The sequence below is a fragment of the Mytilus edulis genome, chromosome 1 (genome assembly GCF_963676685.1).
Source record: "Mytilus edulis chromosome 1, xbMytEdul2.2, whole genome shotgun sequence".
Taxonomy (NCBI): domain Eukaryota; kingdom Metazoa; phylum Mollusca; class Bivalvia; order Mytilida; family Mytilidae; genus Mytilus; species Mytilus edulis.
In genome coordinates, this window is record NC_092344.1 from 33087949 (window position 1) to 33155310 (window position 67362).

Here is a 67362-nt window from a genome sequence, read left to right on the forward strand (position 1 = left end):
GTCTATAAACGTTAATACTGATGACGTATTACTAAATTATGACTATCATTACACACTCATACATTTGGTATACTTTAAAATCTATCTTCATAATTATAGTTCTCAGTAAAATTTGATTAAAGAAAAATAAATAGTGTTTGTGCTAATGAAAAATTCTATTTGTGTAACAATCTCTACGGTTAACCGTTGGAGATTTTTCTATGTTAATAGATAATGTGTAGGGCAGGATTGTGAGAAATAATAATAAAAAATCTAAATTTCTTATTTTCTCCGAGATGTTTTAGTGTATTTTATACAGTGATACCAAGGATTTGTATAGTAAGATCAAAGATCTTACTATACAAATCCTTGGTGATACATAGTCAGTATTCTGTACATTTTTTTTATTGGAACAAAACTCTGTAATATCCTAATTGAGCCTCAACGGAATAAAAAAGAATGATAATTTTGTATCAACACCGTCTTGTGTCTTGTGTTCGTGTGGCGAAATAATAGTAGCATTTAAATTTTTAACAAAGAAATAGAAATAAATTTCTTTTGTCTGCTTTTTCATTTTTTATTTAATAGTCTTGTATTATATGTCTCTGGTCTTAATCAATTAATTTTATCAAATTTTGAACTATATCGCGGATGTCTACATTTTTATACTGGTTACTTTTACAAATGGATATTCTCCCTCCGGACTCCCCAACCAGAAACCAGTTCAACATTAAAAGTAGTTCGCCGACAAGCACGCGTTCCTTTCTCACATATCAATCTAAAGACAGACTACAGAAATAAGACAATGGCTCAGCAACAACAACAACAACAGCAAGAAACTTCTCTTGGAGAAGCAAGCTCTAGTTTGGTGGAGGCGATGAAAAGTGAAATAAGTCAGTTGGATGCAAACTGCCAACCACATGGAATCAGACTCTTAAATGATGGTAAAAAATACTTTGTTCAGCTCACGCTAACTTTTCCATGATCAGAGCAAACATTTAAAATAGCCTTGCAAGACGTCATAATTATTTGGACTAGGCTGATCCATGTTAATTTCAACACCGCTTCTTAACTGAATATATATGAAATTACGTTTTAAATTGATAATAAGCGTGTTTTGTATGTGCAAAATTGCCTTGCAATGATTACGAGTTGGGGACAAATATAATTTCATATGCTACTAGTATTAATTGAGAAATAATTCATGGGTGCTTGAATATATCGTGATTTTACCATGGTTGGCCCTTTATGAGGGTCTGGATTTGGGGGGGGGGGGGGGGGGTATGTTATTCTGTAAACATTTAATGTTCACCCCTTTTTTCTCTAATCTTCAAAAAATTAACCCTTTTTTTCTCTAATCTTCATTTTTTAAGGGCCTTATTCTTTAATCATTTAACCCCACCAAACCCTCCTTTATGACACATATTTTACCCTGAGCGATAGCGAGGGTTAAAATATCAGCATAAAGGGACAACCCGTGGTAAAATCACGATATATTCTGTACTGTTGCTGTACTGTATCTCTGTAATCGGCAAACGCTATGGTTCAGTAGTTATTCTGTGTCTCAAGATGACAGTCAAAACAAAATCACAAGGGACACCGAAATCCAAAACCCAAAACGTCTGTTTCCCCAAAGTAGATGGAAATTGACCAAAGGCAAGTAAAACTAGTTTTTGTCGAGCCTGCAACTTTTGTTGCAGAAAGCTCGACATAGGGATAGTGATGCGGCGGCTACGGCGGCGGTGTTAGCTCACTTCTTAAAAGCTTTATATTTTAGAGGGTGGAAGACCTGGATGCTTCATACTTTGTATATAGATGCTTCATGTTACGAAGTTTCTGTCAGTCACATGTCCAATGTCCTTGACCTCATTTTCATGGTTCAGTGACCACTTGAAAAAAAAGTTCAAATTTTTTGTAATGTTGAATTCTCTCTTATTATAAGTAATAGGATAACTATATTTGATATGTGCGTACCTTGCAAGGTCCTCGTGTCTGTCAGACAGTTTTCACTTGACCTCGACCTCATTTCATGGATCAGTGAAAAAGGTTAAGTTTTGGTGGTCAAGTCCATATCTCAGATACTACAAGCAATAGGGCTAGTATATTCGGTGTATGGAAGGACTGTTAAGGTGTACATGTCCAACTGGCAGGTGTCATCTGACCTTGACCTCATTTTCATGGTTCAGTGGTTATAGTTAATTTTTTGTGTTTTGGTCTGTTTTTCTCATACCATATGCAATAGGTCTACTATATTTGTTGTATGGAATGATTGTTAAGTGTACATGTCTAGTGGGCAGATGTCATGTGACCTTGACCTCATTTTCATGGTTCAGTGGTCAAAGTTAAGTTTTTATACGACCGCAAAATTTGAAAATTTTTTCGTCGTATATTGCTATCACGTTGGCTGCGTCGTCGTCGTCGTCCGAATACTTTTAGTTTTCGCACTCTAACTTTAGTAAAAGTGAATGGAAATCTATGAAATTTTAACACAAGGTTTATGACCACAAAAGGTTGGTATTGATTTTGGGAGTTTTAGTCCCAACATTTTAGGAATTAGGGGCCAAAAAGGGCCCAAATAAGCATTTTCTTGGTTTTCGCACTATAACTTTAGTTTAAGTGAATAGAAATTTAAACACAAGGTTTATGACCATAACAGGAAGGTTGGGTTTGATTTTGGGAGTTTTGGTCCTAACAGTTTAGGAATAAGGGGCCCAAAGGGTCCAAAATTGAACTTTGTGTGATTTCATCAAAAATTGAATAATTGGGGTTCTTTGATATGCCGAATCTAACTATGTATGTAGATTCTTAATTTTTGGTCCCGTTTTCAAATTGGTCTACATTAAGGTCCAAAGGGTCCAAAATTAAACTTAGTTTGATTTTAACAAAAATTGAATCCTTGGGGTTCTTTGATATGCTGAATTTAAAAATGTACTTAGATTTTTAATTATTGGCCTAGTTTTCAAGTTGGTCCAAATGGGGGTCCAAAATTAAACTTTGTTTGATTTCATCAAAAATTGAATAAATGGGTTCATTGATATGCCAAATCTAACTGTGTATGTAGATTCTTAATTTTTGGTCCAGTTTTCAAATTGGTCTACATTAAGGTCCAAAGGGTCCAAAATTAAATTAAGTTTGATTTTAACAAAAATTAAATTCTTGGGCTTATTTGATATGCTTTATCTAAATATGTACTTTAATTTTTGATTATGGGCCCAGTTTTCAAGTTGGTCCAAATCAGGATTCCATATCAAGTATTGTGCAATAGCAAGAAATTTTCAATTGCACAGTATTGCACAATAGCAAGAAATATCTAATTGCACAATATTGTGCAATAGCAATTAATTTTCAATTGGAGTTATCTTTCTTTGTATAGAATAGTAGTTGATAATATATGTTGGAAATTTGCCAGACATGACTATGATGTCATTTTCTATTTTTATTTGCCAATAACTTTATGTAAATAACTTCATTGGAAATTTGCCAATAAAAAATGTTGCTGATGAAGCTTTTTTTCCTTATCTTATCTAAAATGTTTTAGATAATGTATGTTGGAAATTTGCCAGACATGACTATGATGTCATTTTCTATTTTTATTTGCCAATAACTTTATGTAAATAACTTCATTGGAAATTTGCCAATATAAAATGTTGCTGATGAAGTTTTTTTTATTGTTTTATACAATAAACAATGTATATTCACTTTCTTTATTTTACATTTTAATATTTTATGATGTATTTAAAAGAGTAGTTATTGTTGCAAACTCCATTAGAAATTTGAATTGATATCAGTTTTGGAAAAAGGGAAATGGGGATGTGAAAAAGGGGGAGGGGGGTTTAAATTTTTCTCATTTCAGATTTCATAAATAAAAAGAAAATTTCTTCAAACATTTTTTTGAGAGGATTAATACTCAACAGCATAGTGAATTGCTCAAAGGCAAAAAAAACTTTTAAGTTCATTAGACCACATTCATTCTGTGTCAGAAACCTATGCTGTGTCAACTATTTAATTTTAGATTTAAATAAGAAGAAATCTTTAATTGATTTGTAAAATCTTGACATTTGTTTTGTGTAAAAAAACCCATGTAATGTCAAAAATTTGATCACAATCCAAATTCAGAGCTGTATCACGCTTGAATGTTTTGTCCATACTTGCCCCAACTGTTCAGGGTTTGACCTCTGCGGTCGTATAAAGCTGCGCCCTGCGGAGCACCTGGTTGAGTTTTGGTCTTTTTATCTAATGCTATATGCCATAGGTCAACTATGTTTGGTGTATGGAATAATTTATGATCTTTATGTCAGTCGAGCAGGTTTTATTTAACCGTGACCTCATTTTCACGGTTCATTGCACAGTGTTAAGTTTTTGTGTTTTGGTCTATTTTTCTTAAACTATAAGTAATGTGTCAACTATATATGTTGTATAGAAGCATTGTTAGCTGTACCTGTCTGCCTAGCATGGTTCATCTGACCTGGACCTCTTTTTCAAGGTTCATTGGTCTTTGTTTAGTTATCTTGGTCAATGTTAAGTTTATGTGACAGTTGTAATAAAGCTTAGCTTTATACTTAGGACTATCAACATAATATCAATGATTAGTATAGAAGGCGAGACATTTCGGCGTGTGCACTCTTGTGTTCTCTTAATATGAGTTGCATGACGGGTGCCACATGTGGAGCAGGATCTGCTTACCCTTCCGCAGCACCAGAGATCACCCCTAGTTTTTGGTGGGGATCATGTAGTCCAAATAATTATGATGTCTTGAAAGGCTACTATATTTCTTTTCTTTGACGCCTTACATCGACATCATAACGCCTAACTCATATTTTTAGTTGGACTTTGAGAGGGAATTTACTGCTTTATCAAAACGTTTAGCTGATTTCTCCTCAGGATGCTTCATTTTAGGAGTATAAAATATATTTTTTGAACCAAACTCTGTAAAATTTGACGGACCAGAATTTCCAGATAATGTAAAACAAAATTTCCAGAAATTCAGGTCTGTCAAATTTTACCGAGTATGGTGCAAAAAATTATTTTATAATCTCAAAAAAGGAATCTGATAAACGTTTTAAAAAAAGAAATCGACATGTTCTTGCCTCGGATGGAATTGTAACTTATTTTATTATTACTGTAGGGATTAATTGGAAATATTTTGCACAAACAAACACATAAAAGGCATTGTTTGTCTTTAGCCATGGCGTTGTCAGTTTATTTTTGATTTATGAGTTTGACTGTCCCTCTGGTATCTTTCGTCCCTCTTCTTTCATATGACTTTGCTGGACCAAATGATCAGTTACATTTTTAATTTTGTCAAATTGTACATCATCTACATGTAAATGTCCTTTTAAAAAAGTCTGGTCCAGAAGGCATCCTATACCAACAATGGGTCGTTGGCACAGCTAGAAAATCCTGCATTTGGAGGTGGGTTTTACCTGGCAGGGGTGTGGAAATGCTATGCCGGACTCGTACATTTGAACAACCGGACAAGTAATTATTTTTGTCTTGGTTGCCCGTGGACAAGTAAAAAAAATATACAAGATAAAGTTCAAATCCAACAAAAACATAAAATTAATTTCAAAACGTATAAAGATGTTTAATTTATGTAAAAGAAACCAATGTTCAGCAAGTAAAAACATCAATGATCATGACAATAAATATTACATGATACTGGAAATAGATGGATTACCAAAATAAATAAAAATAAGTATGCGAACCAGAGTTACGTAACATTGCATTGGCTTTGTCCATTGACCCTGGATCGTCGATTAAGTTTTATCCATCATTACCGGTTGTGTCATTTCTTTAAATTTTGTATCGAGATTCAGATTGACAAATACTTAATAAAAAGTTGGGCAAGCAAGACAAAAGAATCATGAGTCGAGTAGAAACCTTAAATGCAAACGGAGGACACAGAGTAGTTAAAAAAAAAAGAAACGAAAGCGAGAATCACTTTCCTCAAATTTAGTATATTATGTACCTACTGGCTACAATTTTTATTCCAAAACTGCTGCAAAATTGTCCTTTACATGTCATTTCATTGGTTGGTTTGCTGTTAGGTTTCTGTCCCACTTATGTTTACCCATTTCCTACTTTCCTAATTTTTTACACATATAAACAAATGGATTTCATTCGTTTGTGATGCACAATAGTGCTAAGTAAGAATCATATTTTGGTGTCGACTTCCGTTTACCTCTACAATCCGAACACCTGTGAAAACCGAACGTGGGTGTTCGGTTTGGACAGGTTTCACTGTATTAGCTAACAAGAAATACTTCAATATTTATTGGGATCATCAGGGCAAGTAAATTTCTTTCTGGACAAGTACAATTTTGAGTTTTACTTGCCCAGGGACAAGTGCTCACAACAAATATTTCCACACCCCTGCCTGGCCCCTAAAACAAATGTGTGCTATAGCTACATGTAGTTCAGTAAGACAAATGGTTCACTAGACCAAAATGTCTATTTGATTTCCCAAAACCTTGGGTGCCACTGCAAAAGGCATTTCTAGGCACTCATGACTCCATCCAAATAGCACAGCCTTAATATATGTTATTTGGTCTTTCTTTCCAGAGGTGAAAAGAATTGAACAAGGAGGGCCAAAGAAACAAGTGCCACTTGTTGAAGCTCATCACAACCGCCCTCAGGCTGTAGCATTGAAAGTAAAAATTCCAGTTTCAGATTTTCCAAAAGTAAGTTAAGTAAATTGTGTTTAATGATATTGTTTTATTAGCTTAAATCGTCAGAGCTGAACAGACTAGGATGGGCTCCTCTTAAAACAACAAACAACAAAAACCAACAGCGATTTTTCAGAGCAAACAGTGTTTTCCATTCGGCGTTTAAGCCGGGTGTGCCGACCATGCACTGGCAGACCTATTTGGAAAATCACCGTGATTTTTGTAAAAAAATCGGTGTTTTTTGGACAATCTGCGCGGAACGGATAATTAATAGAGGTTCATCGTAAATTTTCCGTTTTACAGAATATTTTGCGGTTCTCCGGAGATTTTCCGTGTCTCAGGGAATTATCCGTTTGTCCGATAAAACGGGTGTGTATTGAGTCATTGATAGAACCAGTGATGCGTGAGCGACGGTTATTAAAAGGTCGGTTGTATAATCCGTTATGCGTGAGCGACGTTCAATCATTAATTGATCGTTGTTTAATCCGTTAAGTGTGAGGGACGGTTGTATTGAGGTACAGATTGTGATATATGTAGAAGTTTACAGAACTACTAGTATCATTAATCGATTGAGATATAAGGAATTTTCAAAAATTTATCACATAATGTTTCTGTAAATTTAGAGAGAAACAGATTATATATTTCTCGGGGTGAAAGGTTTACTTTTATGGTGGAAAAATACATGTGTATTTCTGAGGCCGCAGATCATTTAACCTTCATTGGCAAATAGGAATTTTTAAAACGGTCTTGATCACCTGCTGATCCATTAATCGTTCAGAATGAAATGCACATTTATACCTCTTGGGGTTGAAGGCATATATTAGCAAAATTAACAATATGCTACGATGAGATAATAACAAGTTGCGAATTTTAGTCCGAATGTGTATATATATGAGCATATGGACATACATTCATCTTTATAATTAATCAGTTCATCTGTCATTTGTTTTATTAAATTACTTTTCAATTGTGGTATAAACACAATTTTATCATTGTGTAAGACGATTTGAGAATAATGCTTTCATCGTAAATACTTCAGAAATTATAATTGATTCAAGAACCGTTTATTGGAACAAAAATAAAATGAACGGCTTGGAGGAAGTTTTAACCTTAGTTGATATCAGGGGTTAATTGGTATAGCAGTATGTTACGTAATACAGCGATCGTCGATGCATAATATGCATATGTATGTATATAGTATGCATGCAACTGGATTTCGACAACTCGTGGGTTGTCTTTTAGACAAAGAAGTTCCATTTTAAAGATATGAAAGTACGTCAATGCACGTCTTGTAAACTAATCTGTTACTTTTTTAAATATAAATAAGTTATATTTTAAAAGATTGGATGGTTATTTCACACGTATCAAATAGATAAAGGCAGATGTGGTGTGAGTGCCAATGAGACAACTCTCCATCCAAATAACAATTTAAAAAAGTAAACCATTATAGGTTAAAGTACGGCCTTCAACACGGAGCCTTGGCTCACACCGAACAACACCGAAAGTTCTTCTGTCATCATTACTGTTTTTCAATTATATTTTGAGAGTTCGATCTTAAAACTAAGTTCGTCCTGACATTTATGGAATATTTGCCACTGGAAGTTAAACAACCAACAATCAATCATCTTATTACAAAATTTAAAATATGCCTGAGCGATAATATTCTTTTAAATTTTAATGTGAAAGACAGTTTCTCCATTTATAAGAAGGCACTTCCAGGTCTAATGTTAAGTGTATCTACATCCCGGGATTATCATTGAGATTTATTTACTATACCAGCAAAAAAAAAGAAAAGAAAAGAAATGATGATACGTTTTTTTTTAATAATTAAATAATTAACGTTAAAAATATATGTAATTAACTTGATCTAAAACTTGACCTCGCTCATAATAGAGAATGTTAAAAATCAATTGTGTCGACTGCACGGGATTGTCCAACGGCGGGAAATACCCTGTAACTATAAACACAGGTGATGTTACTGACCGATTGTGGAATGTCAACTCAGGGTTAAAGTGATGTGTAATGATTGTGCGCTTGAAAGTTGAGGCTCTAGTAGGTTCATTTCAATTGATAATCGATAATCTAAAATCATTTTTTTTTCCAAATCAACGATGAAGTTTTGGATATTATGGAAGGGATTTTTTTTAAGGACAACGGAGGTACCTTAAAAGTCTATAGGAAAATATACAAATAAAATAATATAAAATAATTTCGAAGGTCACAACTTGTATCTTATAAATCAATGATAAAGCGACTTCATCAGTATTAAGATTGCAATCAGATGACTTTTAATTTTGTTTGTGTTTCAGGAGTGGGAGTGTATAAGATTACCTTATATTACAATGTTTGTTTATATTGCTTGACCCTTATGGGTGTAATTTTGCAATAAAGATTAAAAATATATACTTTGGATGTTCCATTCTCAGCATTGTTTCTGGTCTGTCTGTTCGTTTGTTCGTTCGTCCGTCTGTCCCGCTTCAGGTTGAAGTTTTTGGTCGAGGTAGTGTTTGATGAAGTTGATATCCAATCAATTTTAAACTTTGTACACATGTTCACAATGATATGATCTTTCTAAATTTAATGCCAAATTAGAATTACCTCATTTCCTCAGTCCACTCAGGGACTTTCTATACTAAGTAAAGAAAGTCCCTGGTAGTCCCTGGTCTGTTAAACAGAAAATGATAGTGCGGATTGGGCATCCGTGTATACTAGTGACACATTCTTTTTTTTAATTTATTAAACTTGTTCTCAGTGGCAGATCCAGATTTTTTTTATATATAAGGAGAGGGGAGACTAACTGACAATGTCATGAGAGGACCAGCTCCAGTCATTCTCAAGTGATTCCCTATATAATCAATATTTATTTTTCAACAAAAGGGGGCGGACACCGTGTCATTCCCCCTTTATAGCCGACTGAGAAACTCAAAGGACTGTTTAGGCAGTCAATGTCGTCAAAAACTTCTATGTGTTGTATAGCCAGTCATTGAGTCAGTGTCGTTAAAAACTTCCATGTATATCAATCAATCAAATCAAGACTATTAAAAACTCCCATCAACGCCATTCCCCACTAAATCCGGCTCTGGTTCTATTAATTTCATTACTTCTTCAACATACTAGTATCGGGAGCATGTGAGTATGGTAGCACTCCGTAGATAGGTCTGTAGTTTTGCATGTATGACACTAACAGTTGGCCTAACGTATTAGAAGGCCAGGGTTGGAAGGTTATTCAACATTCTGTGGCTCAATTGTAACTATATTTTCTGTGAAGTGCTACCTAAGCCGTGTCCTGGTGAACCCTACCCATTTTTTTCAAAGGATTTTCCAATAGCACATCGAAACACTTCCAGCATTCTATATTTTTTTCACCAAAAAAATTGTACCTCAGCATAATACAGGTCATGAGGTACATTTGTTTGAGGTACATACTGTTTAATTTCCTGTTACTACGAATTTTCGGGATTTTTTTTTCATCAGATTTGCCCTGTTGTCTTTTCTTTTAACTCCGTGTAAACCCTCACACGCGATGTTTACAGAATTATTTGTTTGAAAAATTAAATTTGTTGTATTACCTCTTTTATCAAAATAATATTTAGTTAGCTTTATAAGCGCCTTTTCAAAGTCCAAGCATTGAACATTGCAAACACATATAGATATTTTCAAATGAATTAGAAAATATCTTCCCAAATCGACAGAACGAACAGAGAGATATTTGCCACTGGTCTTTACCCAGTTAACGATTCACTCTTAAATGCATTTCTCAAAAAACGATGGGAAACAGAAAAAAACCAGACTATATCTTTTGGATAAACAGCCAAGGACATTTCCAGACATGAATATAACTGCATGGACCATCGCTTACAAGTTTTGTGTCAGAACAGGCTTACAACTTTACTATAGTACATGTACAGTGCTTAGAACTCGCATAATTTTACTCCAGTTTACATAGTGCATTATTTTATGTTTTATGATAACAGAACTGTGTTTTATCAAGGTATATCATGACTCGTATGGTTTTATGATAACTGATTTCTGAGGAATATGTTTAATAATGTAAACTTTATTTAAAGATACGTTTTTTCCAATTGGCGCTAAAGAAAAGCACCATATGAATATTCATGAACCTACAACGATTGCTCAAAATCGTTATTTAAAAATCCTGTTTGAGAGATGCAGATTCATTTCAATACCGAACTTTCGTCTATATATTAAGTTTCACAAGTGTATAACACGGAGAAGCTATCAGAAGGTACATTACTCCCATTTTGTTTGGGTGTGAACCATCGATGTTCACAGCAATATCAAAGAATAAGATGATGATGGTAGAAAGAACTATGGGCGTCATGTGGCAAATATTACATGCATATCGGACCATGAGTTGTCAATCTGTATGAAAAGATTTCCAATACAACCATATTATTGAGAAGGAATGTTCACATGCTCTCGTACTAGTATTACAGGGTTCTTGTGTCGTTCACCTTAGACACACATCTTTTTAACGATGTTTAAAAAAAAAGACAGAACCAATTTAATGTTATATATCCCTATTTTTTAATATAACTATAACAAGAATACCCCTATTTAGCGGACAAGCAGTTTATTCTTTTTTCTGTTATTGAATATTGAATACCAAGAAAGAAAATAAATCCCGAAATTAATTTGAAACTTTGATACTCAATAGTTTTCCAGCAAAATATTCACATCCCTTGGGGATAATTAGTGTTTGTCCAGTGGCATATATAACATGCATGTCGGAACAGGAAATTTTGCATAATGTACTTTCAGAACCATGTTCACATCATTATACATTATAGCCAACAATTGTGATGACAACTCCTTCCTTTGTTCGAGAACAATCTTGTTGAAATAGAAATCTGTGATTTTACTATGTCCATAACTTCGATGAACCCAAAGCAAGTTAAATATCGACCTGTATTTAATTCAAATAAGTTCTCTTCTTCTTCTTCGTCCATCGACATCCCATGATAACATACTGTTGTCATACGAGGACTAGTTTATTTACAAAACTTTTAACTCAAATAAACAAAATGTATGTTTCTTTCTTATGTTCAATGTAAAAATGTATATAATTTTGAATTGCAACTATCTATATTTCCGTAACTTTCTATCAAGGCGTATAAAAGAATGGTCGATAAGTGCGTATATTTTTGTTAAATCAATATTTCTTGTACGTTTCAAACTGTCCTTCACTTTTGAGAACGAGTACTTACATTTCCCCAAATTTACCCTTGGAAAAAATGTGAAAACAGATTTTTATTTTATCAAATCTTTTTTTTTTGGAATTATTTAGATTTTTATAAATAATATTCTTTACAACAGAAATGTAATTTATAAACAAGCTTATGCGTTTAATAATGAATAGTATATCGGACACGCAAGACAGAGATTTATACTACACACCTGATAGTTCAAAATGGAAAGTTTCAAGTTATCGGTCGTATACACTGATCAATACCCTTAGAAGTGAAGCGATGCATGAACTTGCAAGTCCGACAGGAAATCGCTTGAATACCTGAACGGGTCACCTCACAATACATTTGGGAGTAATACCTTTAGCCATGCTGGTGATCAGACAAGGGAAGGTACAAATTTATTTAAATAAGTTTATTACATAAAAGAATTATGAACAAATTAGATTTTCGAAAACAATTTTCACGGAACACTTATTTACGCTCATTTATGACTTTGAACTATGACTTTTTCACCAATTCCCATATAAACAGTTAAAAACTACATACCTTGGTTACCACGGTATAGCTGACTTATATTAACCCTTAAACCAAATTTCAGAAATCCTTGTATTGTAGTTCCTGAGAAAAATGTGACGAAAAATTTTCAACTTGGCTATTATGTGTAAAATCAAACAAGTGTTGGGTAAGGGAGCTACCATTTGATTTTTATGGGGGGTGGGGGGTGGGGGCTAGGAGGAAATTTGAAAAAAATAGGCAGGACAGGAGTTTTGAGTAAAAAAAAAAAGGCAGGATGAGACACTTGCAAAAAAAAAAGTCAGGACGACAATTTAGGTAAAAAAAAGTCAGGATCAACTAAAAAAAAAAGGCAGGACCGAACAGAGTGAAAAATAAAAAGATAAAAAGGCAGGACAGAGATCACAGCTAAAAAAAAAGGCAGGACAAAATTTTTCATCCTAGCTCCCCCCCCCCCCCCCATAGAAGTCAAATGGTAGCTCCCTAAACAGGAAGTTGTTGAGTGATGAATCTGAAAACGCATCAGCTGACTTATATTAACCCTTAAACCAAATTTCAGAAATCCTTGCATTGTAGTTCCTTAGAAAATTGTGACGAAAAATGTTCAACTTGGCTATCATGTGTAAAATCAAACAAGTGTTCAGTAAACAGGAAGTTGTTGAGTGATGAATCTGAAAACGCATCAGCTGACTTATATTAACCCTTAAACCAAATTTCAGAAATCCTTGCATTGTAGTTCCTTAGAAAATTGTGACGAAAAATGTTCAACTTGGCTATCATGTGTAAAATCAAACAAGTGTTCAGTAAACAGGAAGTTGTTGAGTGATGAATCTGAAAACGCATCAAGTTCCAAGTATAGCTGACTTATATCAAGCCTGAAACCAAATTTCAGAAATCCTGGTAGTGTAGTTCCTGACAAAAAATGTGACGAAAAATATTCATGGGACGGACGGACTGACTGACAGACTGACGGACGGATGGACTGACGGACTGACAGAAGGACAGACAGAGGTAAAACAGTATACCCCCCTTTTTTCAAAGCGGGGGTATAATTAAATATCTTGCAATGCAAAGCTAGTTGTTTGCGATGTGCGATGATGCATAGCTCCATGGTAGATTACCACGTGAATTAGATCATTTTGATTATCTTTGAATTCACCACAGTCGCTTGAATTTTAGTGATATATGTACGAATTTTTTTTTTTTAAATACTGTTATATGTATAATATATATAACAGTATTTTTTTAATTTTTTTTTCATACATATATCACTAAAATTCAAGCGACTGTGAATTCACTAACACGTGGCTGTTGACACATTACACACAATATACTTAAAATACCTGGGGCAATTTACACTTCTGGTTTATTGTCCCTTTAACCAGCCAGTGTATCTGTGTATGATGTATTTATCTACCGTGCAAGGGTTGTGTAGCCAGTCAAGGTCGTTAAATGTATCTAGCTTCATTGACAGACTCCCATAATATATTCGAATTTTGAAAAAAAAGAATGTGGAAGGACGTAAAGACAACATTACAAATTGGACTAGTGTACATGCAACATTCAATCTATTTCTTGTGTGACAGTTTACTGACTGTCAAACCCGTGTTCAATTTATTATTTTGATATGGTTCCATCATTCGAAAATAAGTTATCAAAATCTCAGTAGGCTAAAAAAAAACTACTGGATTTTACCCACAGAGTGCAACAAACACAGAGCACGGAAATGGTCTCTACTACTTCAAACTTTGGCAATCTAAAATGAAATCTAATCAGTCAATTTCACAGTATCACAATTCCATGTAACAGAAGAAGATGGTGCCTTGAAGATATATATATAGCTGAGTAAAATAAATATTTTTTTTAAACAAGATATATGTAGGGAGCTCTATTTTTAACCAACCCGCGCATGAACAGATTCATTTTTTCTTGTATTTACTTCCTGAATGACACGACTCTAGAAATGTTTGCCACTGGACATCAATTTAAAAATTAAATAGAATCAGACAGTCATGCTCGAGCAAATAACATTGAGAACGGAACTTTATAGCAAGATATATACTATAGTGTATACAGATTGTATTTGAACTCATACGAGGGTCTTGAATATTGTCTTATAGTTGTAAGTAATTTTTCTGTAGTCTTCATATTTTCCCCAATTATTCTATATTCTTTGTTTTCTTGGTGTCTATTTATTTACTTTTTTGGCCCTTTGTTGTGCACTTTTTGTCCATATATATTCTCTCTTCTTCTATATAAATCCTATTCAAACCCTTATAAACATACACAATCAAAATGTTCAACTCAAAACCCCAGTTGACTTGTCATCCATGGAGTTTTTCTCAACCGTTGAGAATATAACAAATGCTAAATGAGTCCGTTTAAAAAAAAGATGTGGTGTGATTGCCAATGAGAAAACTCTCGTTAAGAGACCATATGCCACAGAAATTAACAACTATACATGTAGGTCACCGTACGGCCTTCAACAATGAGCACAGCCCATACTGCATAGTCAGCTATAAAAGGAGAAAAAGTCTAGGAGTCCATTACTGATATTACATATATATATATATGATAAATGTATCACGTATACGTCTGATGCTTAATTGTTGGCTCTGCTGGAAGGCAAAATATTTAGCTCTTTACTGACTAGTATTTAACAACTGAAACTAGATAAGTTATGAAAATCAAGGAATCTATACATGCTATAACAGCAAATTTGAACGGAACCAAAACGCAAATTAGTAAAATAATAAGTATACAACTTTCATTCCAGCATTTTAATATTGGTAATTATTAATGATGTTATGAGTAAATAAGTTATCCTACACAGTGGAACAAATGGGAAGCCAAAGTACGTTAATGTCTGGATTAATCTTCTGCAAAAACAATGTCATTTTGTTTATTTTATCTGGTTAAATCTTCTGACATCAGACTCGGACTTCTTTAGAACTGAATTTTAAATGTGCGCATTGTTATGCGTTTACTTTTCTACATTGGCTAGAGGTATAGGGGGAGGGTTGAGATCTCATAAACATGTTTAACCCCGCCGCATTTTTCCGCCTGTCACAAGTCAGGAGCCTCTGGCCTTTGTTAGTCTTGTATTATTTTAATTTTAGTCTCTTGTGTACAATTTGGAAATTAGTATGGCGTTCATTATCACTGAACTAGTATATATTTGTTTAGGGGCCAGCTGAAGGACGCCTTCGGGTGCGGGAGTTTCTCGCTACATTGAAGACCTGTTGGTGACCTTCTGCTGCTGTTTTTCTATGGTCGGGTTGCTATCTCTTTTACACATTCCCCATTTCCATTTTCAATTTTATTTCAATAAACTGACTTAAATAAAATTTAAGCACGTTAAACTGTAAGCTTGCCGCCGTTGATACCCCCACCGAAATATTTCGGTTCACAGGAAGTTGTTGAGAAATGAATCTGAAAACGCACCACACGGTACAACTTACTTGCATAAACCCTGTAACCAAATTGATAGATACGAAAAAGATAGATACGAAAAAAAATTACTTAAATAAATGTTTAATTTACATGTAATGTATGACGTACTTAAAATCATCTTTGTGTAAAGAAACGTTTGAATTGGCTGATCTTTTTGTAAAGCATGCTATTTTGACGGTTACGGATTCAGACTCATTAAAGATGCATTTCTTTCTAACACAAACGATGCAAACGGCTAAGCTCGCACATGTTTTGATCATTTCTTTCAAACACATACGTTTGCAAAGTTTACATAAACTTTGACAAACTATGCAAACGCTAAAAATGCGTCTGCAGTTTGTCGTTTGTTAGTACAAACGCTGCATTTGTTTCTAACTTCAACCTGATTAAACGAAGTATTTGTATTTACGTTTGTAAAAAAGTCTGATTACCAACAACATGTGCATGAATTATTGAAAATTCAAACAGGGTCATTAAAGATTTATCAAACGATGTATGTTTCTACTCGTGTATCGTTTAGAAAACAGTAACACACGCGACACAACGTTTACAAAATTCTTGTTAAAAAGAAATGCGGCCTAAGAAAAATCTTATTAGAATCACAAGAAGTTCTGATAGGTCGTAAAATAAACTTCCCATCACTTTATTCTTTTCACATGTCAATTTTATAAAAAAAAAAATTCGCAACGATGTCATAATTGAAAGCACGAGGAAGGATGACCAAAATGTTCAACTTGCGGTTAGTGATTGACAGGTATGATTATATCTTGGGGCTCTTGTGGGGAGCATGGTGTCGGACGGAAAAAAGATTTCCAGTATTCATATATATATAAATGTCGATCTGATGTGGAAAATTGTGAGTTTTTTTTTAATAGCACAAAGAAAAAGACGTTAGAAGAGTAACAATGTAACGAATTACTCGTTTATAATCTACGAGACTGATCAGATCGAAGTTTGATAAGAAAAAAAAAAAAAAAAAAAAAAAAAAAGCATTCAATATCAAACCTTCTTGGTTGGAGAAAACATGTTCAATGTATACCTGCAAATATGTCTTAATAAATTATTTTGTGTATTTAAATTATCTCTATTGAATACAATACAATTTATTAAATGTATCTATGATATCCTCCATAAATAAATATCTGTACAGGTAAAGTTAAATTCGGACCAACAGATTGATTTACGACCTTCCGCTTGTCCATGTTGTATTGCAAAAATATCACAGCAGGTGTTACTCACACTAGACAAGTGTCAAATCAGTATGACATTATGTCGGATTACGGCATCTGCAGTAATTAAGACTCTGTTTTTACTGTTTTTACAGGAACTGATTTATCTTAACATGACAATAAAGAAGAATTTTGTACGGTGAACATATTTGTAGTATTGCAAAGTTACCACGTGCACTTTTCCTGTTCATTGGTCACATTTAAATAGATTATTCTTTATTGAACTAAATTCGATATAAAAATTGCAAGTAACTTTAATATCAAAACCACCGCTTTTTATTTCTCGACTGAAAAGGGTAATAAGACGGTTATTTTTATCTGACTGTAAACATTGTATATAATCACAACGATCTATTAATAATCGTTGCTCACAGATAACGGATTATACAACGATCTATTAATAACCGTCGCTCACGCATCACTGGTTCTATCACTGACTCAATACACACCAGTTTAATCGGACAAACGGATAATTCCCTGAGACACGGAAAATCTCCGGAGAACCGCAAAATATTCTGTAAAACAGAAAATTTACGATGAACCTCTATTAATTATCCGTTCCGCGGAGATTTGCCAAAAATCGCGGTCATTTGCCAAATAGGTCTACCAGTGGGCCACCTTCTTTTGAAAGCCGAGTACCTTTCGATTTTAGGAGGTGGTCAGCTTTTTTTTCAAAATGCGGATTTTTTTTCGGTTCCGTACCGCTAAAATTTGAATACTAATCCCGCCTTGTTTTCATTGACAAAGATGGCGTCCAATCGTCAAATTTCAATGTTTTTCATTAATCAATCGGGGGAAAAGAAAGGCAGATGACGATGATGATTAAGAAAATACTAGACCAAATAAGTTAAATAAAATTGATAGTAATGTTGAAGTTGTGGAAATTGAACAAAAATCAACCAAACAACGGAAAAGACACGCAAGTGAAGACAAATATGAGCAAGACTTCAGATGACTTATAGTCACAGAGGAAGGATACTACTGTTCTGTGTGCCAAAAATACGGCACAAAAGCAAGAAACAGAACAGAAACCTGGATCGAAAGGCCTTAAATCCATGCTGATGCATAAAATTGTAAATGAAAGAAAAGATAAAAGAGAAATTTTTGAAAAAATAAAATCAAAGAATATTTGACAATTAATATGACTACTTCTATTTATGTTTGTTCAACTCCATTAAATGTGAATATTATACTAATCTTTATTTCTGTGACCCCCACGTGCACCCACAGTAGATTAAAAAAGGTTGGACATTTAAAAAAAACACCCGGTTGCAAGTTATTTTTTTAAAACACCCACCTTACCTTAGTGAAAAAAGGTAAAACACTGGCAAAATAAATGCTCTGAAAATCCATAGATGTTGATTATAATGCATTCTACATTTAAATAACAGTTTGTAACACACTTTGCTTTAAAAAAAAAAAACCAAGGAGTCTAAGCCCTGTTAAAAAAATGATTGCCAATTTGAATGAAGCTCATCGAAAAAATAATAAGAGGGTAGTCGTAATCAATTTGGATAAGGCCAAATAAAAATATATGTGTGGTTCCATTAACCCGACCGACCCTAGTTAAACCCCCCCCCCCCACCCTAGAACTTTTTTTTCATTTCTTAAAAATAAATTTTCAAACAATCAAATTTTGAGGATTGTGAATTAAAATAATTAAATTCATAGATTTCTGTCATCTGAATTTCCATCACAAGTATCTGTTATGGCTAAAATGCAAGAATTCATAACAGAATGCAACAAAATTTAACTAAAAACGTATCATGGCTGTTTATTTTACAACCACACACATGTAAAAATGTCGGACTTCCGGTTGGGGCGTGTATAATAAGGGAAACAATTTCGGTAAACACACGATTCTTTTCCGGATTTTGACATTTGTCCTAATTACAAAATAAAGCTCTATGTGTCTGTATGCAGAACATTTTCTGATATATATTTCTGGATGCTAATGTTTTGTTAGCGGAATGTAATATTCATACATGACACAACAGAGCCAGATGAACACAAGACCATAGTGCTGATTGAGATTGTTAAATCATCTTTATCAGTCTCCAGTCTTTGTAACAGTAACTTTTTTTTGTCACAATATATTGTAGATATGTTTCACATGATGCTCCAATGGCAAAACACTGTGTCTGTATTTTGAGGTGTTGATTGAGCATCAATATTGCATCCTTGTAATACTTTCTTCCAACTCTTGCAGCAGCATCAGATTAAGTCTGATTTTCTAGGTGAAAGATGCATAATAAACAAACAAACAAACAACATAATATGTATATATCCTCTGTCCCACCTTTAAAGAATTTAAATTAAATGGCCATTTATACTTCAGTGTCAATTTGAGAATAATAAAAATGATCTCATAGTACATACCTGTACAATTGTACATTGAAAAACTTGTGGTAAATGTTTCTTTCAAAGAAAGTTATTTAAACTTTGCATGTACTTCATGTCATGTTAAATCGTAGTTTTAACATTGCATTAAACTTGATTGGATGGTTTCCATAGGACAGTTCTAACTAAATGGAAATACAAAGCAAAGAAATTTATGTTCATGATTCTGATTTTATTTACAGTTCAACTTTGTTGGAAAATTGCTTGGTCCAAAAGGAATGTCATTAAAAAGACTACAAGAGGAAACTGGAACAAAGATGTCAATCCTTGGTAAAGGATCAATGAGGGACAAAGGAAAGGTAATATAGAAATACATGTACTAAAAGGAACTTCAACTGGAAGTCATATTTATTTTGACTGACTTTCTGGTATATCTTAAGTTAAATTCCTCTAAAAACCACAGAAAATGGACACATTTAAAATAAGATTTTGACCAATATTTGTATCCAGTAATATAAGACCAAAATAAAAAGCTCTAAGTGTCTGTATGCAGAACTTTTTCTGATATATATTTCGGGATGCTAATGTTTTGTTAGCGGAATGTAATATTCATACATGACACAACAGAGCCAGATAAACACAAGACCATAGTGCTGATAGAGATTGTTTAATCATCTTTATCAGTCTCCAGTCTTTGTTACACTAACTTTTTTGTCCAAATATGGAGTTTTACATTATGCTCCTATGACCATATGCATATATAACTATATTTTGAACTTTTGAAAATTTGCAATGAAGTTGATATATACATGTATTGGTATACTGTGGATTCATTATTTGTTGGATACCAATTTTCATGGGTTTCGTTGGTACAGATGAATCACAAATTCAAATCTTCAAGGAATAACAAGTTTTCTATAGGCTTTGTTTGTGGAGATTGTCAAAACCACAAAATCAAATATCCACAAAAATGCAAATTTCCTTTAGTCCACAAAAAGTGATACCCACAAAAATAAATGAATCCACAGTATTATAATTAGACGCACAAAATAGGTGTCCACAATTGAAACCCCACAAAACATGATGTTTGTTTGATCTCGTTAAGCATTACCCAATATTCCTGTGATTAGTAAAAACTCTTCCTTTAGCATGTCCCAAAATCATCTCTGTTTGATAAGTCCTATTTTTAAATGGTTTATTTTACCTTTGAAAAGTGCCCAAATACAGACCAATATTTGGTATATCAAACTTGTAATAAGAACAAACAAAAAGCTCTATAAGTGTCTGTATGCAGAATATTTTCTGATATGTATTGCAGGATGCTAATGTTTTGTTAGCGGAATGTAATATTCATACATGACACAACAGAGCCAGATAAACACAAGACCATAGTGCTGATAGAGATTGTTAAATCATCTTTATCAGTCTCCAGTCTTTGTTACAGTAATTATTTGTCCAAATATGTTAATGAGTTTTACATTATGCTCCAATGATCATCTATTTTGAACTGTTAAAAAAAAATTTCAAAAATATAAAAAAGAAGATGTGGTGTGATAGCCAATGAGACAACTATCCACAAAAGACCAAAATTACACAGATATAGTTGTTATATGTTGGTATACTATAATTAGGCTAATAAAATAGGTGTACACATTGAACCCCCCCCCCCTTTCTAAACATAATGTTTTGTTGATCTGTATAATTTGCCTCTTTTAGATATCCCAACATTGCTGTGAATGGTATAAAAGCTCTTACTTTAGCATGTCCCATAATCATCTGTGTCTAATAAGCTGTGTTTTTAAACGGTTAATTTTACCTTTGATAAAGAGCAAAAATACAGACCAATATTTGTAACCTCAAACTTGTAATAAGAACAAATAAAAAGCTCTAAGTGTCTGTATGCAGAATATTTTCTGATATATATTTCGGGATGCTAATGTTTTGTTAGCGGAATGTAATATTCATACATGACACAACAGAGCCAGATAAACACAAGACCATAGTGCTGATAGAGATTGTTTAATCATCTTTATCAGTCTCCAGTCTTTGTTACAGTTATTCTTTTGTCACAATATATTAATGAGTCACATTATGCTGCAATAACATCACTCTGTTTGTACTGTTGACTATTAAAAAATGAAAAGTAATTTTGTGTCCAAGAACTAAGACAAGAATTAATATGTTCTGCTGGTTAAATCATAAAATAGTTTCTCATCATATCAGTTGTGGACCTTGTGGTAATATAGCTGTTTAGACACATGTCACATTTGCTATTAATTTTAGATTATTATCAAGTTAAGAAACAAACAGCATGGTCACATGATGGTCTTATATTTGTTTATAATGTCAGATTTACATGTATCTGTTCCCAAGAATACAACTGAAAGAGTCTACTCAGTTTAAAAAGTTATTTCTTGGGTAAAGATAATTAGCTTGACCTCACAGTTCTTGTTAGGTATGATTTGATATAAATATTTTATTTTATTTCAGGAAGATGAGATGAGGAAAGAAGGTGGAAAATATGCTCATTTAAATGAAGATCTTCACTTGTTAATAGAAGTGTACAGTGAGATATCCGATTGTTATGCTCGTCTGTCACATGCACTATCAGAAGTACAGAAATACCTTACACCAGTAAGTGGATAATACATTAACTTGTTGTAAAGTGTTAATGGTTGATCTTGTATAGTAATTGACTTTTCATCTAATTCAAGAATTGGCATTTGCAGTCCTTCAATGTGTCTTTGAATTTTAAGCCTGTTGAGCCTCTGATGTGATTTGTGTAATATGCTGAAGGATAATTTCTACTTGACAGATTATATATCATTTGGTCCATTGTGAAAAGTTTGTTTCATTAGCAAACATACTGCAAATTATTTTTTATAGAGGATATAAATCAGAAGAAAAAAATATTCTCATTATTGTCAACCAAACTGATTGGACATGCATGGTATAAACTGCATGATTGTTTACTATTTTCAGGAGTATAATGATGAAATAACACAACAACAGATGCAGGAGATGAACTACATGTCAAATGGTTCACAGCCCACTAGAGGTGGTGGAAGAGGAGGCCCAGGAGGGGCACCACCAGGCCGTGGAGCACCCAGAGGAGCACCTGCACCAAGAGCAAGGTACTCCTAGTTTTTAAAAATATTTGAAAAATATTTTCATTAGTAACATTTTTATTTTAGTATTATTTGAATATGATTAACTATAAAATAGAATGTAATGCAGTGTATATCTGCTTGTTTTCATCAACAAAGATTTAAACTGGAATTTCAAACTTGAGAAAAAACAATAAATCAAAACCAGTGCAAGTCAAAGCGTATGCAAATTTTTAAGTTTTATTAACTGATTTCTATTATTTCAGGGGAGCACCTAACCCAAGAGCAAGGTATTCATAGTTTTAAGAATAAATTTGAAATTTGTTTTCATTAGTTACATGTACTTAATTTTAACTTTTACAAGTATTATTTAGACATGAAAATTTAGTATTATTAAGATATGATTTCCTATAAAATACATTGTAATGAAGTGGACAACTGCTTGTTTTCATCTTGACATTTTTTTTAAACAGAATTTCAAAGCAAAGAAATACAAGTAAAAGAAGGCCAGTGCAAGTCTAAAGTTTACAGTAATTTTAGTGATGGTTTGTTATGTTCTTTAAAAATTTGAAGATGTAACTGATGCCTTTTATTTCAGGGGAGCACCAAGAGGTGCACCTGTTGGAGGACGTGGAGCACCAAGAGGAGTCTCTGGTCGTGGTGCACCAGTTGGACGAGGAAGGGCTGCCCCACCACCTGTAGCACCTGTTGCACAAAGTCTAGAGACCGCTGGATATGATGATTATGGTGTTGGTGTAAGTTTAATGAATTAGCATATGAATGTCTGTCAAATATTGATAATTTTGTATGTTGAATTGTGGGTTTGTATATTTTTTGGTAGCTAACAAAGCTAGCATGGTCAATAAAAACTGCAAATTATGCATTTAATTCAAACAATAAAATTTTGTGGATTTTCATTAATACCAGTTAATCAAGTTACTCATTAATGTCATCATATACATAAAAGTGTTATTATAAGACTACATAAATTTATATTGTAAACAATGTACTTCATAATCCATTGAAAGTAGTGGAGCTATGTTAAAATCAACTCTTCAGTCTGTTTTTTCATCAAATATTTACGTCACACTTTTCTGAGAAAGACTTGACAGACTGACTTAGTATTTGGTCAGCATCTTGGTATCATGTTTCATTTTGTACCTGATTTTTTTAAGAAACTGTATTCTTGTTCGCCATTACTTTGAACTTTGCAATATGTCGAATGAACTTCAAAATTTCATGCAATAGAGATAGTATAAGAGATGTTTAATTGTATCATAATAAGAATAAAAATTTCATTTTTCCAGGGTTATGAAGGTTATGCAGATCCTTATGCCAGAGATCCATATGCAGAAAGTGGATATGGTGCAGGGTAAGATTTTCAAAATAATCTGAAATCCATCAAAATAAAGGATAAACATCAATGACAAAGCAATCTTGAAGTTGACAAGAAATTAATATATTTAAAATAGGACAGTTAGGCCTCCCAACAGTAAAAAATGCACACATCAATACGTCAACTTACACTTTATCTTGACACATGTTTACTTGGATGACTCCACCATTTCATTATTATCAAACAAATAAAGTTTAATGTCGTGAAGGTAGTTACTGTTGATAAATTATATTCGAAATGTTTTATGAATTCTTTTACCCTTACTTGCAAGTAAAACTGAAACTTTTTATTGTCCGTTTTTTCTTGATTATAGTGTTCGATTCCCCGTTAGATATCTTATTCCTTGGTTTTGACATTTTACCGTTCAAGAAAATACCTGAACTATATAATTTTATGTTTTAACCTTATTTTTCTAGTGACACTCAGTATTTTGATTACGGGCATGGTGCATCAGCAACAGCTTCATATGATGAAACTTATGGTAAGCCAGGTAGTGTATTATTAAATCATTCTTCTGATTTATGAAATGCATTTATTTTAAGAAAGTATAAAGAAAGATCTGTAAAACAAAAAATTAAAAACTTGTAACCAACATGTCTTGTTGAAATCATAAACTTATTTAACGTTGATAATTGTCATGTTATTCATTGTCAGATAAATTGTGTAGAGCTTCTAGTATAGTTAATATATATATTTCAAATATACAGAACATTTAAATTGGAAGAAAGTAATACAGATAGTAGAACAAAAATTCACTTGTATATTTTATTTTTTCCCCTACAGCTGACAATTCTTGGGCTACAGGAGCAACAGCAGGAAAAGCTCCACCAACCGGACGAGGTGGAAGAGGACAATTTAGACCACACCCCTATGGAGCAGGCAGAGGGGGATATTGAAATAGTTAATGGTTGTCTGTACCTGTGTATTGTCAGTCAAATTGGTGTTCTGTAAAGAAACCTCAATAGAAATAATTGAGGTATATACTACATGCTGCAGTTTTCTTTTTGGTACACCAAAATGAATATGAACATTAAATGGATAAAAGTAAACTTTAAAATTTACCTTTAAAGATTTTAAAGCTGAAGATGGACTATTTTTGTTACTTTTGCCAAACTAAATATTGTTTTAATTTGTAGTTTTTAACAGGATTTTAAATGTTAAAACAACATGAAAAATTTAGTCACTGATCAAATGAAGATGTCATAATATCATAAGCCATTGTTGTAATAAACTTCACCTTTCATATAAGTTTGAGTCTTTATTTTATCCACAACATTACTGTAGAAATCCAATGTCTCAAATACCCTTCCTTACAAAGTAGGTTGTCCACAATAACATGAAATAATAAATAGTAAAAACCTTAATATATAATATTGTTTGTAAGGTTTGAAACATCAGTGTTTTAAAAATCCTGTAAATAGTTATGAGGCATTGGATTTTTTCTTAAATAAATGGTAAATGTATGATTGTATAAATTGACCAAATTTACTTTTTCTTTCCAGTGTCTGAGAATTGTAAATGTAACATATGCCATGTTGTGTCATTCATTATGAAATAAAAACATTATGTAATAAATATTGTATTATAAATCTTGCATACAAAAGATAATTCTTTTTCATGAGGAGTATAATTATAAAGGTCTTGAACAGAGTAGGACTTTTTCCACATTAAGAGATAAAAGTCGCACAGTTTAAAAAATATACAGCTTAACAGAAAGGCATGAATATAGGAAAGACCTAAAGCTCTCAACCGAATTATCCTTAACAAAAGCATAGAAGATGAATATAAAGCTAGAACTATATGAATTAAAGATGTGACTGCCATGGTCATTACTTGCCAAAAATTGTTACCAGCATAAACATTCACAGCCTAACAAACTAAAATTACCTTTCATAAGACTGTTCGATGTTGAAAGGACACCACATGAGCAAATCATTAACAATATACAAATATGAAAATGGGACCTATATCCGATATTTTCACTTATTTGCATTTAAGCAAAATGAATCACTAATCTATTCTTCAAGAAATAGAATAAATGGGTCTATATAGTGATAAAGTGAAAAATTTTAAGCAATTTTTAATTTGGTCCATTGATGAAAGTAAAAATATTGAGCCAGCAATAAAAGAGCTAAAGTTAGACAGAAACTGATAACAATCGTCCAGGGCACTCCATCTAGACCTTTGAAGAAATTAACTACATACCTTTTTGACTCTTATTAGAGAGTTAATACCTATAAAATGATCTATAATATGAAAGATGTAAAATGTAGCTGTAAAAATATGATGAAGAAGAATCCCTTAAATATTTAAAGAAAGGAGAAAGCAAACCCTTACAGAATTACCAGGTATAGTAGGAAAATGTATGTCTATAATATGTACAAATTAGTGGTCAGAATTATAAATTGCATTATAAAATTAAATAGTGGAAAAATATGTAAATAGCAGTTAAAATTTGATTGTTATACTTGATTAAATATAATGTAGTGTTGATATAACTTATTTCATTTTGATAAACATATCTCTAGTAGTATTAAAATGTAGTCTCTATAAAGCAGCTAGTCTAGATGTCAATTTCAAATTATATGTAATATTTAGTTCGATTAATATTATTAAATAAGATGTAGCTGCAATAAATTACATTCTAATTGAGCAATAGAACTTATTTAAACAAAAATAAAAAAATATGTAAAAAATTGTTTTAAATAGAATCATGATGCACACTATTTCTGTGGTTTAACATTGTCATTTATACTTAACAGGTACTTCTTGCTTCAAGCCAGAGGACAAAAAGAGGAAGGTAGTGTTCGTCCATAACAGGATAAACCAATGGAAAATTATATCTAGTGACAATTTTTATTGACATTCATAACATCTAGAGAGATTTAACCCCTCTCAAACAGAATAAAGGAAGAAAAAGTGGCCAAATAAAATATTCTGAGAAAATATTCTTGCCAAAATGTTGTTTATTTGTTAAAGTTGATTGAAAAGTTGATATTTAGGAACACCATACCCACCTATCTGCATATTATATTAAAGATACATTTTGATGTGAGATAAAATATATTTGTTAGAAGAATAATTTATGGAAAATAAGATTGCAGAAAGGCAATCTAGAAAAAGATGTCCATAATCAACTTTGTATTACAAGAACAAATCTAGTAGCATGTTGTGGCGACATCTAAAAAACATAAAGGAAACCCAAATTTAGCACGTTATTTGGGGACATGAAGAACCATGGACAAAAGCCACATTGTGCACTCTCACAAACTATTTTGCTAAAAGTGCATTCACAACAAAAAGTAGTTAACACACTTGGAGATGAAACAAGGAAAAAAATCACTTCATGTAGCAAATTGGTTCATGTATGAACTGAAACTGTTACCATAGCGATAAACTAGCCGTTGATATGTATTCATTATAGTAGTAATATATAATTTATTAGTTACATTCTCCCTCTCTAGGAATTGGCATTCTACTTCGATCACCTTGTTGGTCCAAATATTTTGTCAGCAGTTTTTGACTTTGACGAGTCGTAATATGTGAAGACTTTGGATCAGTTAGATACAAGCTGCTGATACATTGAATTTTCAAATATGTACAAACTTTTCTTCAAACAAATTCTCATATCACAGAAACATATGAGGTGCGATTTTGATATGTGTTGGATTTACTTTTTGTTTTCGATTCTTTCAATTACTATTTGTTATTTCTTCAAACTGCTAACCTTAAAAAAAAAAATTGTCAGTCTTTTATCTATACAATTAGATTATAACTGATTGCAGCAGTGTGGTATTGGTTCCTAATTATAGCCACCCAACAAGCAAAAAAATTGTGGATTCTTTGTCACCCTTTAAGAAATACTGATGCCTGTTTGCCATATGTTTATAGCATAGAGCTACAATGTATACCAAGTTGAAAAGGCTTTTAACCTTAGTATTGAGATATTGTGAGAACTTGTTACCTTATTCCGGAGAATTCATCTAGAGGTCTATATGTTCAATTTAACCAAACATTCCACCAGGTAAAAATAACTACATTGATTTTTAAAGAGTCTGATGTCGGTCATTGCAGCTTTTGTCCTGTATATTACTCTATGCAGATATAGGATTTTGTAAAAAGGGGTTCCCTGGTAGGCCAACGTATGGAGTGAAACTGGTAAAAAGTCTTTGCATTTATCATATAGAAAGTTCTGAATCTGCCTCTGATCTTTTAAATTATATAAAAATTGAACATTTTTTGGTCGTATATATTGGTATCACGTTGCATGGCGTTGTCGTCCGAAGACATTTGGTTTTTGCACTCTTTAGTAGAAGTAAATAGAAATCTATGAAATTTAAACACAAGGTTTATGACCATAAAAGGAAGGTTGGGATTGATTTTGGGTGTTTTGGTCCCAAAAGTTTAGGAATTGGGGGGGCCAAAAGGCCCAAATAAGCATTTTTCTTGGTTTTCACACAATAACTTAAGTATAAGTTAATAGAAATCTATGAATTTTTAACACAAGGTTTATGACCACAAAAGGACGGTTTGGATTGATTTTGGGAGTTTTGGTCCCAACGAATTGGGGGCCAAAAGGGTCCAAAATTAAACATTGTTTGATTTCATCAAAAATTGAATTATTGGGGTTCTTTGATATGCCAAATCTAACCGTGTATTCATATTCTTTATTTTTATGCCCCACCTACGATAGTAGAGGGGCATTATGTTTTCTGGTCTGTGGCTCTGTGCGTCCGTCCGTTCAGGTTAAAGTTTTTGGTCAAGGTAGTTTTTGATGAAGCTGAAGTCCAATCAAATTGAAACTTAGTAGACTTGTTGCTTATGACATGATCTTTCTAATTTTAGAGCCAAATTAGACTTTTGACCCCAATTTCACGGTCCACTGAACATAGAAAATGAAAGTGGGAGTTTCAGGTTAAAGTTCTTGGTCAAGGTAGTTTTTGGAGAAGCTGAAATCCAATCAACTTAAAACTTTGTAGACTTGTTGCTTATGACATGATCTTTCTAATTTTAGAGCCAAATTAGACTTTTGACCCCAATTTCACGGTCCACTGAACATAGAAAATGAAAGTGGGAGTTTCAGGTTAAAGTTTTTGGTCAAGGTAGTTTTTGGAGAAGCTAAAGTTCAATCAACTTGAAACTTAGTAAACTTGTTGCTTATGATATAATCTTTTTAATTTTGAAGCCAAATTAGACTTTTGACCCCAATTTCACGGTCCACTAAACATAGAAAATGAAAATGGGAGTTTCAGGTTAAAGTTTTTGGTCAAGGTAGTTTTTGATAAAATTGAAGTCCAATCAACTTGAAACTTAGTACATATATTCCCTATAGTATAATCTTTCTAATTTTAATACCAAATTAGATGATTACCCAATTTCACGGTCCATGGAACATGGAAAAGGATAGTGCGATTGGGGCATCCGTGTACTTTTGACACATTCTTGTTGGTCCTGTTTTCAAACTGGTCTACATTAAGGTCCAAAGGGTCCAAAATTAAACAGCTTGATTTCAACAAAAAATGAATTCTTGGGGTTCTTTGATATGCTGAATCTAAACATGAACTTAGATTTTTGATTATGGGCCCAGTTTTCAAGTTGGTCCAAATCGTGGTCCAAAATGATTATATTAAGTATTGTGCAATAGCAAGAAATTTTCAATTGCACAGTATTCCGCAATAGCCAGAAATCTTCAATTTCACAGTATTGTGCAATAGCAAGAAATTTTCAATTGCACAGTATTGCGCAATAGCAAGAAATCTTCAATTGCACAATATTGTGCATTAACACATGGCAAGAGTTAAATCTCTTTGTTCTTACTGTGTTATAATCTGGATAATGCACAGCAAAGGTGTGCATTAACTACCTCAGATATACTGCACAGTTCAAATCTATTTTTTATCTTAAGGGGCGTTATTCTATCAAATTAAAAAAAAATATCACCGAGTGTAGCGAGACTAAAGACAAAATTGACGATGTTAAGCTAAAACACGATACTTTGTCCAATCCAAGGGTTAAAGACCTGTTCGCCCCGAATCCGCTATCTGCCTTGAATTTACGACAAATTTCAACTTTGTACAAACATCGTAGTTTCAAAATAGGAAAACGAAAGATTTCTCATTCCCTTTTTTTTTATTTTTATCTAAGCTGGGACATAAACTATTTTATTATATTTTGTGTACAACGTAAATTTTTCTAAATCAGTGTTTTAAAGTTAAAAAGATAGTTAAAACAATTTTTGGTAATTTCTGCCAAAAAAAATGTATCTTAGAATATCCGAATAAAAGAAATCTGATTTGGATTAGTTTCAGACTCAATGGAATTATAACGACTTTTTGGATAGCTATTCCTATAAAAGGACTATTTTTGAATCGAATTTAATGTGGATCATATTTAAGTTAGCTTCAAAACGGGGATTAGCTGGTTAGCTGGAGATCAATCAGACTTTATTTAGATGGACGTGTCTTAAAAAGTAATACAGTAGATAAAAAGGAAATTGGTTTTGGGGGGGGGGGGGGGGGGGGGGGGGGAGGTTAATATTTTAAAAGAGAAATGTATTTTCTGTTTATTTAACATTTAAAATTTAGAATACACCATTAAATCGCAATTTAAGAATGAGTCTACATATAAAAAAAAATATTAATTTTAAACTTACCAAAGTCGTATTTCCCCTACAAGAAACTTTCCTAGGATCAGTGGATTGCGGAATAACGTCCACATTTCTAAAACGTTCACGTAAATTGATTGCGTCATGTGTTAAAACAGTTATTGGCCAATCAAATCGGTATATGTAATTTAATCTGCACAGCACGAGATGACCTACGTCGTTCGGGTTATTGGGTCATCTCGTGCTGTGCAGATTAAATGGCATATACCGACTTGCTTGGTCAATAACTATAACATAGCAAGAAATATCTAATTGCACAATATTGCGCAATAGCAAGAAATTTTCAATTGCACAGTTTTGTGCAATAACAAGATATATTCTAACCCGAATAATCCAGTCATTATATTTCGATCACTCTTGAGGACAATGGCCGTAATAGGGCGCTGTAATTATTCGAGTTAGAAATATTCATTTGCACAGTATTAACCCGTATTCAAATTGGTCTACATTAAGATCCAAAGGGTCAAAAATTAAACTTGTTTGATTTTAACAAAAATTGAATATATGGGGTTCTTCAATATGCTGAATCTAACCATGTATTTAGATTTTTAATATTTAGGCCCGGTTATCAAATTGGTCAACATTGAGGTCTAAAGGGTTTTTAATTGAACATAATTTGATTACATCAAAAATTGAATTTTTGGGGTTCTATGGTATGCTGAATCTAACCATGTATTTAGATTTTGGATATTGGACCATAATGGGTAAATGTCCAATTTAAAATTTTTAAAGTTTGTAAGTTTAAGTTCTTAGACCACATTCATTCTGTGTCGGAAATCTATGTAGTGTCAACTTTTTAATCACAATCCAAATTCAGAGCTGTATCAAGCTTAAATGTTGTGTCCATACTTGCCCTAACTGTTCAGGGTTCGACCTCTGCGGTCGTATAAAGCTGCGCATGCTTTGAGAAGTTGCCATGAAACTGGTGACTGGCTTCTATCTATTAAGATAACCTCGGCTCCCTTTAGTTTTTCCATGAATTTCTGATGTGAAATCGAGAAGTTATTGAACTTTATTCTTTGAACAAGCGCAGGGCCCATCATGCGCTCGTTACGCAGCTGTTTTATATTCCATTGATTTTCGATCAATGATCAAGTTCACAACATCTAATAAAAACAAAATTTGCTGAAAGTGATGTTTTTAAATATATATGGACTAGACTAATTTAAAGTAAATCAAAAAGTATGACATGTCTATTTAAGGAGGTAGACCTAGGTTAAGGGAAATAAATCTTAAAATCATCAGTACGTTTGTGTCAGCCATTTTCATAAATATGTTCTAAGCTTCTAGGATACATAGATTATTTCCAATCTGTTTCAGGTAAATGCTTAAAATTCATTGACGAAACTTGACTTTTACAAACGCATAACTGATTTAAAGAGTTATCTCCCTGAACCAAGGTCTACCCGGCTTAAGTGAGGAAGACTTTAATGGATTTTGAGTCGAAACATTTGGTTCTAGGTATTTATTAAACCATATATCAACCATGCACTAACAAAGGGATGGGATGTCAAGGTTGACGAGATAAAAAAAAAAAAAAATATTGCAAAGAACATCTTCAAATGGGACAGGCATGTGCATTTATGCGGAGAATGCCTGCAAACTTGGACCCACTGCCAATTATGTTTGTCTAGATGCTCATTTGGTTGATTTTTTTTAAATTTCATTTGATAGTAACACAAGTCAAATTTGGTTAGGTTGGGTATTGGAAACTTGCTTATGACTATCTGAAGATCCTCAGAAGGATTTTTGCATCTGTCCTTTTCCAGCTGCAAAAACACTATCTTTTGATAAAATTAGTCCTAGAATAAAACCAATTATCAGTTTGAAATTATCTCTAAAACAGATCAACGAGTATATATTATAGATCATTTTAAGTGCGCGCACAATTGTGTCTTTGTTAGCTCACCTGGCCCAAACGGTCAGGGTGAACTATTACTATCACTTTCCGTCTGTCGCCTGTCGTACTTTTACATTTTTAACAAAGATATTCTTTGAAAAGTATTTGGTAAACCACATTAAACTTAAATTCGGTGCATGAATGGAAACGATTTTTTAACGAACCAATTATGATTTTATATACCTAGTAAAATGTATGCACGTTGGCATTTCTCCCTTGTTTGACTAGTACACAATAAGACCCTTAATTACGACTCTAGTTCTAGAATACTTGCATAACAAAAGAAAATAGTAAAACGATTTATTATCAGACGATAAAAAATATAATGAAAATAAGGAGATGTGGTACAATTGATAAGAAGATAACAACTAACCGCCAGTGATCGAATGACCCAGATCAAAACAACTATAGGTATGACACTTAACTTGCTTGGTTTTGCTCCTTGTTGCGGTCCGTATTTTGTTTGATTTTTTTTGTGTGACCTCTGTGACAATTTTCTATCAGAGACCTATAATTCGACTAATTGAATGATGTATTTAAAAAAAAATATCCGTTATGATTTAGGACTTCACTGACCAATTTTCATAATGTGGCATTTTTTTTCTTGTAAATTTGCCACACACTATTCCTCTAGTTCCAAAGCTTGTCAAGTTCCTACAGTCAACAAAATTTGGGACACAAAAGATACAATAGCATCTGAACAACATGAGCGTTTCGATATTCAATCTATTTCGTGGTAGATGTAAAGATATTTCAGAACTACAGTTATTTAAAAAACTTGAAAAACAATTAGTAAAGTGCTATAGTACTATTGTCACACAATCTGGATAAACTCTCGTCGTACCTTATAACATTATATTTATATATTGAGACTAGATTACAAGTGTTGCTGTCCACCTGTTGCAGTTTATTCAAAATTCTGTTCAAAATTACAGAAGAACCATTCAAATAAACACTCGTGATATTGTCCCAGGATTGACAATTGTGTTGTGGAATATTGTTTTTTTTTTTTTTTGCAGTGACATATACAAGACATATGCAACTGATATTTGTATTCAAGGTTGTAAAAAATAAAGACATGTTTACCATGTAGATGTGAATAGAAGGATAAAAAAGAAACCGAAGAAGGCAAAAAACTGAAACGTCTAATGACATGTTATTTATATTCGTGACATTTTAATTTTATATCATTTTTCCACATCATTACATTTTATGACACGGGCATTTTTCAATTTTTTTCTACCGTTTTTAAAAATTCAAGGGATAATCCAGTGAAGTATCATAAATTAATCGAGGTCATGATATATAGTATTTCCATGGATTCACAAATTGAAAATTACCGATCGTAGCTATTCGACCATTCTCACTCTAAGCCTACAGTTATCGGTTATTGTAGGCGTTACGAGTGCTTATGATAGCAGAATTTACCTATGGAGTTGTCGTTCCTTATCTCGTCTTCACTGTCTTTCTAAAATTAATAAATTAGCAATAACAATAAATTATTTAAAATAGAAATTGCCATTAAATCTTAAAAATTATAATCAATGTATGTCAATTTTAATATTCTTTATTTTTACATTCCCTGAATTATAATTGCAGCTTTTAAATTTTCAGCTGTCACCTTTTGTATAGTAATAATATAATGATTGAAGAACTTTATGTTTAATAGAAGAAGCATACTTACCTGGTACAGGGAGCACCGTGATCAAAAAGGCGGTCTCCCCAGGTCGAGGCCTTTCCATTGCACTTCGGATAGGCTGAAGCTTGCGAATGCCCCAAATGTGGGCATCTCGGGTACGCAATTTTTTAGTGTGGGGGACTGCGTTCGCGCTAACCCCCGAATATAATAATAGAAATCAAATCCAAGACTGACCACATGACCCTTAATCCAATGTAAATAATGCGAAGGTAACACAATGCTCATTTCCCCATCTAAATTTTTATCGTCCCCAATATCCAACATCGCCAAAAGCGTGTCGTCCCTAAAATGTTTTTGAATGTGATGGTTCTTTTTTTTTTTTTTAATTTATTATGAAAGTGTTTAAAAGAGGGACGAAAGATACCAAAGGGACAGTCAAACTCATAAATCTAAAACAAACTGACAACGCCATGGCTAAAAATGAAAAAGACAAACAGAAAAACAATAGCACACACGACACAACATAGAAAACTAAAGAATAACTTTGCACATTAAAAACATATTTCGTTTTTATTTAAATTTTTGGTATCTATTGTGTTTATTAATTGTGTTTATTTATGATGTAAGGTTTAGCTGTATGACTGAATGAATAAATAAAATATATAAAAAAAAATATCATCTTTTTGTTTCTTATACTAGAGTATATTGGTATGATTGCCCATAATACAATTATCCATCAACAAATGCACAAAAATGGGAACATTTAAATTGTCAACAAATAGTTATCAACACAATTCAACGCAATGAACAAAGCAATTTTAAGAACATTCAGTATGATAAAAATGAAACTGGCCATCTTTTATCATGTAATTAGCCAATTGGGTGCACATTCCTGTCAGCAATGGTCAGATTTTACGGGTAATTTGTTATGTTATTGGAAAATTCTGCAGCAGTCTCTGTCTTGGAAAGATGTTCAGCAAATAGAATGACTCTAAACTATAAGAAAGAAAAAAAAAATCAGAATTATTAAACAACGTGTCTGATGATCATGACAAATATAACTCGAACTTGATGAATTGCCTTCCTTAGAGTTAACCTATACACTGAGTCCTGTTTTTAATTTCACCAAGACTGAGATTGAGAAGATTTTTATAGTTAAGAATAATATATATGTTTTACATATATAATAAGATCTGTAACATGTGCTTGTATTTATCTATCGTCATTGACAGCGACAGTCAACATTCCTACAGTTTAAACTTCATATAAAATATGATGCCTTTATATCACAATGACGTTGCGCACGATATTGGTGTCACTTTGGAAATATGGGTTAGAAGGCGGGTTATTCAAATCCAAGCTCTTATCCTCTACAATTGATATCCATGTTATGCATATCATTCGAAAGGAAATAAACCACAGAAATCAATAACATAGATGATTTTGTGCTTTGTCTATTTTTTAATGAAAAACTTTGCTCATTTCAATGCCTATAACGTCATTTCAAGGGTGTCCCGCTGTTACAATTTTGTTTTTAATATGTGAGTCTTTAAAATCCCAGTGCGGATTCATTAGTAAGTAGAATTGCTAAAAAAAAATTGCAATTGTTTTGTATACATTTAACCTAAAATGAAGAAACAGACGTTTTTGATTTTAAGAGAAGGAAGGTCGTCAAAAGAGTTTAAATAAAAAAGAGAAAAAATGTCCCAATTAGCTGCTCAACCCGTATTTTTTTTTCTGTCTTCACTTTCATAAGATATTATTGACGAAAATGGATTTTAATAATATCAGAAAAATTATACATGTCCCGAAAAAATAAAACCGTATAAAGAAGCAACTTCGGACATCTCTTTACTTCAAGCGGCATTTTCAAATGAGTAGAATCATATAAGGTCAACGTTTGAAACTTTCCGTGGAACAACGTCAAAATCGTCGATTTATTAGGAACGTCGTGTAACGCTGAGTGGCACCAATACCGTACGTAACGTCATTTATACAATAAAAATGATTTTGCGAAAAATGTTTACAACTGATAATGAAGAAATAATCAATATACTTACATAATATATGGCCGCAACAAGTTGTAAACACGAGCGATGATGATCAAGCAAAGATAACTCTTACAAGAATAAATAAGATCTTCTGTGTGGCCGATATGTCCCATGGACGATATGACGGTATGGCCGACACATCCTAGGACCGTCGCGTCTCGAAAGCGACAAGGGTACCACTATATGTCCCGTCGACATATGATGTCGGGTCATAAAAATTAATGGAATATTAAGTGATACTCTGCCACATTATATCTTTTTTATTTTATTGATTTTTAATGGCAGATCACAGAGGTTTGTTACCTGTGGGCAGATCCAGTATTTCCGAGAAATAACGGGAGTTGCAGTTATTAGGCTGGGACCCTGCGGTCATCGAGGAAAACGCACAAGACATTGGGACAATTCGTGCCAACAGGCCTTAAGATTGAGGATTGAGGCATGCCTGGTCATTGAGTCCCTACATAATCATTTGATGTTCCACATGTTTGCTTATCAAAATGGGACCACCATTTACAAAATGTATAAATATTATGTTAGATAGGAATGTACATATTACTATATAATGACTTAAAAATAATTTAAAAAAAAAAATAAAAAAAAATATGGACCCCAAGGTAGAACCACGTCCTCGTCGTGGGGTCTGGAAACACGCTTAAATAATAAAGATGGCAAAGCGTGGCTGAGAGTTCTATAAATAAAGCATCGAATTCACATAACAAGAGTACACTTAGAGCATAGTATTAAGCAAATGAATCAAAATATTATATTCCATTATGCCCGCTCCATATATATCTCCATTCGTTTATTCATACTTTGACTTTGATGAAAACAGATACATACATTATCTTATACATATTCTTCATATTTAAAAATTAAAAAAAAGAACCTCAATCTCTTTCTTCTTCACAAATGTTAAATTTCTTCATCTACCAATATACTAATATAAACTTCACAATCTCTTTCTTCCTCACAAATGTTTCATTTCTTTGTCTATCTATATAAAGATAAAACATTTTAATTAGACATATCTGCTCGTATATTTAAACCAGTTGCTTCGCAGGGCGCAGCATTATACGACCGCAGAGGTTGAACCCTGAACGGTTGGGGCAAGTATGGACACAACATTCAAGCTGGATTCAGCTCTAAATTTGGATTGTGATTAAATAGTTGACACAGCATAGGTTTCTGACACAGAATGAATGTGGTCTAATGAACTTAAACAACAAATTTTGCCTTTGAGCAATTCACTACGCTGTTGAATATTAATCCTCTCAAAAAAATGTTTGAAGAAATTTTCTTTTTATTTATGAAATCTGAAATGAAAAAAATTGACCCCCCAATTTTTTTTTCACATCCCCCTTTCCCTTATTTCAAAACTGATCTCAATTCAAATTTCTAATGAAGTTTGCAACAATAACTACTCATTTAAATACATCATAAAATATTAAAATGTAAAAAAAGTGCTTGTTATTACTGAATGGTAAAGATTGTTTTAATCTATCAGTTGGTAGTATGGTAGTAAAAGTGAATATACATTGTATATTGTATAAAACAATGATTTAAGTTGATTCAACTACTATTCTGGACAAAGAAAGATAACTCCAATTGAAATCCAATTGGAATTTCTTGCTATTGCACAATATTGTGCAATTAGATATTTCTTGCTATTGTCCAATACTGTGCAATTGAAAATATTTGCTATTGCACAATACTGTGCAATTGAAGATTTCTTGCTATTGCACAATACTGTGCAATTGAAGATTTCTTGCTATTGCTGAATACTGTGCAATTGAAAATTTCTTGCTATTGCACAATACTTAATATAATAATTTTGGATCCTGATTTGGACCAACTTGAAAACTGGGCCCATAATCAAAAATCTAAGTACATGTTTAGATTCAGCATATCAAAGAGGCCCAAGAATTCAATTTTTGTTAAAATCAAACTTAGTTTAATTTTGGACCCTTTGGACTTTAATGTAGACCAATTTTAAAACGGGACCAACAATTAAGAATCTACATACACAGTTAGATTTGGCATATCAAAGAACCCCAATTATTCAATTTTTGATGAAATCAAACAAAGTTTAATTTTGGACCCTTTGGGCCCTTTATTCCTAAACTGTTAGGACCAAAACTCCCAAAATCAATACCAACCTTCCTTTTATGGTCATAAACCTTGTGTTTAAATTTCATACATTTCTATTTACTTATACTAAAGTTATGGTGCGAAAACCAAGAAAAATGCTTATTTGGGTCCCTTTTTGGCCCCTAATTCCTAAACTGTTTGGACCTCAACTCCCAAAATCAATACCAACCTTCCTTTTGTGGTCATAAACATTGTGTTTAAATTTCATTGATTTCTAATTACTTAAACTAAAGTTATTGTGCGAAAACCAAGAATAATGCTTATTTGGGCCCTTTTTTGGCCCCTAATTCCTAAACTGTTGGAACCAAAACTCCCAAAATCAATCCCAACCTTTCTTTTGTGGTCATAAACTTTGTGTCAAAATTTCATAGATTTCTATTAACTTAAACTAAAGTTATAGTGCGAAAACCAAGAAAATGCTTATTTGGGCCCTTTTTGGCCCCTAATTCCTAAAATGTTGGGACCACAACTCCCAAAATCAATCCCAACCTTCCTTTCCTGGTCATAAACCTTGTGTTAAAATTTTATAGATTTCTATTCAGTTTTACTTAAGTTAGAGTGCGAAAACTAAAAGTATTCGGACGACGACGACGACGACGCCGCCAACGTGATAGCAATATACGACGAAAATTTTTTCAAATTTTGCGGTCGTTTAAAAACCATTAAATACAAATTTCTTTATATCTAATAAAAAAAATTTTGTTGTCGCTTCTTGTCGCTTGTTGACGCTTGTTGTCGCTAATTAGTGAGACCCCTCATATATTATTAAAACTAATACCTGCATGTCGCTTGTTGACGCTTGTTGTCGCTAATTAGTGAGACCCCTCATATATTATTAAAACTAATACCTGCACTGCTTCTTTTTCTACATGATCCTGTTTTAAGCCACAGATCCATGTTTAACGTTCATTGATCACGTTCGATTTCATGACCGATTGATAATTATTGATTCGGATACTGAGGCCACAATTAAAAACATTTTGCTTTGCCCAAACCCTACCCAAAGGTTGAGACAGTTGGTAGGTAGGTAGGCATTTTCTTTTTTTTTTCAAAAAGAGAAATTGAAGTATCGGGTGTTTATTAGTCTTCATGCCTATCTGATTAAAAAAAAAACTTCTTCAAATCAGGACATTAAAAGAATATGAGTAGGCAGATTTTTTCTGGGTAGGTAGTGTTTGGGCAAACAAACCTATTCTTTTTTATTTTCGGGATATTCAGAATCAATTAATTTACCGGGCTATATACGATGATTGCAATCAAATAACGTACCCGTCGTCTTTTAGGATTAGTTTTGGTCATCGCTCATTATTTGGATATATAAACGATTTTTTTTAAAACATCAATACCATACTTGGTCATTTTTTTAGTGAGTCATTTGCCTCACTTGCCTCAATGGATGCTACGGCCTTGAATTTTGAAATTCTTTATATCATAAACTGAGCCGTGACCTCAAAACAAGCATTTAAATTCGTTAAAAGGGTATCTAAGCACATACATACATACATACTCATTCAAACATTATAGTAGTAGGTTAAAACACCTACGATAAAAAAGAGGAGCAGAAGTTCCTCATGCGCTGAAAATTTGTCAGGTATGCCCATCAATGAGCTCCAATATTTAATCATGTGTTTGTAGCAATGAGTCCAAACTGCAATTTAGTAAAATGAGTACTAGTAGTAAATTATTATTGAGATAGGACAAAGCAATTAAGCCTACTAAAATATAAGTAAATATCATAGATATAGGATTGAAGATGTGGTATGATTGCCAATGAGACAACTCTCCATGCATAGATAACATTTGAGTAATACAGAGTCCCTAGATACCTTAAGTTTTTCAAGACTGACTCTTGAAGTATATTTGCCAATAACACTTCTTTATATTGAAGACAAAAGGAAAAAGACGTGAACATCTGTGTATTGCAGATCACCTAAATGTAACTTATTTTTCTATAATTAGTTATACCTGGCTACAGTGCTACATTCCATACTTTTTGAAAATTTGCTTTTCTACCCAATTCAAACATTGAGATTGGTTGCACCTGACAATTAAACAATATTTTAAACTTCAGGAGTTTCATCACAGCTTTGGTCTTGTTCTATAGCAACTACTAAAATACTGTCTTGATAATTCACAGTAATATTGATGATGTAAATAAACACAACTAGAGATGTTTTTTCAACATTCTTTACTATAAAAAACTGAAATTGCTCCTTTTCAAATAGATTTATTCAAAGTGCAACATGAAACACTTCAACCAGTTGGTATTGTAAAAAGTCTTTTGAATAAGTACAGTTAGGTGAAGTAATTTTGAGAAATATCTACATACTTGGTCCTTGATAATCATGGTAAAAGGATCAATAAGTGATTTTCTCAGTAAAAGGCAAGTTGAAGCAGAGGTAAATGTTGTCTGCCACACCTTGTCAACATAAAACAGCTTAACAGCCTTATTGATCATTGTCAAGAGTGTAACTACCTAAAACTCCCAAGGAGAGCAGTGACTCAAAAAATCAAAATCAGCATATTGGTCCAGTATCAAGACATCCATTTATTGTTGACTGTTATGAAAGTGAGAGGTTAAGCTTCCTATAAAACCAGGTTTAATCCACAAGGTGATGCCTGTATCAAGTCAGGAATATGACAGCTGTTATCCTTTTGTTAGACATGTTTGAGCTTTTGATTTTTGCCATGTGATTAGGGCAATCTGTTTTGAACTTTCCTTAGAGTTTATTTTGTTTGTTATTTTACTTATTTTGATATCACAGCTTGGTCAAAGGATCTACTCAATTAACCAGTTACTTATGTTAACATTAGCAGAAGGTCTCCCAATCATATATCCCTGTAAATATCAAAATCATTTTGCCATCAGCATCAAAGAATCAGTGAATGATTGGCTCATTCAGCAATGTTTTCATCTTATCCAAACTAAATGAGGATAGTTTGCAACTTTTATAAATCATTCCTGTAAAGGATGGTTAAAATTAAACTATTTGTTTAACAGGTTTTAGAGAAGTATAATTTACATATCTTAGTTATCATTTCTAGTTGTATAATTTACATATCTTAGTTCTTATTTATAGTTGTATAATTTACATATCTTAGTTCTTATTTATAGTTGTATAATTTACATATCTTAGTTCTTATTTATAGTTGTATAATTTACATATCTTAGTTATCATTTCTAGTTGTATAATTTACATATCTTAGTTCTTATTTATAGTTGTATAATTTACATATCTTAGTTCTTATTTATAGTTGTATAATTTACATATCTTAGTTCTTATTTCTAGTTGTATAATTTACATATCTTAGTTCTCATTTCTAGTTGTATAATTTACATATCTTAGTTCTTATTTATAGTTGTATAATTTACATATCTTAGTTCTTATTTATAGTTGTATAATTTACATATCTTAGTTCTTATTTATAGTTGTATAATTTACATATCTTAGTTCTTATTTATAGTTGTATAATTTACATATCTTAGTTCTTATTTCTAGTTGTATAATTTACATATCTTAGTTCTTATTTCTAGTTGTATAATTTACATATCTTAGTTCTTATTTCTAGTTGTATAATTTACATATCTTAGTTCTTATTTCTAGTTGTATAATTTACATATCTTAGTTCTTATTTATAGTTGTATAATTTACATATCTTAGTTCTTATTTATAGTTGTATAATTTACATATCTTAGTTATCATTTCTAGTTGTATAATTTACATATCTTAGTTCTTATTTATAGTTGTATAATTTACATATCTTAGTTCTTATTTATAGTTGTATAATTTACATATCTTAGTTCTTATTTATAGTTGTATAATTTACATATCTTAGTTCTTATTTATAGTTGTATAATTTACATATCTTAGTTCTTATTTATAGTTGTATAATTTACATATCTTAGTTCTTATTTATAGTTGTATAATTTACATATCTTAGTTCTTATTTATAGTTGTATAATTTACATATCTTAGTTCTTATTTCTAGTTGTATAATTTACATATCTTAGTTCTTATTTCTAGTTGTATAATTTACATATCTTAGTTCTTATTTCTAGTTGTATAATTTACATATCTTAGTTCTTATTTATAGTTGTATAATTTACATATCTTAGTTCTTATTTCTAGTTGTATAATTTACATATCTTAGTTCTTATTTATAGTTGTATAATTTACATATCTTAGTTCTTATTTATAGTTGTATAATTTACATATCTTAGTTATCATTTCTAGTTGTATAATTTACATATCTTAGTTCTTATTTATAGTTGTATAATTTACATATCTTAGTTCTTATTTATAGTTGTATAATTTACATATCTTAGTTCTTATTTATAGTTGTATAATTTACATATCTTAGTTCTTATTTATAGTTGTATAATTTACATATCTTAGTTCTTATTTATAGTTGTATAATTTACATATCTTAGTTCTTATTTATAGTTGTATAATTTACATATCTTAGTTCTTATTTATAGTTGTACAATTTACATATCTTAGTTATCATTTCTAGTTGTATAATTTACATATCTTAGTTCTTATTTATAGTTGTATAATTTACATATCTTAGTTCTTATTTATAGTTGTATAATTTACATATCTTAGTTCTTATTTATAGTTGTATAATTTACATATCTTAGTTCTTATTTATAGTTGTATAATTTACATATCTTAGTTATCATTTCTAGTTGTATAATTTACATATCTTAGTTCTTATTTCTAGTTGTATAATTTACATATCTTAGTTCTTATTTATAGTTGTATAATTTACATATCTTAGTTCTTATTTATAGTTGTATAATTTACATATCTTAGTTCTTATTTATAGTTGTATAATTTACATATCTTAGTTCTTATTTATAGTTGTATAATTTACATATCTTAGTTCTTATTTATAGTTGTATAATTTACATATCTTAGTTCTTATTTATAGTTGTACAATTTACATATCTTAGTTATCATTTCTAGTTGTATAATTTACATATCTTAGTTCTTATTTATAGTTGTATAATTTACATATCTTAGTTCTTATTTATAGTTGTATAATTTACATATCTTAGTTCTTATTTATAGTTGTACAATTTACATATCTTAGTTATCATTTCTAGTTGTATAATTTACATATCTTAGTTCTTATTTATAGTTGTATAATTTACATATCTTAGTTCTTATTTCTAGTTGTATAATTTACATATCTTAGTTCTTATTTCTAGTTGTATAATTTACATATCTTAGTTCTTATTTCTAGTTGTATAATTTACATATCTTAGTTCTTATTTATAGTTGTATAATTTACATATCTTAGTTCTTATTTATAGTTGTATAATTTACATATCTTAGTTCTTATTTATAGTTGTATAATTTACATATCTTAGTTCTTATTTATAGTTGTATAATTTACATATCTTAGTTATCATTTCTAGTTGTATAATTTACATATCTTAGTTCTTATTTATAGTTGTATAATTTACATATCTTAGTTCTTATTTATAGTTGTATAATTTACATATCTTAGTTCTTATTTATAGTTGTATAATTTACATATCTTAGTTCTTATTTATAGTTGTATAATTTACATATCTTAGTTCTTATTTATAGTTGTATAATTTACATATCTTAGTTCTTATTTATAGTTGTATAATTTACATATCTTAGTTCTTATTTATAGTTGTACAATTTACATATCTTAGTTATCATTTCTAGTTGTATAATTTACATATCTTAGTTCTTATTTATAGTTGTATAATTTACATATCTTAGTTCTTATTTATAGTTGTATAATTTACATATCTTAGTTATCATTTCTAGTTGTATAATTTACATATCTTAGTTCTTATTTATAGTTGTATAATTTACATATCTTAGTTCTTATTTATAGTTGTATAATTTACATATCTTAGTTCTTATTTATAGTTGTATAATTTACATATCTTAGTTATCATTTCTAGTTGTATAATTTACATATCTTAGTTCTTATTTATAGTTGTATAATTTACATATCTTAGTTATCATTTCTAGTTGTATAATTTACATATCTTAGTTCTTATTTATAGTTGTATAATTTACATATCTTAGTTCTTATTTATAGTTGTATAATTTACATATCTTAGTTCTTATTTCTAGTTGTATAATTTACATATCTTAGTTCTTATTTACAGTTGTATAATTTACATATCTTAGTTCTTATTTCTAGTTGTATAATTTACATATCTTAGTTATCATTTCTAGTTGTATAATTTACATATCTTAGTTATCATTTCTAGTTGTATAATTTACATATCTTAGTTCTTATTTATAGTTGTATAATTTACATATCTTAGTTCTTATTTATAGTTGTATAATTTACATATCTTAGTTCTTATTTATAGTTGTATAATTTACATATCTTAGTTCTTATTTATAGTTGTATAATTTACATATCTTAGTTCTTATTTATAGTTGTATAATTTACATATCTTAGTTCTTATTTATAGTTGTATAATTTACATATCTTAGTTCTTATTTATAGTTGTATAATTTACATATCTTAGTTATCATTTCTAGTTGTATAATTTACATATCTTAGTTCTTATTTATAGTTGTATAATTTACATATCTTAGTTCTTATTTATAGTTGTATAATTTACATATCTTAGTTCTTATTTATAGTTGTACAATTTACATATCTTAGTTATCATTTCTAGTTGTATAACTTACATATCTTAGTTCTTATTTATAGTTGTATAATTTACATATCTTAGTTCTTATTTATAGTTGTATAATTTACATATCTTAGTTCTTATTTATAGTTGTATAATTTACATATCTTAGTTCTTATTTATAGTTGTACAATTTACATATCTTAGTTCTTATTTATAGTTGTACAATTTACATATCTTAGTTATCATTTCTAGTTGTATAATTTACATATCTTAGTTCTTATTTATAGTTGTATAATTTACATATCTTAGTTCTTATTTATAGTTGTATAATTTACATATCTTAGTTCTTATTTATAGTTGTACAATTTACATATCTTAGTTATCATTTCTAGTTGTATAATTTACATATCTTAGTTCTTATTTATAGTTGTATAATTTACATATCTTAGTTCTTATTTATAGTTGTATAATTTACATATCTTAGTTCTTATTTATAGTTGTATAATTTACATATCTTAGTTCTTATTTCTAGTTGTATAATTTACATATCTTAGTTATCATTTCTAGTTGTATAATTTACATATCTTAGTTCTTATTTATAGTTGTATAATTTACATATCTTAGTTCTTATTTATAGTTGTATAATTTACATATCTTAGTTCTTATTTATAGTTGTATAATTTACATATCTTAGTTCTTATTTATAGTTGTATAATTTACATATCTTAGTTCTTATTTATAGTTGTATGATTTACATATCTTAGTTATCATTTATAGGTGTATAATTTACATATCTTAGTTATCATTTATAGTTGTACAATTTACATATCTTAGTTATCATTTATAGTTGTATAATTTACATATCTTAGTTATCATTTATAGTTGTATAATTTACATATCTTAGTTATCATTTATAGGTGTATAATTTACATATCTTAGTTATCATTTATAGTTATCATTTATAGTTGCATAATTTACATATCTTAGTTATCATTTATAGTTATATAATTTACATATCTTAGTTATCATTTATAGTTGTATAATTTACAAGAAATGCAAGTATAAAAGGTGTAGAGTATTTTTATTTAAGATGTTTAACCATGATAACAAAGGTAAAATATAAAATGCCAGCTTTTCAGGCCACAATAATTAAATAAACTGCCAGAGTTTCAGGCTATCACAGACAAATTAATAAGTTCAAATCTGGAACTATTATAGAATTTCCCATAATACATCAGTCATATCCATCCACTGTACTGCAGTTTGCCTGAAAGGTAAACACACGATAAGTTCCCACAATACATCAGTCATATCCATCCACCATACTGCAGTTTTCCAGGAAGGTAGACACTGGATAAGAACATCAGTGATAAAGAGTCTAAGATCTGTATTTCAGCCTTCACTTTCAATTCCAACATTAGTTTAATCTGAAGGAAAAAGCAGAATGATTATAACACACACACAAACAACAATTGAATTATTTTTAGAAAAAATCAACTTAAATCAAGATAATTGCTTTCGTGTGATTGTCAAGTAATTTTCATGATGAATTCATTAAAGTTTCTCTTCATCAACACTGTTACAGTGCTTATCTGATTGACGTTGCTTTTACTTTTCCTAATACAATTGAGCAAAACACTTTCTGTTTCATGTTGGGGGATTTTTTTTCAAAATTTGATCAAAACTGAAAAATGGCAGCCCATTGCCAGAGAAAGATTGCAGTATGTATAATGCACTTAATTGTAGTCATATTAAAAATAAAAACTTTTGTGAGAAAAAAACTTTTTCATACTATATATACTTTTTACTTGAAAACACTTTACAAAAAGAAGATGTGGTTAGACTGCCAATGAGACAACTATCTGTGTGAGCAATGGACAAGAATGCAAATATCATCAATGTACCGCCTTTTACAATGAGCAAACCCCTTATACACAGTATTCAAGCATTCAAAATTCCCAGGATAGCAACATGTGAAACAATTATAAAGAAAAAAAAACTAACTGCCTGTAGTGAGTTGAGCTACAAGAGACAGAAAGTAACCAAACAGTGATCACATATTTATTTGTCACCAACCTCCCCTAACCTGTCCATGTAAAATGCACATCTATATATGCTAAAATTCTATAGAAAATTAAGTTTACATAATGGAATACTGCAGGAATGAAACCAGTTGCTCCTAGTTATATTCCAGACCTTAAAAATATTTTCAGTTGTCTTAACCAATTTTAATGTTTGTGGCGTCTCTGTCCAAGATCAATTCATTACAACTTTTATGTTTATAAAATTTCAGTCAGGATGCTAGTAAAAGGTTGACACTCCTTGTTTTGAAACAAAAAGTCTCAAGTCTCAAGTCTGTTATGGTTGCACTAAATATTAAATCTTGATAGAATTGGGTCATTAACTTTCCAATAAAAGTTTCTGCATCTCTATACTTGGAAGATTTACTCAACATGCATGCAATTCTTATTTTCACATATATATACCGATAAGTGCTTATATATTTTTTTTCTAAATTTATATAAATGTATAGTTCAAGGTATTACATCTTTTGTCCTTCATTGTTAAATACAGTTTTATTTCAGGTTCTTCAATGAACATTTTATACCATTTGTGACTACTGCAATTCTTTGTACGGTATCTTACATTATAAATGAAACAACTTTTTGTAAATATATCTACCTCTTTCTCCAGTCCTGGAAAACTTGACAAAAATGGCCTTGAAAGTAAGTCAGAAATTTTGTTTTTATCTCCACTTGTAAGGGATATGCACTTATCTACATCTATCCCAAACCTAGAACATAAATAAATATCCAGTCATAAATTGTTTATCCATTTATAGACTATGTATATTACTATTCTTTTTATATGCTTCTTTATTATTAAAACTTACCACAATGAATGTCAAATATTTTATAGCAAGAAAAGTCATGTTAATACCTGCAGTACAAACATTTGCTGAAACATAATTATATGAAGAAGTATTCTGAGTTAAATGCTTCTTATTTAATTTTTTGGAATGTAAAAGTGTTAACAAAAGCACATTAGGCCTTGATTTTTTAATTTGTTGGTTTACGGATCCGCCGACCCGATTTTGCCGATTTCCAGAATAAAAATAAAATTGACTTTTCATGCTTTTTTATTCCCGCCGACCCTAAGAAATGCATTATCCCTGAAAAATAATTAAAATATTTTTTTTTTATGAAATGAAATGCATTAATCACTAACAAAATTGATAACACTTGCTGTTGTGAAAAAATAAAACTTCCAGTTTACGTTTTTAAATATAGACAAATCAATTATCATAATAACTGACCTTGAAATGTCGTTTGCACAAATAATTTTGCGGAACGAAACTTGTGTTTAAAACCAATTACACAATAAGTTCGTTCTCTTATTTGTCATCAGTCCGTAAGATGCATCATCTCATAGAAATAGATGGAAATGTGGATAGGTTGAAGGCATCAAGTTGAAGTATTGAATATTAACAAATCATTTGGAATTTTCTTGTTACATAGATAATAAAAAAAATATCGTCCATTTGGATAAAAAACGGGAATGTGAGACAACAGATTGACCCGATAATCTCGTTTTTCCAATGAACGAGTCTATTAGGTTTTTGACACGTGTGTTGAAACTTATTTTCGTACGACGTTTTTACATTTTTTTTCTTTATCAGTTTTCGTGCTTGAAGATCATTATTCACCAAGTTTTCTGGAATTGATTAAGAGCTACGCGAATCTATTTTTCTTGTTTCTGAAATGACGATTTAATTTCATCTTTGTCCGTGCACCCTCCTTTTTTTTTACTGTAAATTATTAGACAATGTCATGCGATGTTTATAACAGCTGAGCAATAATATTTCATTGGACTAAAATTTAAGAAATGATGATAAAATGGCATAACAAACATATATTTAAGAAATGATGATAAAATGGCATAACAAAGAAAGGTGAAATATATATTGATTTTGCATATTTTTCTGTCTTCAAAGATGATTTTTTTTCTTTTTTTTTCCCGACCAACCGACCCGACTTTTTCATGGGGAAAATCCGTAAACCAACAAATTAAAAAACCGTGGCCTTAGAGCATCATACTTTAAATGTGCCAATAATTGAGGCTTTTATAAACCTATAAAATTACAAAAAGAGGCATTAAATTCTTTTATGCTACAAATATGAAATAACAATTTTACCTACCTACTTTTATGATTTTTGACACATGCATTAGGCTGAGAACTGAGTGTCAACAAAATAAGCTGAAAAGTAATAGAGATTGCTCATAAGAAACAGAGAATATATATGATGTTATATATTTACCTTTTGATATCTGTTGGTAAAATACCAAGCCATCTAACAGAAGGTACAGCAAGATATTCCGACTCAAATGCCAGGGCCTGCAATTATAAACAAATTGAATTCTGATATTGTTTAACTGCCATTCAAAACCATCATATTAGACACAAAATGTTATTGTACTTAATCTTGTTTATTGAACTAAATCTTCATTTGTTTACATTTATTTAATTAATCAAACTGCTGCATAGGGTATAACATAACAATTCCTGGTAGCAATCTTAAGACAACCTTAAAAAACAAAAATTTCCTGAAGGATTATCGTTTGTCTTTGCTAAAAAATTCTTATAATATTAACTTTGTTGGAGATATCACTGATTGATGCCATTGAAGCTCATGTGTTAAAAATGGTTACTTGCCTTCGATCCATATTTGTAGATCAACATGATTTCTATTCCTGAAATTGAAATATATAATGTGTAACGTATAAAACAATCATATGATTTATTTCAAGAACGCAACAACAAAAATAACCTAAAATGCAACAAAATAGACATGATTCTATTAAGAGCACCCATGGTACAAAATGTAGTATATGAAATAATTATACATGTACATGCTAGATATAAAATTAATATTTAACAGCCTTCAACATGCTAGATATAAAATTGATATTTAACAAACTTCAAAATATTTAGTAGTGCAAAGTTTGGAATTCATTTCTACTCTGTTTTCTAGTGCAAAAGTACAAATAATATCTGAGAAAGGTTTCTCTATTTATACTGCAACTACTATGCTTTTCATTTATGTAATAACAAAATATTCCATTGAATAGTGGTTTGTATATTTAAATGAGAAGACTTTAAAATTCTGCAAAACTGTAATCTTTTATATCCTTAATAAACAGAATTTCTACCATAATAAAGGTTTTATTTGGACTGAAACTTCTGTTTAAATATATTTTGACTCTGGTTATTTGGCACTTCTTTTTTCATGTGATTCAACATTCATTTGATCCAGTATATTAATTTTAAATGACAAAGAGACAACCATTCTTGCAAAAGAAATCAGTGCTGACATCTAAAAAACAAGTACTAGTATCCACTAATGTGACTATAAGTATTTAAAACACAAACCATGAGGATCAGCATCCACCAATGCCAGCATAGGTATATGGAATTTATCCCACAGAAGTTTCAATAGCAATCTGGTATTCATGTCAGGAAAACCTTTTGCCTTTATAAGTAAGAATAATAAACAGCTGTGCCATGAGCGCATGATACGCCCGACGTCTTGTGTGGAAGTTTTATGCAATAATCATAAATAGTTTCTGAGAAAGTTTTAAGCAATAACCATATATTGTTTTTGAGACACGGCGGGACATGTGAAACCCCTAACCCTGTTTTTTTTCTTCAAAAAAACAAATATCACTAAATAAAATTTTGAATCAAAACCAAAAAGTATACAGATCTTTAGATTAATATAACAAAGAAGTGTGTAAAGTTTTAAGCAATAATCATAAATTATTTTTGAGATACGGCGCGACATGTAAAATAAACAGCTGCGCCATGAGCGCATGATATGCCAGACGTCTTGTGTGGAAGTTTTATGCAATAATCATAAATGGTTTCTGAGGAAGTTTTAAACAATAACCATTTATTGTTTTTGAGACACGGCGGGACATGTACAAATATCACTAAAATAAAATTTTGAATCAAACCAAAAAGTATACAGATCTTTAGATTAATAAAACAAAGAAGTGTGTAAAGTTTTAAGCAATAATCATAAATCGTTTTTGAGATACGGCACGACATGTAAAAAAAACCTCCCCCTTTTTTACAAAATACTCAATAACTCAAAAATGAAATTTTGAATCATCACCAAAAAGTATACAGATCTTTAGATTAATATAACAAAGAAGTGTGTAAAGTTTTAAGCAATAATCATAAATCATTTTTGAGATACGGCGCGACATGTAAAAAAACTCTCCCCCTTTTTTACAAAATACTCAAAAACTCAAAAATAAAATTTTGAATCACCACCAAAAAGTATACAGATATTAAGATAAATATAACTAAGAAGTGTGTAATGTTTTAAGCAATAATCAAGAAACGTTTTTGAGATACGGTGCGACATGTGAAAAAAAGCACACCCCTGTTTTAGTTACAAAGTGCCGTAACTCAAAAAGTTTAAATCTTATTTTCACCAAAAAGTATACAGATCATTTGAACATCATAAGAAACATGAAATTTGGATAAGTCGTTCTCAAGTTACGGTGCGACATGTTTACGCCGGACAGACACCGGACATTTGTATACCATAATACGTCCCGTCAAAATTTTGACGGGCGTATAAAAATGGTTAAAAATTGACTATAAAGGGCAATAACTCCTATATGGGTCAACTGACCATTTCAGTCATGTTGACTTATTTGTAAATCTTACTTTGCTGAACATTATTGCTGTTTACAGTTTATCTCTATCTATAATAATATTCAAGATAATAACCAAAAATAGTAAAATTTCCTTAAAATTACCAATTTAGGGGCAGCAACCCAACAACGGGTTGTTCGATTCATCTGAAAATTTCAGCGCAGTTGGTCTTGACCTGATAAACAATTTTAGCCAGGTCAGATTTGCTCTAAATGCTTCAGTTTCAGAGTTATAAGCCAAAAACTGCATTTGACCCCTATGTTCTATTTTTAGCCAGGGCGGCCATCATGGTTGGTTGGCCGGGTAACCGAACACATTTTTAAAACTAGATACTCCAATGATGATTGTGACCAAGTTTGGTTAAATTTGGCCCAGTAGTTTCAGAGGAGAAGATTTTTGTAAAAGTTAACGACGCCGGACACCAAGTGATGAGAAAGGCTCACTTGCGAAGGGCCAGGTGAGCTAAAAAGAACATGGTCATAAATTTTGCATACAAGTTTTGAATCCTAAAAATATCAGATATAACATGTCAATGTTTACTTAAAAACTGAAAAAAATGTACAATATGATCATTGTCAAGATTCGGCATCCTGTCACACAGTGGGCAAACTGGTGACAAAATATTACCTCCCCTGTAAACAGTGCGCTTTTCTGACTAGAGGTAATCGGTAAAAAAAATGGATGAGGCTGTAATTGTTTAGCTTGTTTAAAATGAGCTAGCATAAACGAACTAAGACGTGTCAACATAATGTGAATATGATAACGAATCAGGTAAATTATTTCTTGTTAAGTTTATCACCTAATCGTATCTTCATATGATAAGTAAATGCGTGAATTTTCGATTTTCAGTGTCGTCAGGGATCAAACTTGTAATCATGCCATCCTTTCATTATTTTTTTTAAATACTATCCAATGGTCGGAACACCTTGATTTTCTCCCAATTTGTAAAGTTGATTATGTTGCATGATATATATTTTTATCGGGGAAAAAAATTGATATGCAGCAAAGATTGGCAGTTTTTAATTTGTGTTGCTATGTGAAATAATGGGAGGTAAATTAAAGTATAAGAAGGCGCGCTTTTTCAAATAGTAAACAATTTAATTCAGATGCATAGTATTTTGTCAAATGATAAAGAATATCGTAGAAATTAACCTAATTTATAAAATATATACAACATGATATACTGGAATCTGAAAAGGGGTAAAACCACTATGACCTTGAACAAATTCAGTTAAAAAAAAGGGGGTGGTGAAAATGCTTAGAAAATTTAGATTATATTTATCTGGGGTCTACAACCAAAGGATGATGGGACATGCAACCTACTACTTTTTCAATTTGATCGTAAAGTAAAATGGCTGGGTTTTTTTGGGGGAATTATTTTTTTAGCATCTCTGTTCAACGTACGTTGGTCTAATATTTTCAGGTTCTCTTTGGATTGCCAAATAATATTACAATCACCTAATTGAATGTTCAAATTATTTTGCAGTGATGCTCTGTATGGAAAGAAGACTGTCATAAAATCTAACAGTTCCGGATGGCCCGTTAAACTAATTGCTTAACATCAATAACGATGTAAGATTCAAGTGTCTGATCCAGCACAAGTTTAGCCAGATTTTCCACACTAGACAGTGTCTGGCATTGAAAGGATATCAAACGGATGTTTTATGGAATGATTCTCACGTACATATAACAATCACATGCATAGGAATGTGGAACTAGACTCTTTCATGCAACAATTTAATTTCCAATATAAACTCCGAAAAGACAAGAGCATAGAAATGTACATCAATGAGAAAAATTCTTTGTGAATAAAATCCTTCCAAAACTTAAATGTGTCATTAGTGTTGCATTTTTTATCAGTAGAGGTAATTAGATTCCAGTCAGATTGCCCAACTGAAGGTTTTCGTTGGAAATGATTTGTAAATCTTGGCTGTTTTGCAAGACAAGCTTGGCTGTGCAGGTTGCTCGGCCGCCCCTTTCAGTATGAGACAATATTTTGTTTATTACTAGTATATACGAAATCACTGATGCAAGACTGACGCGGGCCCCCTTTTAGGCAGTTAGAGCAAATCACCTTAGGTTTCAACCATTAAATGTACATGCCAAACCGGGGGAGGGGGAAGGTTTTTTCATAATAATAATACATTGAGATTTAACATATACTTTCCTATATGTAGTGTTTCTTTAAAAGTATTGCCAACAAAATTCCTCAAATTTGGGATCATAATATTGTTTAAGAAAAACACCTTACCCCCTGTACTTCATAAAATTGCAAAGTCTTCTTCAATACACGTGCTTGGTTAATTCGGATCACATATTTTCTATTCCGATATTATAAGAATTCGAAGGTTCATATCATTTACAATATCAATCAACATTTTTCTGGGATTTTTTTTTTTACTACCAACGTTTAACCTCGAGGTTACATTGTAGTAAAAAAAAAATCCAATAAAAACGTTGAATGTAAATGATATGAACCTTTAAAGTCTTATATTATAGGACTCATGTTTTTTCAAATATAATGTGTTGATCAATTATGTTATGATTTTAATAAACTTCACATTAGCTTATTTGTCACGTATATTGATTACATTATATCGAGTTGTCCCAACGATACACTTGTCGGTGTGCTCGATCATGCGAATTTACCGACATTCATATACTATAGACAAAATGACCCATCTTTGAAAAATTCTTGTGACGAAACTACATTTCGGTACACGTTAAAAATTGGATACACAGAAAGCTGCATTATTAAGGTTTGATATATATTTTTTTCAAAAAAAAAAGAAAAATATGCAGTCAAATCTTGCAGTTTTTTACACACCCCTATGTTGAACAATAGATTGTTCAATTAACAGCATGTTTGGAAATTAAAAATTCATATTTTAACAAATTTAGCTTTAGCATATACTTTATTTATAGTGGTTGTATAAAAGTTATATAATGGTTTTGTGTTTTAAGAGATATTCATCCCTATGCATATCGGTTTTTATGCGTAAATTGTCTCCTTTTTTTCTACCTTTTCTATCTCTTTCATAAGAAGAGTGATTTTTCTATTGTTCTAGTGTCACTGGAAATCCCACTGCACACTAAACCCTGACCAACAAGTAATTTTTTTGGTGTTATTTATAACAGCTTATAGGTGTTATGTAAAATTGTGTTGTATCAAGTCCACTTCAAACAAGGTAGTAATTATAATTTTGATGTCTGATAACATTAAAGCTACTTCTATAATTGACAGAAATGTGTAATTTACTTACAGTAACCAGTATACACTGCTTGAACTGGAGATGAAAGCCATCATCTAATAACTTCTGAAATGTAGCATCCTTCTCTATAATCAAGACAAACTTTGCATTTGTTTGTAGGAGTTAGAAATTTATTAAGGAAACATAGTGCGTGGTATATTTCTTTTTATTAAATTTTGAAAAAGGATAGCATATACGTCAAAAACTTCTTAATTGATTCCAATTTTAATCTTTTACATAAGTCTGCCAGTTGAACATGTTGAAATGAAAACTGTTGATATGTTAAGACAGTTATATATTTGTACTGATATTTCTAGTTATTCTTTGAACAAAAAAATATTCAGGGAAATTTCTCATTGTCACAAAATTTCTTTTCCAAGCCAGCCTGCCTCTCTGACTAACAATGTGAAAACAAAAGTTTTGTTCTTCTTTTAAATTATGATAGATTTAATAACTTTTTAAAGGATATAACTTATTCCCATTACATGTGATGGCACCATGACACCCTGAAGAAAAGAAAAAAAGTTTAGAATGGTTGTAGAATATATGTATACAAAATGCAAGATAATACATTGAATTTACTTCTCTCTTGCCTAAAATTCAATGAAAACTATTGTCTAGAAAGACTATTTTTGTTTCTTTTAGCATTTGAATACTTAAAATTATTAAAAATTACATAAAAAAATAGTTGTCTTTGCAAGGTAAATTATAAATTAACAGAATAACTAAGTTCTGAAATATATTTAATATGTATAATATATATTTAATATAATAGTTTTAATACCTAAATTAACAAACACATCACAAATACAAAGTGAAGCAAACATCTTCCAGAAAATTTTAACTGTTGGGCATCTTTTATGATTTTCACTCAAATTTAACATAAATGTTAACTCCATTTATCTCCCCTTTACTGTTAAAAACTTATTTGCCACATGTACTGTTCTATAATGTCTACTTTCTTGGAGTTAAGTTTCAGTGAATCTACCTGATAAATTAAGGCCTGTTATAAGTTTCAACGAAATAGTTGGATGACAGAAGGGAAAAAGTTCTTCCATTTTAAGATTTTTTTTTAAGAGATGACCTACCGTATTCACATTAGGGCTGTTTCTGAATTACACATTGATGGGCAAGAGAGGCTTTTTTTATAAGACCACTACAGGTAACACCCATAAAATAAAAATTTCCATTTTACTCATATTTCTTTCAAAATTCTTATCAAAATGCAACTACTGGTACAATGTATCTAATTAATTTTGTGTGTCTCCCAGTCCCATCTGCCCACCTGACAAATTTTGGGATAGCCCTTACTTGGGATATTTCATCTTACTTGTCTTTATCACTACAGGACTTTTCAAAGGTTAAAAGTTTGCTCTTGGTATTAAAGGATTTTCATATTCCATTAAAATAAGAATATACCTTACATTTTTTGTAGAATTACAACTGGTAAAATTCCCATCAGCATCTTGGAAAGATAAATCACCAGCTAGTAATCCTTTAGATGTTCCAAGCTAAAAAATATGTAATATACAGATGTATCATTGACACCTACTGATTTTGGGGCTAACATGGCTCATAAATTTCACCGACAATAAAACTTTGTAAGCCTGGCTTGCAGCATTCAGTGTGGCTACAATATTATCATGATGCAAAATTGCTAGATTTTTGAAAATAAGTAATTGTTCAATTTTACAATTATTTTTCTGCACCATGCTGTCAAGATTTGAGAAATTTCAACATAATACCAAGTCATTTCATGGTTATATAAACCAGAGGGGGGTTAGGAGGGGTCCTGATCCCGAAATTCTGGGCTTAAAAAAATAAAATCCTGACATCCCGAAGTTAAAAAAAAAAGAATTCCTGGATACCGAAAGGGTCAATCCTGAAATTCCCGAGCTTAAAAACACCCGATCCCAGAGTGATAAAGGTCCTATCCCCCCTCAAACCAGGAGAAAAAATTTTGTTTTTATGAACAGCAGCATTGTTTTATTGAAGTAAAATGATTTAACATTTTTAAGGGAGATAATCCATATGATACTGCAAACTGAAAAAGTTATGAAATACTTTCCATTTTAAGTACCCATTTGGCCAGTATCTTCATTCAAAGATTATAAAGTTTCCTATAAAGTTTCAGAATGCCTTTATACCACATGCAGATGCCATCTTGGGATCTGTAACATACAAGAGATGTTATCAACTGCTTCATCAACAGCCATCTGATTACCAAAAAATGTTGGATCCTGATAAAACAAATCTCTGAAACAGACAAAAATTGCAAATAACATATACCGTCTTCAATGTTTTCTGAACAGTTCTTTAGAGATGTGTCTTCAAAACAAAAAAGTGTCAAAAATATCAATAGCAATTTAATATTCGACAGCTTGTTTGTTGAATGTGTAATAGTCTCTTGTAAATTGTTTTTTTCATATGGTGTAGTATTTCCTGGAAAAGGTTTGGGATTATACCTTTTTTTCAAAGAAAATTTATTAAAAAATATACTATTCCTTGCTGTCAAGTTCAAAGAGTGAGGTATGAGGGGGGGGGGGGGGGGGTAGGAGGGGTCCTGATCCCGAAATCCCGGGCTTAAAAACACGAAATCCCGAGGTCCCGAATTTAAATAAAGTTAAATCCTGGATCCCGAAATTTGAAAAAAAGAATTCCCGGATCACAAAGGGGTAAATCCCGAAATCCCGAGCTTAAAAACACCCTATCCCGGAGTCCTGATAAAGGTCCTATCCCCCTCAAGTATGAAATATATGTAGATCAACTTTTGTATAGTCATGTAAATACAATGTATTTGTCTTTTTATTCATTCCAAATGAAGAAAAAATTATGAGAGATAATCAAAGTTTGCAAAAAGTCCAAATGTATTTGAATGTAGCACTCTTATGTTTTCTTCAAATATCTAGTGGCTAATAAATAATTGTTTTCAAAAACTACATTTTTTCATTTTAAAACTTATGTCCTTAGTCTTCTGAAATGTATCCTGCATCTAACTTTGATTATAGTGAAGATGACACATAAACAATCATATCTATAAATTTGTTCAAACCTGTTTTGATTTGTTTAATGTCCTTTAAAATTGAAGGTGAGCTTAACCCCTTTTCCATACAAAATTGTTTGAAAACCTTTGCAATAACCCTAAATTAATGCAATTTTACCTTTTGGTACAGTATTTGTCTGTTTGGACCAAGGTAAACATGATTGACATTACTTTAATCATCAAGGCTACAATAGAAAATAATATATCATTATAATGCATACCTGAAAAGGATAAAAAAAAATCCTTTAGGGTACAACTTTAGTTTAAAAGGTCAGTTCAAGTTTTATATGGGTATGGAGTAATTTATTCAGAAGTGCCATTACTTAGATCAATTTCCTACTATTCACATGATTGCTGTCTCTTATGTATCTTGTAAATTTCCTGTCTATCACAATCAAAATTAAATTTAATCGATCAGCAGCTCAGCTAAAATCTTACTGTTTTAATTTATGAGTGAACAAAACGAAAGCTCCACCAAAGTCACTTAGGCAGTATATACAAATACTGTAAATTATTTCTGAATTCACAGTACATTTTGTGTACATGAAATTCAGATCATTACCACATTCAAATCAATTTATGTTGTAGAAATTAAACACACCAAACTTTTTTGTTGATTGAGGAGACTCGTATCTGACAGTAGTCATTTTGGGATCATTCACCATCTGCAGGCCAATATTCTCTTTAAAGCTGAAATATAAGCAAATTTAAATATGACTGATTGATATGTTATGAGCAAGCACCAACTCATCTTGGCAATCAAATGCTTGCTTAGAACAAAACAAATATTACATATTCCTATAGGCTACAGTTGCCCATTTTATTGAGCTTTTATTTTAACTAATATTAAAGATTGTTCCTATGTTTCAGATCCTATCTATCTGCCAAAAATTTGTACTGATTGCATATTTACAACTGAACAAATTCTTGTCTTGGCATACAATCTTAACTCTTGCGTTGACATTGCATATTTTACCAAGAAATTTTTAAGAAACACTGTCCACAGAACATGGATGCCCCACTTACACTATCATTTTCTATGTTCAGTGGTTGTGAAATTGGTGTCAAAACTCGAATTTTACATTAAAATTAGAAAGATTACTGGTATATTAAAGGGAACATGTGTACTAAATTTAAAGTTGATTGGACTTTAACTTCATTAAAAACTACCTTGATCAAAAACTTAACCTGAAGTGGAACACAGGGATTGATGGACAGACAAATGAACAAATAGATGCACAAACCAAATAACATAATGCTCCTATGTGGGACATAGAAACAAATATATGTAGTGTAAAAATAAGAGATTTTATAAACAAATATGTAGTGTAAAAATAAGAAATTTTATAAACAAATATGTAGTGTAAAAATAAGAAATAGTTAAACTTTCAGGCACATTTAGACAACAATATATAACTGTTCTACAAAGCAATTTTTAATTACTTTGGAATAGTTGGTACCTTATATTTTCCCATGTAGATCTATTGATGTGTTTCATGGTGGGTGATTCTCCAGAGGACATCTGTCCCATAACATCATTCATCACTGTTTGTATCTTTTGTAACACATCAGCTTTGCTAAGAATTCTGAAATATATTGTATCTGACATTTAAAAATATATATAAATATTTAATCTTTAAGTATGTCCATAAATTTTTTTAGGGTATGAGTCACTTTTCACAGATCCCAACAGTTCAGTTTATTGCTCTTAAATTGAATGAGCAATTTTAAGAAAGCACCAAAATAACAACTTTTAGACCTATAAATTATAATTATATATATATAAAAATAAATATAATGGATGCCAGGCATTAAAACTTTTCCAACTGCATAATCATAGGCGGATCCAGGAGGGGGCCCTGGCCCCCCCTTTTGTGGGAAAAATTTGGTTGATTATATAAGGAATCATTGAAGCATGACTGGAGCTGCCCCCCCCCCCCCCCCTTTTAGGTCAGTCAGAGGGCCCCCCTTAGGAAAAGTTCTGGATCCGCCACTGATAATATTGTCTGTACTCTTAGTAGTTTTTGAGGTGTATACACATTGTCCATATATTATCAATTAATAATGTTTCTGTATATATGATATCTCATTTATTTAAATTGTGTTAAGACTAGTAAGGGGCAAAGAAAATAAAAGGGGGAGGGTTCATATGTAAAGTTATTTACCACCAAATAATGAAATAATACAGAATAAGTACAGTATTAATTTGTTTTCCCATTTGTAATTAATTTGACTTAATGCCTCCAATGCTGTACAAATGAATACGAAATAGAAACAATAGTGAATAGAACAATTTCTCTTTCACATATTTTTATAAAACAACATCTTAAAGTTATTCATTATCCGGAACAACCAATGGTGTATGAGTCGAGTAGTGGATTTGTAAGACCTTTTTGGAATATTTGCCGGCTTATCATTTTCTATCGCAAAACTGTGATACAGTTTATCAAGACAACTCCAAAATTCTGGACGTGCAATGGGATCCATTTCGTCTGCTACATAATTACACCCGAGTAGTTCCGAGTAGCCGCACGTGTTTTGACATGGGTGCGTTCTAAGAATCATCGGAGACACCGACCATTCGTTGTTTTTTTTAGGGAGGCATGTTTTTTTTCAACATATATAGATACACATAACGATACAGAGTAATAAATAGATAAATTGTTGAATTCTTTTTTTCCTACCTTTTAAAATATTATTTTAAGAAATTTTGAAAGCAAACAATACACCTTATCGCTATTCCCGGCTGACCCGTCCGCTTGAACTTTTGACGTCAACAACAATCACTTTTCCATTGTGGCGTCAGACATTTTGTTTTATGACGTCAAAATTTTACGGGAACCTGTGTGATTTCCAGCAATGGCGGACAAATAGCGATAAGGTGTATTTATCTAACTAATGTAAAAAAAAAAAGGAGTGGGGGGAGGGGTATGTGTTTCTTTTGTCTGAGTCAGATTTTATTTTATAGTTTTTCAGCGCTTTTAATTATTTATTTTTTCAATGTGCAACACTACATGTGTTTGTGGAAAATGTGGATTCAGAATTTTTTTTTTTGTCATTTGCTTGGCCAGATTTTTCTCTCTCATCAAATTGGGGATCAGAATATTTTGTTCAAATAAAGAAAACATATTAAAGTTAAATGGTAAAATTGTTCTCTGATGATTTCCCTTTTCAGTGTTTTAATTTTTATGCTATAATTGGTTCATTGGAAACAAGCCTACTCTACAAGTGCACTCTTAGGTGGCTTTAAATATTTTGGGTCCTTATGCTCTTAAACTTATCTACTTTATATGGTCTTTTAATTTTTTTTTTGCACATCATTGATGAGTTTTAAAGATGTAACATGCGTCTGACATATAAAACTAAGCCTGGTATCTTTGATAATTTTATTTAACTTCAGTTTTCTCTTGGGAATCCTCCTCATAGGCGGACCCAGGGGGGGGGGGGGGCCCTTCCTTGGGAAAAATTTGGTTGATTATATAGGGAATCATTGAAGCATGACTGGAGCCCCCCCCCCCCTTTTAGGTCAGTCAGTGGGCCCCCCTTAGGAAAAGTTCTGGATCCGCCACTGCTCCTAGTATTTTTCCCCAATTGGCTTCTTTGGTTTACTGATATATTAAGACCTGAGGGTTATTTGACAGTGGCGGATCCAGAGGGAGGGTTCTTGCGGTTGGAACCTCCCCTTTTTTTGGCCGATCAATACATTTGAATGGGGACATATGGGTCAGGATCCCTAATAGACCTTGAGATGATTAAAAAAAAGTATTAGTCCGCCATACAATTGTGGATGCTGTGATTTTAAAAATGGACATAAATGAACAATAAGAACTGTTTTATAGAGCTGGTGTGATGAGAAAAGAAAGATGTAGATTTGACCTGAAATAAATTATTAGAAAGGACAATTTTTTTATTGAATTTTATGATCAGAATTTTGGGATTATTTCATGAGGAGAGTGACATTTTTCACCATCTTCCGGGGTCCATCAATTTGCGAAAAAAGTAATCTCACTTGCCACCCCGAAAATTTAACCAGACATGTATAAATGTATCAGCTTCGATATGAGCCATCATACATGTTCAAGTAAACGATATGGACTGAGCAACGGAGGAAAACGTTACCATTACCGCCTATGGAGAATTAATTGTAAATGTATACCCATATGGTTGGAATCCACCCCTTTATCCTGGGTTGGGAACCCTCCTTTTTTAAATGGCTGGATCCGTACCTGTTTGAGCTTGCTAAAATATATACATGTACATACATGCTTATCTAGTTATGTTTTTGGCTTGCTTTTTAGTCATTATGTGGTATTTTTAACATTAAAATTTAACACAAATGTTGGCTGCACTCACAAGCTATGCTGGGCAATACTTTCATCCTAGGATACTGAATCAGGCTCCTCTGGAATGCTGGAGTCGAACTTGAAATTTAAATACTCCAGTTATTCTTTGCGACAGATGAAGATCATCACTGAGTCATAGTATTGTGTAATTTGGTACCCACTGTTTTCGACAGATTCTAATTTTGTGACTCTGCCAGGTTCATTCTTGTATTCTTCATATATAATAAATCAGAGATACTGCTAAACCGTCAGATATCAATATCAATATTTCACTTCAAGGTAAAAGATTCTGTCTGTTCCCTAAATAATTCTCCTTTCAGAGAGTATTTTTGAATCTTAAAAATATAAATGTGAACTTGAAACTAGAAAATATTAAGAGACAATAATGTCTACTTTGTAACTAATGGACAGTTTAAAATATGATCTACATTTGTATAACATCTCTTCTCTTGACAACTTCCTAATCTTGGGTAGAATGTCAGCAACTTCCTTTCTCCCATAAAATATTGTATTGAATAAATCAGTCTGTTGGTTTACTCTGGAGTTCATATTTTGTCATCACAGGGCATTAAATAGTTTCTAGTACTTTCAGGGCCTTAAATAGTTTATTGTATATTATTGGCTTGCTCATTGTTCAAGGTTGTATGGTGATCTATCCCTGTATGTCTTTGATTGATAGCAGTCTCATTGGCCAGGATACATAATCTCCTTTAAAACTAAATTAAAGCCATTAGTTGCATGATATAGAAATTATTGCTTGGCAGGTTCAATATACGACTTTTATATACATGTACTGTCATGTAATTGATATACATCTAACCATACGATAAAAAAAAAAGAAGTGGTATGATTGCCAATGAGACAACTCATAAATCCGTTTATCTGACAAAACCTGCACAGTATTGTCAGAAGAGAATTTTTCCTCTATAATGTCACCTGTTCCTTAATATCAAGTGTAATTTACGGTACCCATAAAGACATGCTAGTGTTTCCAGGCATTGTACAAGATTGTATTTTCTAGCAATGTTTATAACAATGATCCTATCTGAAGTTAATGATCCTATCTGAAGTTCAGTAAAGGATGGTATGTTCTGCTCTCTGTCAAAAGGTAATAGTGATTTTATGAATATCCATTTCCTGAGGTTTTTTCCAGTAAAATCATATTCAAGTTGCAACATTAGTTTCAGAGAAGATGACAAAAAGGTGATTTTTCCACAGGAATAAAGCCTAGCTGATATCATTCAGCCAAGGTATGACATACAATAGCATGAAATGGAGAATCCTAGAAAAATCTTTCATCATTACTGTAAAATTCAAGAGCATTCATTGTAGTTTCAATGTCACCAAATTAATAATTTTTTTTTTTTAAAAGAGAACCTCTCAACTATTATTCCTGTCAAAGGCCCATTTGTTTTATTCCAAAAACTAGATTTTGCTGATGACTTAGTATTAATGTCCAATATACTCCAGACTAGTCAAGATAAGTCCTGAAGAAAAAGAAAGATGATATTACTTAGACTGCACTCAACTGGACCCCAGAAAGTAAAAGAAAGAGAGGAAGAAAGGGAGACAACTGTAGAGATAGAAGCTAGTTAACATCAACAGACAAATCTACTTCAACCATCAACCAGGTGCTCAGCAGGGCGCAGTTTTATACGACCGCAGAGGTCGAACCCTGAACAGTTGGGGCAAGTATGGACAAAACATTCAAGCGTGATACAGCTCTGAATTTGGATTGTGAGAAAATTTTTGACAATACATGGTTTTTTTTTTACACAAAACAAATGTCAAGATTTTACAAATCAATTAAAGATTTCTTCTTCAAACTTTTTAAATCTAAAATTAAATAGTTGACACAGCATAGGTTTCTGACACAGAATGAATGTGGTCTAATGAACTTAAAAGTTTTTTTTTGCCTTTGAGCAATTCACTATGCTGTTGAATATTAATCCTCTCAAAAAAATGTTTCAAGAAATTTTCTTTTTTATTTATGAAATCTGAAATGAGAAAAATTTAAACCCCCCCCCCCTTTTTTTTCACATCCCCGTTTCCCTTTTTCCAAAACTTATATCAATTCAAATTTCTAATGGAGTTTGCAACAATAACTACTCTTTTAAATACATCATAAAATATTAAAATGTAAAATAAAGTGCTTGTTATCACTGAATGGTAAAGATTGGTTGGTAGTAAAAGTGAATATACATTGTTTATTGTATAAAACAATAAAAAAAACTTCATCAAAAACATTTTATATTGGCAAATTTCCAATGAAGTTATTTAAATAAAGTTATTGGCAAATAAAAATAGAAAATGACATCATAGTCATGTCTGGCAAATGTCCAACATACACTATCTAAAAACATTTTAGATAAGATAAGGAAAAAAAGCTTCATCAGCAACATTTTATATTGGCAAATTTCCAATGAAGTTATTTACATAAAGTTATTGGCAAATAAAAATGGAAAATGCCATCATAGTCATGTCTGGCAAATTTCCAACATATATTATCAACTACTATTCTATACAAAGAAAGATAACTCCAATTGAAAATTAATTGCTATTGCACAATATTGTGCAATTAGATATTTCTTGCTATTGTGCAATACTGTGCAATTGAAAATTTCTTGCTATTGCACAATACTTGATATGGAATCCTGATTTGAACCAACTTGAAAACTGGGCCCATAATCAAAAATCAAAGACATATTTAGATAAAGCATATCAAATAAGCCCAAGAATTTAATTTTTGTTGAAATCAAACTTAGTTTAATTTTGGACCCTTTGGACCTTAATGTAGACCAATTTGAAAACTGGACCAAAAATTAAGAATCTACATACACAGTTAGATTTGGCATATCAAAGAACAGTGGCGGATCCAGGGGGGGGGGGGGGGGGGGTTCCGGGGGTGCGCACCCCCCCTTTATTTTTGCAGATCAATGCATTTGTATCGGGACATATGTTTTGCACCCCCCCCCCCCCCCCCCCCTTGCCCTGGGTTAGCACCCCCCTTTCGAAAATTCCTGCATCCGCCCCTGAAGAACCCATTTATTCAATTTTTGATGAAATCAAACAAAGTTTAATTTTGGACCCCCATTTGGACCAACTTGAAAACTAGGCCAATAATTAAAAATCTAAGTACATTCTTAAATTCAGCATATCAAAGAACCCCAAGGATTCAATTTTTGTTAAAATCAAACTAAGTTTAATTTTGGACCCTTTGGACCTTAATGTAGACCAATTTGAAAACGGGACCAAAAATTAAGAATCTACATATATAGTTAGATTCGGCATATCAAAGAACCCCAATTATTCAATTTTTGATGAAATCACACAAAGTTCAATTTTGGACCCTTTGGGCCCCTTATTCCTAAACTGTTAGGACCAAAACTCCCAAAATCAAACCCAACCTTCCTTTTATGGTCATAAACCTTGTGTTTAAATTTCATAGATTTCTATTTACTTATACTAAAGTTATTGTGCGAAAACCAAGAATAATGCTTATTTGGGCCCCTTTTTGGCCCCTAATTCATAAACTGTTGTGACCTCAACTCCAAAAATCAATCCCAACCTTCCTTTTGTGGTCATAAACCTTGTGTTAAAATTTCATTGATTTCTATTTACTTATACTAAAGTTATTGTGCGAAAACCAAGAATAATGCTTATTTGGGCCCTTTTTTGGCCCTTAATTCCTAAACTGTTGGAACCAAAACTCCCAAAATCAATCCCAACCTTCCTTTTGTGGTCATAAACCTTGTGTCAAAATTTCATAGATTTCTATTCACTTAAACTAAAGTTATAGTGCGAAAACCAAGAAAATGCTTATTTGGGCCCTTTTTGGCCCCTAATTCCTAAAATGTTGGGACCAAAACTCCCAAAATCAATCCCAACCTTCCTTTTGTGGTCATAAACCTTGTGTTAAAATTTCATTGATTTTTTCACTTTTACTAAAGTTAGAGTGCGAAAACTAAAAGTATTCGGACGACGACGACGACGCCAACGTGATAGCAATATACGACCAAAAAATTAAAATTTTTGCGGTCGTATAAAAAAGGATGATCTTCTTTGCTGGAAATTGCTGCTCTACACACCAATGGCAATTAGTATCCTACCCAATCTTAAAACAACTTGAAATAATCAGAAACAAGAATGTGTCCATAGTACACGGGTGCCCCACTCGCACTATCATTTTCAATGTTCAGTGGACCGTAAAATTGGGGTCAAAACTTTAATTTGGCATTTAAATTAGAAAGATCATATCATGGGGAACATGTGCACTAAGTTTAAAGTTGATTGGACTTCAACTTCATCAAAAACTACCTTGACCAAAAACTTAAACCTGAAGTGGGACGAACGGACGAACGAACGGACGTACAGACCAGAAAACATAATGCCCCTCTACTATAGTAGGTGGGACATAAAATGAAATGAATATTTTTCTAAGGTAAATCTCTTTTTTTATGAAAATAGTCCTGTATGACTATTCACAATTAAAAGCAGTCCTGTATGACTATTCACAATTAAAAGCAGCTAACATGTATCTTCATCAATACAAGTTTGTTTTATGAAGGACAACCTGTTACAATAAAAAAGATTTAAATGGACAAACAATAAATTAAACTGCTGAAATCTTAAGATAAAACTTTATTAAATAAATTTGTAAGCAATACATATACGTATATACAAATAACAAATTTCATATAACTCCTTCATGCTACACGGTAAACTTAAATTTTGTCTCAATATGTATTATTTTTGGAATGTTATTATATACATAAACATACTGTTATATTTAATGGTATAACGGATATGTACATTATTGTGCATTTTTAATGTATATGTACATTGAAAATAACTACAAATATTTTTTTCTTTTGTATGCGACTGCCCTTGAGACAGATTAATGTACATGATGTATAGAAAGTTATATTTTCTTTAGAAACAAAATATGATACTATGACTATTATTATAAGGTGTTCAATATGAAACTGGTATCTTTTGAAGATTGAATTAATATCGAGGGAAAAAAGTTTTTGTCATAGAGAGATTTCTTAAAATACTGAT

General features: G+C 31.6%; 2 protein-coding genes and 1 non-coding gene across 10 annotated transcripts; 2 read left to right on the top strand and 1 right to left on the bottom strand.

Moving 5' to 3' along the window:
- Positions 1 to 669: 669 nt before the first annotated feature.
- LOC139481308 (KH domain-containing, RNA-binding, signal transduction-associated protein 2-like) lies at positions 670 to 26852 on the top strand. 8 transcript variants are annotated; one of them, XR_011654589.1, is made up of 11 exons: positions 701 to 923; positions 6541 to 6659; positions 19632 to 19748; positions 21880 to 22023; positions 22372 to 22523; positions 22763 to 22786; positions 23095 to 23251; positions 23804 to 23868; positions 24309 to 24382; positions 24676 to 24868; positions 26655 to 26852. XR_011654589.1 is itself a non-coding variant. In XM_071264559.1 (10 exons), exons 1-10 carry the CDS (start codon positions 785 to 787, stop codon positions 24786 to 24788), a joined length of 1104 nt encoding a protein of 367 aa, XP_071120660.1. In that variant the 5' UTR covers positions 700 to 784; the 3' UTR covers positions 24789 to 25467. The 8 variants fall into 8 exon arrangements, 4 of the variants coding, with proteins under 4 accessions (XP_071120649.1, XP_071120634.1, XP_071120660.1 ...); XR_011654590.1 differs by having other exon boundaries at positions 702 to 923; positions 24309 to 24373; XR_011654591.1 differs by lacking the exon at positions 22763 to 22786 and having other exon boundaries at positions 699 to 923.
- A 7280-nt stretch (positions 26853 to 34132) lies between these two features.
- On the top strand, positions 34133 to 34296 carry LOC139508819 (U1 spliceosomal RNA). The gene has a single exon (XR_011661471.1). It is a non-coding gene; the product is annotated as a U1 spliceosomal RNA (small nuclear RNA).
- An 11705-nt stretch (positions 34297 to 46001) lies between these two features.
- LOC139480914 (meiotic recombination protein SPO11-like) lies at positions 46002 to 60480 on the bottom strand. Its single transcript, XM_071263862.1, has 13 exons — positions 60348 to 60480; positions 59419 to 59544; positions 58560 to 58648; positions 58077 to 58143; positions 57063 to 57171; positions 56340 to 56426; positions 55385 to 55421; positions 54928 to 55037; positions 50369 to 50468; positions 49652 to 49689; positions 49257 to 49333; positions 47620 to 47731; positions 46002 to 46364 (listed from the first exon to the last, which is right to left on the bottom strand). Exons 1-13 carry the CDS (start codon positions 60443 to 60445, stop codon positions 46245 to 46247), a joined length of 1170 nt encoding a protein of 389 aa, XP_071119963.1. The 5' UTR covers positions 60446 to 60480; the 3' UTR covers positions 46002 to 46244.
- Positions 60481 to 67362: the final 6882 nt, after the last annotated feature.

Bases quoted from the DNA above. Each gene is read 5' to 3' on its own strand.
- LOC139481308 (XM_071264559.1), top strand. From the start codon at position 785: ATGGCTCAGCAACAACAACAACAACAGCAAGAAACTTCTCTTGGAGAA. The intron at 6,660-19,631 runs GTAAGTTAAGTA...TTTTATTTACAG, and splicing joins CAGTTTCAGATTTTCCAAAA to TTCAACTTTGTTGGAAAATT. The intron at 24,383-24,675 runs GTAGTGTATTAT...TTTCCCCTACAG, and splicing joins TGAAACTTATGGTAAGCCAG to CTGACAATTCTTGGGCTACA.
- LOC139480914 (XM_071263862.1), bottom strand. From the start codon at position 60,445: ATGGATCCCATTGCACGTCCAGAATTTTGGAGTTGTCTTGATAAACTG. The intron at 56,427-57,062 runs GTATAAAGGCAT...CATATTTTTTAG, and splicing joins CAAGATGGCATCTGCATGTG to CTTGGAACATCTAAAGGATT. The intron at 55,038-55,384 runs ATATCCTTTAAA...TAAATTTCTAAC, and splicing joins ACATGTAATGGGAATAAGTT to TCCTACAAACAAATGCAAAG.